This window comes from Cupressus sempervirens, chromosome 1, assembly GCF_028749045.1.
Source record: "Cupressus sempervirens isolate cs-2001-9-10 chromosome 1, ASM2874904v1, whole genome shotgun sequence".
NCBI classification, from domain to species: domain Eukaryota; kingdom Viridiplantae; phylum Streptophyta; class Pinopsida; order Cupressales; family Cupressaceae; genus Cupressus; species Cupressus sempervirens.
Genome location: NC_143118.1, coordinates 507,548,952 through 507,621,040, shown reverse-complemented (window position 1 = coordinate 507,621,040; position 72,089 = coordinate 507,548,952).

The window sequence follows — 72,089 nt, the reverse complement described above, 5'->3', positions numbered from 1 at the left end:
CTTCATGCTTCATAAAGGATTTTAATGAATGCAATCTCATGATATCCTTCCTTACATCTAGTCTAATAATTTTCACTCGTGTACAAATCTATCACCCCAAACACATTGCCACTTATCATTAAATGTTAAGCTCTATTTTAATTTCCTTAACTCCCTTAATGATGCAATCATAGAAGGACATGTCATCAATGTGTGACAATAGGCATTACATAAGACAATAGCTTTTAAAGTTTACATGCGATTTGAAATTTTTGAAAAAACCCAGCTAAGTTCAAGTGTGGATCCCACCAAGCTAAGAAATTCAAGAGGAATAATGTTGAGATAATGGGTGTTGCACACATTGCATAATATTGTTATTTTATTATTTTATTTTATTATGTAATGTTGTGCCTAGATGGACGTGCAACATGTAAAGATTCCCATGGAATATTCTTGATGAGTTGTATTGTAACATTGTGATAATATTTTATGTAATTATTTAATATTGGGGGAAAAGAATTAAATGCCCAATATTAAATGTGGGGTCAGTGGGTTAGGTAGCACATGGTTTATGTAATACCACTTAGTGGTTTTGTGGGACTTGCTATTATATAAGCAGCCACAAGGGTAGTTGTTGTATAGAGAAAAAAGAGAGAGAGTGACAAGGAGAAGACAAAAGGCAAGAGTCGAGCGGGACAAGGCTTGACAGGTTAGCCAAGGGAGCATTTGTGAAGGTTGAAAGCATGGCATGGGATGTGTGGATTCATGCTTGTTCACATAGTTTTCTCGGTTGTGGCTATGGCCATGAAGGCTTCCATGGTTGTATGGCAATGGTTATTTTGCTGAATAATACATGGTGATGGATGCTTTTGGAGGCTGGGTTTTTTCCTCAATGAGGGTTTCCCAGGGTATATCTTGTGTCACAATTTTATGGGTATGTTGTCTATTCTCTTGCATGTGGATTTTAATTCTGTATTTATTTTAGATCTATTATGGGTTATGTGGAAACGGTTATATTCTTTATTGCCAAGTTTCCTTACAAATAAAGTTAAACAACACAAATTTCTAAATAAAGAGTGAGTAAAATAAAATATATGCAAGAGTATGTGGTACATACCTAAAAGGTGCTACAAGAAAGAGTTCTAAAAAAGATCATCAGAAATGATGGATTGATGAGATGGGGTAGAAGGATGGAAAAGAGAGAAGGTGAGATGAAGTGCAAGATGGAGAAAGTACTTTCAAGAAGAAAGTTTCTATTATAAAAATCTTGAATGAATTCAAGATTTGGCAGCAGTCAAGGTAGAAGACTCAGACTACATGGCTGCAAGAATGAGGATATCTTCAATATGTTGAAACTGCTACTGGAATTCCTCATGGCTTACTAATTTTTTGTAGAGCTTAAGGTGATTCCTATTGAAAAGTGACTTGAATCTAGTAGGATCAGTAAGTGAAAAATGGACTGCTCCATTTGGAGATAACAACAATAATTTCATATGGTCCTAGCCAGTGAGCTCGAAACTTTCCTAGATTGTGCTAATAATAGGAAAAGATTTTCATTTGGAAAACTGTCATCAATGGCTACAAGATCAATAGGGACATGCAACTAAGAGAGAAATTCAGCTACCACATTGGCCTTGCTAGGTTTATCTATTATGGTGATATCAAATTCCTACATAAGTAACAACCAATGAACTAATCTTCTTGATATTGCAAGCTTATTCATCAAATACATTATAGAAGAGTGATTAGTATGAAAAAATATTTCATAGCTAATAATGTAGTGTTTGAATTTATGTAATGCATAAATAACTACAAGTAACTCTTTTTTAGTGATTATGTAGTTAAATGTTACACCTTGCAAATTTTTACTGATGAAATAAATGGCATGTTCAACTGAGTCTACCTTTTGGCCTAACACTGCACCCATAACATAGTCTTAGGCATCTATATGGATGTAAAAAGGTAGTCCCCAATTAGGTCCTCTTAAAATTGGTGTTGTAGTGAGGATTTCTTTAAGATGCAAAAAAGATACAACACATGTAGAGTCCCAAGAAAAATCAAAATCCTTTTTTAGCTAGTTATAAAGGGGTGTTGCAAGTTGACTAATATTCTTGATGAATCTTCTATAATATCTAGCATGTCCTAGGAAACTTCAAACATCCTTCTACTTCTCTAGCATAGGAAAGGTAGTACTAATGACTTCAATCTTAGCAAGATCTACTTGGATTCCTTTGTATGAAATAAAATGACCTATCACTACTCCTTCTTCCATCATCATAAATTTTTTTTCACTATTTAGGGAAAGGTTATAGTCTTGGCATCTCTTGAGCACTATCTCTAAGTTGGCTTTTTCTTCCTCAAAATTAGTCCCATAAACTATAAAATCATCCACTATGATCTCCATATAGTGAGTAGATATATCTGAAAAAATACTTATGACAACTCATTGGAATGTGATTGGGGCATTACATAGGCCAAAGGGTAAGACTGAGAAGGAAAAGGTACCCCATGGGCATGTGAAATTTGTTTTTTCTTGATCCTCTAGAGCTATTTGTATCTGATTGTAACCACTTATACCATCTAGAAAAGAGAAATATTTCTTGCTAGCCAAGTTGTCAAGGACTTGGTCTATAAATGGTAAGGGAAAGTGGTCTTTCTTAGTGGTTGAATTGAGCTCCCTATAATCTACACAAACTCTCCATTTTCCTCCCTTCTTTGGTACAATAACCAAGGGTGAAACTCATTGGCTATCAAAGATGGGGTAGATAAAACCAACACTCAGTAATTTTTGCATTTGATTTTTAACTATATCCTCTAAAACAAGGTTAACTCTCCTATGAGGTTGTCGAAAGCATAGGGCATATTCCTTTCATGTCCATGTAGTCCCAAGAAAATACTTTTTTATTTTCCAATAGTAACTACAACATAATTTTCTGATAGGAAGGGGATAAGGCATTGTTTACATTCAGCTCCTTTTTTAGACTAACTTTCATCTTAATAACCTTATCTATCATAAATAACTAAGAAACAAGAGAAGAATCCATCTCATGAGGTAATAAGGATTGAAGTAATTGGGATGCTTCTAAATGCTAGGGTCTATTCAAGGGCGGTAATATGGTTGCTAGGATACATTTCACCTAAGGAAACACTTGAGCTTCAACTCCATATTTATTCATGATAATGGATGAAATGATCACATCATCTTCTTGAGAGGATACAAATGACTCTTGACCTATCATCATTAGTTGATGGATGGAATTTACCTCTGGATCTTCATCACCCAAGTCTAGCCAAATTACTTGGTCATCTAACAACAATGGCTAAGCAAGGGAGTACAAGGTCAAGTTCTTAGTATGGATACAGTTGGATATTGTTATTTTACCAGATTGGCGAGCTATATAGGCATCTATAGTGGCCAACCATAGTCATCCTAAAATTAAAGGACGCCCTCCCATGTTAGCCTTTGGGGAAAGGACAAAAAAGTCTATGGGATACTCATAGGAATTCAAGGTGACTATGACATATTCTATCATCCCATCCAGTTTGACAATAGAACTATTAGCAAGCTAAAGTATGGTTGGTGTTTCCCTAAGACCAATGATATGCAATCGAGACAATACCTCCTTTTTCATGACATTTATAGATTCTCCTAAGTCAACTAAAGAATTTTGGACTTACATGCCATGAATGGTGATAGTAACCATAGGACTCCCAAGGTTAGAATATTTAGGTACAGTTAATTTTTAAAATATCAATTCAGATAATTGTCCTAAGACATGAATAGTTTTTGGATCCTTCTTCTTTCTTCCTGGTTGTTTGATATGTGCTTCCTTGATATCTTTGGTATAGGTAGACTTCTTTAATAAAATCAAGTAATGGTATTTGCACTATCATTTGATTGAGATGATTGAGCATATCATTTACTATGTGGTTTTCTATAGGTTGACCTTGTTCCATCAGCCTATGAGGAAATGGGGGTTCTTTGGCTATAGGAGAGGTTTTGGATTCAACACATCTACCTATTTAGCTAAGAAATCCTCAACTTTAGTTATTATAGGCTTTTGGGGTGAAGGAAGAGTAGTGCTTGACCTTAAGGGGATATCATTTAAGGAAATAACATAGCTTTGCCATTGTGCTAGTTGTCTGGTATTGTTGGGATAAGGATTAGGTTGAACTAGTAGTTGTGTCTGCTTGGGAGGAGAATTAGTAGCTATAGGAGGAGGCATTAAAGCATGCTGCTAAGGTGGTGGCATTAGAGCTTGCTAACTAGGTTGGGTATTCCAATTTTTTTTGTTGCCAACCCTATTAAGGTTTCTTCCAATTATTGTTTCCACTAAAACCAGCATTTTTCCATTGATTTTTACTATTATAACTTTGAAGAGGATCTTGTGGCATACCTTGTCTTTAAGCCCACATGTGGCCTTTGTTGAGCAACATAGAGCACCTCTCAATTTTCATCAATGGCTTCAAACACAGTAGGCATTGGTTGTGTCTCTAGACTTTCAACATACTTACATCTATAATACCTTTTCTTTTCCCTACAATGTGGATATGATTTGGCTAACATGGCATCAACTTCATCCTTTTTTCTTCTAGCTTGCATGGTATCCAGCTAAGTGGCTACATCATTAATGATGTCTTGGTTGAAATCTGACAATAAATTAGATGGTTCCATCTTTGATACTCTTAAACTACCATTAGACTTATGTGGTAGATCTCTAAGTCCCCTACCTTACTTCATAGTGGCTCTAGAATAATTTTGACATATATAATTTGTATATTACTCTAGTTTTTCTAAGTGATATCTCCCCTTGCCATCAATTCTAAAGATTAAATACTCCCATCATTTACACCTCTCAAGAAAAGGTGTTTCTTTGATTCTTCATTCTGTTGATGTTGTGTATTATGCTATAGGTTGAACATAAATCATGCAACATAGTCTTCCAAGGTTTCATCATCCTTTTGGGACATTTTGAAAATGTCATCCCCTTTCAAATCTCAAACCCTACAGTATTCTTTATACTTTTTTAGAAACAAGTTGCTCATTGCAAGCTAATCTACTGCAACATTGACACCCAACCCCATGAACAATCTTAGAGTAGCTTCCTTTAAGGTGGATGGAAACAACTTTATCTTGTGAGCATTAGTTGTATAGTCATAATTTCTACAAAGGATATCAAACTCAAAGAGGAAAGTTTTATGGTCTTCACTAATTAGGCCATAGAACTTTGGAAGTGCAACAAAAGGTATGTTCTTCAAGTTTTGACTACCTTGCTAAGGAGGGATAAGAAAGGGTAATGTAGGCTAAGGCTAAGCCATTCTAGGAGGAGAACCTAGCAGTGGTGGTTGATAGATAAAAAGGGCAAGTGGATTATCTTGGTATTCAAGTTTAGCAAAGAGATCATTTAAATGCAAGGATTTGTTCAAAGTATTCATTGTAAAGTAGCAGTGAATAGATTTCAAAAGGTTCTTCTTCTTCATTCTCATTGTGAGGTTCTTTAGGCTTAGGATTAAAATTGTCTTCCTAAATATTACAGGGAAGAAATCTCCCAAAGAGTTCCCTTCTTCTATTCATGCAAAATAATTCATAATTTAAACTAACATAATGACTCTAGGGTTGAACTAGATTGACAACTCCTCAACAATGGTGCCAAAAATGGTCAATCAGATTATTACTTTAATAAAAAAGGATTGGACATCCTTTCATAGTAATTCCATGGTCAAACAACATCATGTGTTTTACTTAAAATAGTACACTGACTTTATTTATTTTTTCAACCCAGGAGTGTAAACCTCAGAGGATGGCTACAAAGTCTATGCTCTAATTCTCCATCAAGTCATTACAACTAATCTGAAGGAAATGTTGAAGGAATTCTATGCTAGCAACTAAAACAACAACTTAACTTAAAGCTTAAAGGTAATGCTACAATAGTAAACCTATATATTCACCTATGTTGTGGGAACAATTCATTGATTCTATTATCAATGGCTATAGGAGCAACATAATTCTATCTTGCAAGGAAATAAACAAGGAAATGAAATCTATTCTAATGGAACTATTCACTCACCAGATGGACCCCCTTGGATGAGTGAATAGAAAATACAATCAAGATAAGAGGAATAAATTTGAACTACTCATTCTATTCATTCGCGATGAAGGAATTACACTTGACTAAAAATTGAATCACACTCGACTACTATGAAAATCAACTTATCATTTTATTTCCAAAAATTGCACTTAAAGCTACAATAGATGTTATTTAAAAGGAAATTACAACTACTCCCTAACTCTATGATCACTCCATTAATGAGGATCAGTTACAAACTCATAAAGTTTGAAACAAAATTTCCATTAAACATGAATAAATCCTCCAGGAATATAGCAAGTTGTGGAAGCTACATTTGTGCATTGTTCCAATAGAAAGCATATAATGACTTGCTCCACTCTTGATGATTCAACAATCTAGTTGGCTCTAACTTTAATGCTAAGGTATCGGCTCTTGAATATCCAAGGCAAGAACCTAAAAAGAATTCAATCCACACACCACTTCCACATACATATATTTATTTTATCATCAATATTAAAAAAAGTGTAAGTTCAAATTACCACTCTTACAAATCTTATCGCTATAGGAGGAAAACTACCGAAGACATAGCATAAATGTGGAAACATTTATCAGCATGTAACATCACTTCATTATACCATTTTTATCCATAGATTCAAGAAATTATAGTATATTTGACTTTTTCTAACATAGGATTTGGATTCAACAAGATATCATGAGCTGGCTTGGATGGTGTAGCTTCCTCCTTCTTCTTTGGCTTGGTCAACATATCACTCTTGCTTTCAAGTTTATCCATGACATTTTCTACATGTGTCACATCCTTAGCTAGACCAACCTCTAGTTCATCTTCAATTACAACTATGTTAGTCTTTCCTTCATCTTGTTGAATAATGTCATCATTGATGTTCTCTTTATTATCCAACTTTGTCAACTTTTTAGGTTCAGTTTTCTCATTTGCATCTCTGTTCATCATTTAGACTTAGTCCATAGAATTTATTCCATATTACTTTTCTTTCCTCTACTACATTTTTCTATTTTTCTCTTCAAAATAAAGAATTCTCTTCTTTTAGGAACAAATTTATTATTCTACTCACTCATAGCTTCAGAATTTTTTTTCCAACTTAGTTCTGGCATAGAATTAGCAAGTGTGTCTTCTCTAATTTTTCTTTTAGTCTTTAGTGCATACTGTCATATTTCATCTATCTTTCTATACAATTCATTAAGTATCATGTATACTTGAAATTTTCTATCATATCAAGAACTACTTCTTCAACCTTGGCCTTATATGTTGTATTGAATTTATCATACTTTACATACTTAAATCCTACCACACCTATACTTCCCATAATATTTTCACAAAATTCATCAATTATACTGGGTGTATTATGAACTACAATTCTAATGTGCTAGGTATCATCTGACTCAATCTTTTCTTGATCCTATTCATCCTCAACCTTTTCCTTATAACTATTTGTGTTGTAGGGAAAGGCTTTGTGACTTTCTTCATGCTTTTTCTTCCTTGTGGCTCGACATACACTATCTATTTCCTTTACCTTTAATCCCTTCTTCTTCATTTCCTTCATCTTCATCACTAGATATATCTTCACCTTTTCCCTTGGAGATCTACAATGGTTGTTCTAGTTCTTCTTCTTCTCCTAGTGCTCTTTCTAGATTTTCTATCATTCCTTTCTTCTTCTTATTAATCTTGGGAGCATTAATCTAAACTATGATCTTTACCTTAGTAGTATCATATCTGCAAAATGGATCCACATCTTTATCAATTAGTCTATCCAATAAAGCTATAATGACTATAGTAGCCTCATTAATGTTAATTTTATATGCCAATGGTCTTAACCGTGCAATTCTAGGGATGACTTCTTGAATATATGTTCTCTTTGTGTCAACTAGAAAACAAATGTCATCATAATATTTATCCACTAAAGATTTAAAAATCCTTGTCCTATTCTTCGTCTTCTTCTTAAACTGCTCAAAATATTCATCCATGACTTTTTCAAAATTATCACCCAAGGGATTAATAAATTCATATATCTATTGTGTGATTAGTTTTTTTTTTCTCTAGGTTACATTTCCAATGGCAAGGAAATAATTTTGACTGTAGAAGAAAATACAAACAATTAGAGAATTGAACTTACATATATTATTCTTTGCATTTCTAATACTCTTCAGGTTCTCAACTAATTTCTTTAGCTGTAGGTCAATAAAATCATAACTATGATCCTTCTTAACTATTTTTCATGCATTATCGATAGCTACACAAGAACACAATCTAGTTGGCTAGACTAATAAATCTTATGTACAATAACCCTAACAATAAACTCAATCTCTATATTTTTTAAGGTTGAAATTTTTATTCTTTATTTGTTCAATAGTGCCAATGTATTATTCTTGATAACCTCCTTTCTCTAGAAAAAAATTGTTTTAACATTGTCTTTAATAGGATAGTCAGTGACTCAGTGAATGATGTGCTTGGTAATCTCAATTGGTTCTCCTTATAGCCATAACTTGATATCATGAACTCAAATAATTACAAGCTTTATCAAATCAATCCTAAAAATTCTAGGGAAGTTCAAGGCATATGTAAGCCCTTTCTTGATAATATGTGTGTATTCATCCTCTACTCTTCCATCCACACGTAGCTTCTCATATACACTTCTCAATTTAAAATCACCAACTTCTCCAATCTTGCACATGTAGCATGATCTCACATCATGAATTAAAATAACTCTTAGTGGGATCAAGATATGGCTCCAGAAGAATCTCCCTTCACCTTAATCTCAAGATATAGCTTGAATTTTTGTGTCTTACATACATTCAATATTAATAACCTTTGTTTCCTTTGATTACATCTTATTCTTTTCAATTGACAAGTTGGATGCCATAATCTCAACTAGGGTTTAATTATGAAATTGTTTGTTACCTAGCTACTACACAACTACTTATAAATGTGCTTCTAATGTCAATGAAATACTCTAAGATCTTCTCAAAATTACTCAACCATGTACAAAAATTTCTCAAGCTCAATTTTCTCTTCAAAATTCAAATGCAATGTGGTCAAAATGAATGAAAAAATTAACTATATAGGTTGAAAATAAAATTTGAAGGCCTTATTAATGTTTCATACCTAGAGTAAGTGCAATACATGTTGTCTCGACCACTATTACAAAACTTGGCATTAACACTTCACAAAATTTCTTCAATTTTGAACTCAGCCAAAACCCTAACTCGATCATTGTTAAATAATATACTTGCCACTTAACACTTTTCAAATTTCAATACTGACACTGAGCATTACTAACTTTGCAAATTGGTATCCAAACATATTCACTCGATTGATACTATAAATCTATGCTTATGCATCTAGTCTTATGCTAATTTTGACTTTTATGCTTTCAATCTTAGGAAATGATGTAAAAATTGACAATTTGAATTAAAATTCCATACTTACTTCTTTATATTAGTTAGGGTGGTTGAATCACCTGATCCATTGGATTGGGTGATCATAATTGCTTCATTTGAACTATTGATTCCTTCAAATTTCTTCTTCCAGTTTTGATTCATTTGGTTTCTTACTTCTTACATGTTGACTTTTTATTTTCATTCATTCTCTTCATCATTGGATGTTGATGCTTGGCTTCTATAATCTCTAACAGGTGACCAACCTTCTGACAATGAAAGCATACCATAATAAAGTTCTTCCAATTTCCATATCTTCCTCTAAAATGTGTTCTTGCACAATTTGTTGCAATGTACCCATTCCTTTTGCACAACTATCAAGTAACCCAAGTATTGTAATCCAAATTTATTGAATTACCTTACCTAGTTTCATTGCCTTGAATTTTAGGTGTCCACCTATCTTTTGTATTAGATTTGTAATCTTATGCCTTGTGACCATACTTCTAACATGTGTAGCAATAACCTTAAAATATAGCTGTAACCAGTGCCTTACTAGTCTTTGAATTACACTCATATTATTGGTGTCCACACTTTTTGGAATTAAAGTAATAACCACCAAATTTAGGTTTAGGATTAGACTTACTAGTTTTTCTCTTATGAACATTTTCTATATGACCTAGTTTTCCACAAAGATAGAATGTAGGTTTCTTGCTCTTTGGTTTCCCATTCCTTTGATCTTTGTGCTTTGATGACTCACCTTATTCAATAGATTATACGAAATTGATATAACCTAATCTAGTAGTATCATGAGGTCTTCTTTATAATTTTAACTATTCATCAATTTTTCTCATGGCCTCTCTAGATATGTTCATTCTCTCAATAATTTCTTTTTTGCCTCTCAATTGATTTTTCACTTGATTATTTTTAAATCTCATGTCTGAAATCTCTTCCACCTTGCTAGTAATTTAATGATTGAAACTTAACTAATTGACCATATCAAATTGATTGTGTGTAAGCCTTTCTACTTTAGTAATCCTTTTATCAAGTCTTGTATCCATTTGCCTCTTGTCTTCATCAGCCATTTCCTTATTATCTTCAATTTTTTCTCTTTTATTCAATGACTTCAAATAGTCTTACTGAGTGAATTTCATGTTCTCTCTTTAGTTCTCTTACTTATTCATTAAGATTGTAATAGATATGTTATTGGTGTATTAGATTCATTAGATCTATCTTCATCACATAATTCTTCTATTCCTTCTTCTTGGTATTGTGTGTCATTTTGTTGGATTTCCATATCCTTCCTTCTTTTCAAGGATTTCCTCAATTTCTCCTTTGTAGCCTTAACTTGTTCCATGAAATCTACAAATAAAGCTTTTGAGTTTTAGTCATCTTTTCTAATTTCTAGGCTTCCATCTCGAATACCTTTCACTCTCGAGTGGTTAGACTTTTTTCTTAGAGAAATAAGCTTTGATACCAATAAGTGGAATTCTAATGGGAAAGTGAGATGTTGAGGGGGGAGGGGGGTGAATGAGAATCTCCAAATAAATTTACCACTTCAAACATTAACCATAGACCTCATTAACCTTAATCATGCAACATTATGTAATAACATGTAATACTAGATCTAACATCTACTACCATGAACAAAACATGTAATTAAGTAAAAAAATCATGAGAGAAGATTTGGTAACATAGAAACCCTCCATTGTGAACATAAAACTATGATGGGGATGGCACCTAAAAAATATTCACTATTGTAGTAACAAAGTGTAGGTTAGGGCTATAATTTGATCACTTTGATGATTTACATTGTAAGGGGTCTGGTTTGCTAAAAGCATACAAAGTTGTTAAGTTAGTGGAGGAGCACCTAGGCTAACTCCTAGTCCTAGCTCTACTATATGGAACTTAGCCAAGTCAGTTGGTTGTGTGTGGACCTTAGAAGGTCATGTATGTTTTCTCCTAGGTGGATTTGACCAGGCTCAATTCATTCTAGTTGTTTTGGTTTACCTTGTGTTTAGGTTGTTAGGAAGAAAAACTAGGGTTATGGATCTTATACCCTTGAAGTCTGAGGAAGGTAGGGTTTTTTACTTCTTTTTTCCTCTATGATTTTTTTACATCCTTTTTCATAGGTTGGAGGTCATATATTATAATTTGGAAAAAAGTTGAGAAAGATGTCAAACACATGTAAATTATTGCAAAAGTTGTCAAATAAGTCAAAATGGTCAAGATCATGTAAATTGATTCTCTAAGGGATAAAACATGCCTATAAATCATAAATAGGTCATAGTGGACAAATTTGGAAGTTCCCAAATGATGGAAGTCAAAATTGTTAGGACATGCAAAAGTTTTCAAAAACTTAAAAAAGTTGCTTGACAACTTTTGACAAGAAAGTTGCATAGTGCAAGACAGAGGTTGATAGTTAAGATAACTATCCAAAAAATCTCAAAGAAAATATAAGACCATGAGGGAAAACCATTCCAAGAGTTGGAAGTTATAGGAAGTGAGTTTTAAAAATTGAAAGGCACGAGTTGTTGTTCTAGTTTTGATAGTTTTATGTTTTTCATTGCAAGAGTGTTTTAATGGATTGAAAACTTTTGTTCTCATTTGGTCCTTGTATTTCATACCCATATAGTTCTTTTTTTTTTATAGTGCAAGTTGATAAGAAGTATTTTGGTTTTATTTTGAAAATCATTTGTAATTAGTCAATTTGTAGTTCTATTTTGGCAATTTTTTTGTAAAATGACTCCTTCGTGAATCCTCATATGGAATCATCATGGATTTGAGGGACATGGAGTTGGCATCTCTATACAATCTATATACAAAAGGAGAGGCCTAGACAAACTAGTTTGCCATATTTTTAGTGATACCCTAGGCAAGCTTTCATTGCATGGCTATGTGCTCACAGAGCTAGCAAGTGTGATTTGGTAGATTGAATGTATTAGATAATTCAATATGAGAGTGTTGTAGAAGGCTCCAAGAAAAGTTTTGTTATGAATTTCACCCAATCCTAGTGAAAACTAATTGGAAATGCTTAAAACCCTTAGTTTTTGGCATAAAAAAGGGGTGCACAGACAAGCTGAGGAGCTAAGACCCACAAAATATTTAAGCTTACCCAAAATTTTATCCAAAATGGAGGTTATTTTGTCACCATGTTAAGATAAATTTGGATTTGTAGCTCAAAAAATAAATTTGGAGGCCTAATTCTATGAGGACTAATTAGGATAGTTTTGTCAAGTTTGAGGGAATTAATAAGAAGACCCATATATTTCTAGTCCAAGAGGTTAGGAGAGGAATAAAAACCATAATTTTTCAATCCTCACTCCATTTTGAAGGCAAAATATCTATTTTTGGTGCAATTGTGCTCTTGAGGAATAGGCAAGAATATCCTTAGGATGAGTGCAAGTTGTAAATCAGTGGTGTAGATGGATGGTTAAGTGTGAAGGGTAGTATAGGTATCCTCTTGAGGTTAGGGTGACAAAGGAAAACCTTAATAGGTTATAATAGAGCCTAGGTGAATCCCTAGAGAAGGAAAGGACTAGTAGCATTCCAACTTACATTAGATTGGTATCAGAGCCACCAAACATTTGGGGCTAGTGGTATGTCTTTGTACATTGAAGAGTTAGTAGGGTAGGAAGATATGGTGACTAATGTAGAACTTTCCAAAGAGATGAATGAAAAAAAGGAAAGGAATAGGCTCCTATAGGAAGCATTAGAGGAGATGAAGAAAAAATTGGAGGAAGTTGTTGAGGAAACCAAGAAGAAGAAACTAGTAATAAAGGTAAGGAAAAGGTTGATGAGGAAGATGGCATACCTGAGCCAGACCCTCCATTGTCTAAAGAACCATTCCTAAAAGCCATCACGGCATTGGGTGGAAAATCTCTAGAAGGAGTCCCTTTGTTTAGTGGGAAGATAGACCCTAAACTTGTGATGGAATGGGTTGAAGGGAAAAACTACTTTGAGTGTGAGGGCATCACTAAACCACCAAAGGTCAAGGAAGCCAGATCTAGGCTAAGAGGATTAGCACTAACCTAGTGGAAGTATCTCCAAGAAGAAAGGGAGAAAATTGGAAAGAAACCAATTGGAAATTGGAAATCCATGGTGACTAAGGTAAAGGAACAATATCTACTTGAAGACTATGAAATTCAAATACATAAGAAGAGGCAAAACTTAAAGCAAAAAGATATGAATGTAGCAATATATACTGAAGAATTTCAAAAGTTATTTTTGAGATCAAGGACTCAAGAAGAAGAACCTAATAAGGTGGCTAGGTATCTAGGTGGGTTTAAGTGGAACATACAAGAAGAAATCAACCTATGGACACCTACAACGGTCCATAGATGTTTCCAATTGGCACTAAAGGTGGAAGAAAACAATAAGAAGAAATCTGACACCAATATTAGAGGCAGAGGTAGAGGTAGAGATGATAGGAATCAAAGAGGTTATGGTGGTAGAGGTTGTGGCTCAAGAATCCAAGGGGAAACTAAGTGGATTGAAAAAAATAAGGGAATTCCAATAGTGGAAGTTTTAGTAGGGAGAGAAGCTCTAACAATGGTGGAAGAGGAAGGAGTAGCAACCAAGGTAGAGGATACTACTTTACAACCATGAAGTGTTATAGTATCAACTAAATGGGACACCCTACATATAGGTTCCCTAAGAAAGGCTCTACTCCCCAAGGGAGTGTAAAAATATTCAACTATATGCAAGAAGAATCTAGTAGAAGTAACAAGCCATCTAAAGTACACTTAGAATTAGAACAAGGGGAAAATCTAATGATAAGAAGGACATTGATTAAGGAACCTATAAAGGAAGAACCAAGCTAAAGAAGAGAACTATTTAGGTTGAAGTGCAAGATGATGGGAAAAGTGGGTAAGGTCATCATAAACTCAGGTTCTATAGATAACATTAGATCAAAGGAGGTAGCTAGAAAATTAAATATGAAAATAATTCCACATAGAAATCCCTATAAGGTTACATGGATAAACAAGGGGAAACATGTTCTTGTAATTGAACAAGCATGGGTTGAATTCTCAATAGGAAGGTATAAGGACAAGGTTTTATGTGACATTCTACCTATGGATGCATGTCACCTTCTACTAGGAAGGCCATGGAAATTTGATAGATAAGAAATGCATGACAAAGCCAAGAATGCATACTACTTCAAGAAATATGGTGTGACCTTTAAGATCCAACACCTAATAGAAGAAGGAGAGGTGAAATATCCAAGTCCTAATGTCCTCATGGTGGGATAAAAGGAGTTCTTATAGTCTTAGAGGAAGGAGGAGAAGGGTTTTCCCTATAGTTTGTTAGAAACAATAGTCCACCAAGACAACTGGGGGTGGGGGGGTGAATTAGTTATCCAAAAATTAAAACATTTATCTTCATTAAAAAAACTTAACCATTCAACCAAAGTAAATGGAAACCATAATAAGATGCACATAGACAATTACACCAAATATGTTGACTAGGGAAACCCTTTTGTCACAAAGGTTTGCACCCTCGTCCAATTTTTTTACCTAAGAACAACCTTGTGAAACATGGAAACAACCTACAAGCTGTAGGACTTGAACTGTGAGGTTGAGTCTCTAGAGAAGGCCGACTTCCTTTACTATCAGGGTGCACCTAACTACTCTTATAGGGGAAAAGGGAGAATGAATGCATGAAAAGAAAATCTGCCTACTCTAACCTAAGGGGGGTGATGTACCAAAATAGAGTGTTCAAACCAATCTCTACCAATACATGCGCTATTGAACTATCATGACATCAAAAGATATACACATCCAAACTTGTTTTAATCTAACAACCACCTGTAGATCAAAAAACCCAAATGAATGACACTAGGAAAGAAAGGATTCACTTATATACCATTCAAAGGCCAAAAGAGATACAGTCATGCAAGATTAAAGATATCCACAAAACACCAATGAGAGGCAAATAGCTCTTGCACTTTACATCAATGGCTAGAGGAGATAAGGTAGAATGTCATACAGTTCAAAGGCAAAGATAATTTACACATAAAATTGTAGAGCAATATTAGAGAAGTCAGAGAAGAGTTGACCTGGTACAAAATCTACAAAAATTGCCTTTATAGTTCAGGCATAACTAAGATATTTTCTCACTGAAGTTACTCCACAACCACTGCCATTAAGTCTTATAGAGAATAATTATGCAAATTTAGGGAAAATCCAACCTTGGTGCAGACCTAAGTACAATGAAATTTGATATTCTATTGAAACAAGGCCCTGAGAAGACAGAAATGATGCCATTAAACTATTTTGACTAGGTAGATGGATAGGATTAGAGGTGGTGGAACATTCTCCTTCAGACACTAAGTTCAGCATTCACCTAAGAGTGGTTGGCATTGATCAAAGGGATCAGATCGCATAAGAAAATTTGACTCCCTTCATTTTTTGGCTCATGAATCAACAGGGTTAGCAAGTCAACTAAACCTTGCAACTAGAATAAACCATGTGGACCAATGATTTTTTTTTGTTTTTCCACTTCGTAGAGTCTCCACATGGTTAACCATATCTTTTCAACTAACTATGCCACCTCCTCAAAACCCTGACCATGATGTAACTGCCAACCGTTAGCCCTAACTATTAAGGCCTTAGCTAAACCCACTAGGACATGTGTTCTTTAGGTGCTTCCTTGCAATGTTTAATTTCCTCGCATCTTCATCTTGTAGGAAAGTGCCGATCATTGATCTCCACAAGATCAACGATTGTGAAAGATTTTTATAATACTGCGCTTGCCCCTTCAAAAATTTTGGGCCCACAAAACACTCAGCATACACCTTGGCATCCAACTGGCACCATCCTACAGTATATATGACAAGCCTAGCCCCACAAGGACATGTAGAAATAAGGTGCTTATCGGCATTCCTTAAAATCCTTGCATCTTCATAATGCGGGGAAGTGACAACCCTTGATTTCATTTGAATCTATGGTGATCAAAAATCTTATGTGACCATATACCTAGTCAGCTGGATAGACCAATGAGATGCTTTCTTCATACTCTGACTCACTTGACAATGGCCATGGAAGATGAGCTATTATTACCTTCTGAGAAAGGTGGGCCCATGACATCACACTATACCACACATCACAAGGGTGCATACCCACATTGTTTAATCTCCATGCATCTTTATATTGCAGGAATGTGCCAGCCATTAATTCTTGAAGATCTAACGGTGGAAGGTACAACTAGGAACATGTGACATCATGGGACAGGTGTCACCAAGGTGCTTACCCATGTTGTTAGGAAGTCTAACAAAATAAACAATGCGAGAAAGTGGGCACCAATCAAACTACCAACTCACCCTACCACCTTGTCTACCCTATCTGTGATAGCTCAAGGAAGACAGACCCACCTACCACACAGTCGAAAAGCGCTTCCCCACTATGTTAGGAAATTTGATAGAACTCAGAATGCAAGAAAGTAGACACCAATAGAATTGCGAGCTTAGCTCGTAGCTCTCCCTTCTGTGGCCCACAAGAACAACAAGGACCCATCAATCCACAAGGGGCTTTCCTACATTACATAAAAGTAGTGCATTTTCAAAATGCAGGGAAGTGCCCATCATAGATTTGTGCAAGATCTAATGGTGCAAAAAGTTGTAGGGAAGTAGAATAAATTAGGAAATAAAGAAATACCATAAGGTTTTATCATTTTTTTTCGACATTTCCCAGGCATTAAAAAAAATACTTAAATATGGAAGATGACCATTGGATGGGCTCAAATGTCTAGATTCAAATTTTGGCAGGGCAAAATAGGTAACATTTCTAGCAACCCAGATGGGATGCAAGCCAGCTATGCATATGACCAGTAACCTTGTGCATCCATTGGGCTATAGAGTTGAAACAATGTGGATCAATGTATCATGAAACCCTAACCCTACCTCTACAGTAGCAAAACACTAGAACTCTATCTTTGCAACTCTACAACCTCAACAAAACACATGTGCTCATGCACTTCTTGGAAAGTAGGAAACCAAAAGAAATAAAACTACTCTAATATGTATAAGAAACATCAAGCCCTATCAAAAACATGGTTTGAGATAGATCCCATTGACTAGGATAGGAAAAATTTCACCACCAGGCCTGCTTAATTGAAAAGCATTGGCCTACTTGCAATTGACAATCAGATAGGGACCACTCCACAGCGCATCAAATTTTGACTGCCTCCCTAGTTTTTCCCTGTCTACATCCCATTTCAAAACCAAATTACCCTCCCTAAAGGTTCTGACTCTAGCCTTCCTGTCAAAGCTCCTTTTCACCTGTTACTAATGTTTTTCTAGGGTCTACATGGCCTGGCCTCTCTTCTCTTCCAACTCCATCAATTTTACCATTCTCACTGTCATGGCATCATTTTCAATTAGCTCCAGCCGATGAGCTAGTTCTAGGGATGGGAATTCTAATGAAATTGGAAGTCTTGCTTCTCTGCCATATACCAACATAAATGGTGAATTCCCTATTGACCTCTTAGGTGTTATTCTATCAGCCCATAGTGCAGTTCTCAACTTTTGATGCCAACACCTCTAGTTATCCTCTATAGTTCTTTTCATAATCCTAATTAGGTTTTTGTTGGAGGACTCAGCCAAACCATTGCCCTAAGGATAGTAGTTTGAGGATGTGCTCAAGTAGATATTATGATCAACTGCCCATGCACAAATCTAAGCTCCTACAAAAGATTTTGCATTATCTAAAATAACGATTGAAGGGGCACCAAACCTAGTCATAATTCCATCAAGGAACTCAACAACTAAATATTCTATGGTGTCCTTCAATGCAACTACCTCTATCCATCTGGTAAAGTAATCTGTAGCAACTAAAATCCATTTGTGACCAGAACTAGAAGAAGGATTGATAGGGCCTATGAAATCCAATCCCCATTGAGCAAAAGGTTGGCCCACCTGAATGGGATGAAGAGGAAGAGCTGCAAGCTTTTTCTTACCAGAAAAGAAAGCACATTTTTCACATTTCCTCACATACGTATGAAAATCATGGAACAGGGATGACCAATAGTAACCAGCCCTCATGACCTTCATTGCAATTGTCCTTGATGAGAAGTGACCACCATCAGGACCATCATGAATCCCTTTGATCATTCTTTCAGCTTGGTCTATGTTAATGCATCTTAATATGGTTCCATTAAAATATCTCCTGAAAAGGATACCGTCAACTATGACATAAGGGATTGACTATAATCCATACTATCTCCTTTTAGTTCTATCTAACCCTTGAGGATATCCATTGCCAAATAAGAAATTCTTTATATCATCCATCCAATTCCTTGGGTCATCATTTCTTGCTTCTTGTTGCTCTATTAGTATCATAGAAACTTCCTCATCTGATTCCTAAGATGATATTATCTGTCTACACAACCCCCTCCCTCTTACCAGCTTAGTGATCTAGATGTCAATATCATATTCCATTACTTTAGCAATCCAACTAGCTCTCTTCTCACTAATATATTTGCTTGAAAGGAAATCTTTCACACTGGCATGGGGTACTAACAAATGAACTTTATTATGAGATAGGAGGTGTCTAAATTTCTTTAAAGCTCTGACGACTATAAGGGCTTGCTTCTCTACATAGTTGTATTTGTCTTCATACTCTTTAAGCCCTTCACTAAAGAAGGCTATGGGTTTCTCTTCATCTTTATCATTTGTTTGAGTCAAGATAGAAAAAATAATTGACTCACCACCTAGGGTATAAAGGATGAAATACTTTTCAAAGTTTCAATTAATGAGAGTGGGGGCCGAGGTTATGGCTACCTTGATCTCTTCAAAAATTTTTCTTCCCTTCCTTAGTCCATACAAAAACCATAATTTTCTTCAGCATAGCCATAAGGGGTTTTACCATGGTAGAAAGATTAGGGATAAATCTTCTCACAAAATTTATCCTACCCAGGAAACTTTGCAACCCTTTCTTATGTTTAGGAAGAGGGAGAGCAAGTATTACTTTTGTTCTTTCTAGATCAATGGTTAAACCATCCTTAGATACAATGTCTCCTAATAATTTTCCTTGATTGGTAGCAAAGACACATTTTCTTGGGTTAAGGGATACCCCAAACTCTCTACACCTTGATAACACCTATCTTAAATGATCAACATGATCTTCTACACTATTTGAATATGTTGTTATATCATCAAGGTAAACCAATACAAACTTTTCAATCATGTTTTCGAAGACCATCTCCATTGCCTTCTGAAATGTAGCACCTACATTGGTTAGCCCAAATGACATCTTACAATAAGCATAGGTACCCCATTTGGTAGTGAATATAGTCTTGTACCTATCAGACTCTTTGACCAGCACTTGATTGTAGCCAAAAAATCCATCAAGAAATGAAAACCTCTTTGAACCACTAACCTTGAACAAAATCTACTTCATGGAAGGGAGAGGATGGTGATATTTAACGGAAGCTTGGTTAAGGTCCCTAAAATCCACACAATCTAATTTCTCCATTCTTCTTCCTAACAGGGACAAGGTTTGCTACCCATGACGAGTGCTTGATGGGGAAAATTATATTGGCCTCAATCAATTTGGATAGCTCTTTTCTCATTAAGGGTTCAATTTTGGGATTCATTGGCCTTTATTTTTGTCTTACTAGTTTGACACTGTCAATTAAATCTATGGTATGCTAAAATAACCTTGGGTTGAAACCCTTTAGATCATCATACATCCAGGAAAATATGTCATTAAATTCTTGACATAAATGAATAAAAATTTCTTGCTCAATCTCAGAACATACCTTCCCCATGTTTAAGGATTTTCCATCAGCAACCATGACTAGGGTGTGACCATCTTTGTCAGTAGCTAGGTTCACAACTTTGCCTCTTGCTTGGTCATCAAGATTAAAAAAAATCTCTAAGGTAATGATACCCTTGAGAATTTTTTTGGAACTAAGGTTAACGATTTGATCACCATACTGATCCTGCAGTCTTGACTGGTTTCTACCTAAAAATTCTACTTCATTCTACAAGAAGCTTACAATTTGTTCATCAAATTCAAACACTTGCCAATGGATGTTGTTGATAGGGATGGCGGGCCTTACTACCATCCTAATTTGTTTCTTCTTCCTCTCCTCAAGATTCCCTAGCACATCACAAGATGCACCTATTGTTGCAATCCTATCGGCATGTCTATTTTCTTTTCTAAGGATGCTTTGAATATTAAATGCATTGAAACCCTCAAGAAAATCCCATACCCTATGTTTATAAGACTTGATAAAATAGTTCTTAGTGATATTCTAATTTCTCACTTGATTAACCACCAACTCACTATCTCCATATACACTTAAGGCTTGAATTCCTCTTTTCTGAGAAAGTAGGAGACCCTAAATCAAGGATTCATACTGGGCCACATTATTAGTGAAACTAAACTAGAGCCTAAAGGAGAAGTAGCACCTTACTTGTGTAGGAGAAATCAACATCACGCTAGCCCCTGATCCATTCTTATTCCTTGATCCATAAAAGTACATACTCCATACTCCATTCATATCTTCTTTGGTCTCCACAAGAATGGGAACTAGGGCATCCTTCTCTAATATACAATATGTAGTGAGGCATTTCTCAAGGGTTTCTGACATAGGATCAAATCGATATACATTAGCCCATTCATCTAAGAGAAAATTAGGTATCTTAGCTAGGGAAGTAGTAGGCTCATTCATTATGCCATTTTCATCCATTTCTAGGATAGTGTAATTCATTTCGATGAGATTAGGGGTATAGGGTTCAGTATGATGGAGGGCTAGAGGCTCTACTCTGATTGAAGCTTCAGTCCCATATCTTGTTCTAAAAAACATATATGACCAATCAGAAGATATCTAACGACCAATTTGGCCAGTGAAGTCTCTTGACAGACAAATGGAAAAATGTGGCTTGACTTCAGTGACAAATATATCTTGAGTTATAGTACAAATAGGGCATGCATGTAGGGCCATTTCCACATTCTTAAGGATCCCTATAGTCTTGATATTACTACCATCCAACTATAACACATCCTTAACAATGGGCTCATTTTTCATTCCCAAAGCATCAACAACACACCTAGGCATTATTGAACTACTAGCCCCTAAATCCATCATGCAATTGTGGACTATTTTATTCCCTATAATTAAAGAAACATAAAATGGAGGGGGTCTAAACTTTTTATTTTTTTCTTCCTCCCTTGATGGCTATACTAGGCTTGTGGCACTTTCTATGCTGGGCGGTTGATCCTTTGGTACAATACTTTCCAATTCTTGTTGGAGTAACCTCTTTTGCATGGGTATAGTAGCAACAACATCCCACATGGAAATATTCACATTTGTCTTCTTCATTTGTTCTACCACACTGAATGGTGTAGTAGGTGCTTTGGTAGGAGCCGTGGGAGCTGTACTTGTAGGAGGTTGAGATGCGGCAACTTGAGGATCACTTACATCCTTTCTGCCATTATTTTGCCTTTGCTGCTAGAAGGTATTTGATTGATCATTTATTGCTTGCTCATGAGGTATTGCATTTAAAGTTGAGGCATGATTGGGAGGGGAAGGGGAAGCATCTTCAATAGCTCTTCTTTTGATCCTAGTGTTGTGAGCAATGGAATCCTGGTTTACATTACAATATTCCTCCACCTAATGATTCATAAAGGAGCAATCACCTTGTCCTTGCATATATTAGGCCTCTTTAAATTGGTCCTCCTTGTATGATTTTCCTACTACAAGCTCTTGGATGGTTAAAGCCAAGTAAGATTCATCCTTTTGACACATGCAACGAGCATAGTAGTAGTTACAGGAGGGACAAAAATCCTAATCTTGGGCCATGTTGTTTTGAGGGACTATGGCCCTACTTTGGTTTACATTTGAGGTTGAAGCATGGCTATTTTTCCTATTCTAATCAAAAGAATTGTTCCCATAATTCTAATTTGGGGACCTACCACTATTCAGAGTTTGATGTTGCAATTGGTGAGCCTTACTACCTTGAGTTTGTTTTCTTTCTAAAGTCACCACCTTGTTGCTCACTTTTTGCATCACAGAGAAGCTATCTTCTAGCTTCTTCTCTTGACCTTGCAATCTTTTATGTATGCTCAACATCATAGATTACATCATCTCCTTGATCTCATCTATCCCATTTGAATTAGTGGAAGCTTGAGGGACTAGAGCAAGGGATTGTGATGTGGAAGTTTTGGGAAGAGGAGCCATTGTTGGTCAATGATTTTGAACATCAGGGAAGAAAGGCATGGGAGGCCTTGGAGCTAGCTTACCTCCTTGTATAATGATATTTTTTGACTTTATTGCTATGTCATAAGCATTAGGTAGGGTATCTCCTCCCATAGTTTGGATTGTAGTGGAAATGTCACTATTAAAAGCTCTAAGGTAATGCAAGAAGGCATTACCAGGGGTAGGTTTTATTGAAGTAGGTATTATATCCCATGTCTTTTGAAATCTATAGTTGAAATCATTCATACATTCATGGGGGGCTCTTTTTATAGTAGTCATCTATTCTAAAAGCGACAAATGGTCACTTTTGTCTTCAAAGTGTTTACATAGTTCTACTCCTAATCCATCCTAATCTGTTTTAGAACCATGAGCCAAACCTCTATACCATTGTAGTGTTTTTCCTTTCAAGGATGAGGCTAGAAGCCTAATTGCAACATTATCATCTATAATAGCATGGATATTATAGACATTTGCAACTTCTTGAATGTGTTCTGAGGGAGAGATAGAAGTTTCACTAGTAAACTCTAGTATACTTTTGAGTGCAACTATTGGTATGTCATGTTTTTGGGCCAATAAAATAGGATTTCTACCATTAAAGGTGGCAAAAGTATGGGCTCTAGGTTGTGCCATATAGACAAGTGATCTATTGATATGTGCTGATGGCAATCTAGGTTGAGATCTAACAGTAGGAGCAGTAGAGATAGATCTTGCAGGTGTATTTGTTGCTATTGCACTCCTAATTGGTGATAGAGATACTCTAGTCTTCTTTCTTCTATGATTTGAAAATGAAAGCTCTTGGTACTGAAATTTACCTCTAGAAGATGCCCTTGTTTCAGCTTTGGGCATGAGCTACTACAACTTTTGTCTAGAACCAGATGTTTTTTGAAGCTCAGAGTTGCCAAGTACTTGAAGAATAAGCCTCTTGAAGGCTTGAATACCAAAGCTAGTACTATCTCCTCGATATTAACATTGAAATCTTCCTTTTAACACCAGTAGACTTGAAATTTTCTACATATTGTCCCACTAGGCGTGCCAAAAACTATTGTCACAAAGGTTTGCACCCTTGTCCAAAGTTTTTACCTAAGGACAACTTGTGAAACATGGAAACAACCTCCAAGCTATGGGACTTGAACTGTGAGGTTGAATCTCTGAAGAAGGCCAGCTTCCTTTACTATCAGGGTGCATCTAACTACTCTTGGAGGGGAAAAGGGAGAAGGAATACTTGAAAAGAAAATCTACCTACTCTAACCTAAGGGGGGTGATGCACCAAAATAGAGTGTTCAAACCAATCTTTTCCCATACATGTGCTATTCAACCATCATGACATCAAAAGATATACACATCTAGACTTGTTTTAATCTAACAACCACATGTAGATCAGAAAACCCAAATGAATGACACAAGGAAAGAAAGGATTCACTTATATACCATTCATAGGCCAAAAGAGATATAGTCATGCAAGATTGCAGATATCCACAAAACACCAATGAGAGGCAAATAGCTCTTGAACTTTACATCAATGGTTGGAGGAGATAAGGCAGAATGTCATATAGTTCAGAGGAAAAGGGAATTTACACATGAAATTGTAGAGAAATATCAGAGAAGTTAGAGAAGAGTGGACCCATATACCTGGTTAGCTAGATGGACCAATGACATGCTTTTTTCATACTCTAACTCACCTGACAACGGCCATGGAAGATGAGCTATTATTACCTTCTGAGAAAGGTAGGCCTATGATGTCACACTATGCCATGTGTCGCAAGGGTGCATACCCACATTATTTTATCTCCATGCATCTTTATATTGCAGGAATGTGCCAGCCATTGATTCTTGAAGATCTAATGATGGAAGGTACAATTGGGAACATGTGATGTCATGGGACAAGTGTCACCAAGGTGTTTGCCTACATTGTTAGGAAGTCTGACAAAAAAAACAATGCGAGAAAGTGGGCGCCAATCAAATTGCCAACTCACCCTACCACATTGTCTACCCTATCTGCAATGGCTCAAAGAAGATGGACCCACCTGCCATGCGGTTGAAAAGTGCTTCCCCACAATGTTAGGAAATTTGACAGAACTCAAAATGAAGGAAAGCTAACACCAATAGAATTTCCAGCTCAGCTAGTAGCTCTCCCTTCTATGGCCCACAAGAATAACAAGGACCCACCAATCCACATGTTGCAAATGGGCTTTCCCACATTACATAAAGGTAATGCATTTTCAAAATGTAGTAAGCACCCACCATAGATCTGTGCAAGATCTGATGATGCAGAAAGTTGTGGGGAAGTAAAATAAATTAGGAAATAAAGAAATACCATAAGGTTTTATCATTTTTTTTTTGATATTTCCTAGGCATTAAAAATAATACTTAAATATGGAAGATGATCGTTGGATGGGCTCAAATGTCTAGATTCAAATTTTGGTAGGGCAAAATAGGTAACAAACCCTTGATTAGAGGAAAAACCCTAGTGGGAATGATGCCCATAAGATGATGTACTAATATAAATATTCCTTGTTAGAGGATGGACCTAGTTAGGATTCTATTACAAAATTTAGTATAATGAGTCCTTATTAGGAGACTTTGAATCCCTATTAGGAGATTCCAACCCTATTAGGAGTTGTGGTATAATGTATACAAGAAGAACCCACTACCCAAACATGCATTGTCAACTACAAGAAGAGGTCACTACTCAAACAAGTAATTTACTATTATCGTCTTCTTTCCTTTGTTCTTTCCTCTATCTTTTCAACCATAACAATCACTATTAGACCTTGTAGACTAGGTCACAAACCTTGGATCCAAATATCAAACCTTGGATCACTCAGCAAAACCTTAGCAATGAAGTTTCCTTCACTTCTACACTACTCTACTCAACTTTGCATTCTACACTCTCTGCTACTTATCATCGATCATAAAGTCATATCATCACATTCCATGATAAAGACAAATTTCCTTCCTCTATACTGAGTCCATAAAAAAATTCCCTAAGTCATCTATTATACCTTCTCAATTAATTATTATAGGACCACATTAAGAACATGTTACATGTAGCAATAACATTAATCTTCTACCTTACATCTTGAATAAATTTCCACACATGCAATATTATGATGAGTGAGCTTAGCCATGTCATCCTCAACATTTATTCTCTACATCCTCAACTTTTATCCTCAAGATATCAAATCTGCTAAGAGATATAACAAGTTTATTGAAATATGCCTCTGTAAACTCTATCTCAGAATAAACATCACCAAAACTAACATAACTTCTTCTATACTTATCCTTTCTTCTTCCAACATTAACTACATATACGAAATATTTAGAAGTATCTCCCATAACCTTGGGTGGTTATAATGCTCAACTAGTCATCTATACCAACTTGATATTTCCACTGTTCTCCTTCAGATACCACATAAAACTTTCTATGTTGATAGCAAACTTGCTATGTTGACATCAATGACAAACTTAGTCATGAATGTAACATATCATCATATTAGTACACCCCCATAAGAATATCATCAGCATTCATGCTTCCAGCCAATCTTCCAACATTCTTCCAAATCTTCCAATAATCTCCCCCTTTGGCATTGATTGCAACATAGATGAAAAACATCTAGTTCCACAAATACCAATACAAGACTATTCATCTTCAAATCCTCTTCATCAATCATTCTCCCTAATCTCTATACCAAACTATCATTCCACATATTATGCTTATGTCAAACTTCTCCCCTTGGCATAATGTTTTTCATGCCAAACTTCTCCCCCATTGACATCAATGTCAAAGGTAACCAATTCCACTACATCAAACTCTACAACAACTGACTAGCTCAAGTGTCAAAATAAACTATTCAAAACAACATCAACAAGAGTCCTAGATGACTCTATCCATAAAAAATACTCCCCATGTAGGAAGCATCAGCATTTAGTCCAAACAAACAATGGTGCTTTATTACCCTAGATTGATGCACTCTTGCATCTTCCACTCTGATGTAGAAAGGGGCATAACCCCAAGCATACCTTACAAATATTTAGAAGTCTCTTTGGGAAGAGGCTTACTAAATATATCTACAATTTTTTCTTTAGTGCTCACATACTTCAATCTAATTTCATTTTCTACAACTTTTTCTCTCAACATATTATACTAAATAGAAATGTGCTTAGTCCTCAAATGCAACACTAGATTCTTTGACATATTTATTGTACTTGTGTTGTCACAATGTATAACAATAGGTTCACTAATTTCTATCCTTATATCTTTTAGAATCTACTTCATCCAAATAAATTGATTGCAATTATTTGCTACTACAACATAGTCTACTTTTTCTATACTTTGAGATGTACAATCTTGCTTCTTTCTTAACTAAGAAACCAATCTTCCTCCAAGAAAGAAAGCTCCTTCACTAGTGCTCTTTCTATCATCCATATTGCTTGCCAAATCTGCATTGGTATGAGTAAAATCATTATATTTGTCATACCATAATCCAAATTTAGATGTTTAATTTAGATATCTAAATATGCTTTTGACCACTACATAATGTGCTTCTCTAGTATCAACCTAGAATCTTGCAACAATTCCAACTACATTTATTATAATCGAACTTGTTTGAGTTAGATATTACAATCCTCTGATCATAGATCTGTACTTCTTCTAATCAATATTAGGTGTCTCATCTTTTGTAGATAGCTTATGTCTAATTACCATAGGTCTTCCAATGAGTTTTCATGTTTCCAAACCAAACTTTTTCAATAAATCCTTTAAGCACTTAGTCTGACAAATAAAGATTCCTTCTTTATTCTATATGATCTACAATCCTAGGAAATATTTCATCTCTCCTATCATACTCATTTCAAATTCTTTCTTCATTTCTTCTACAAACTTCTTATTTTCTTCATCATTTCCTCCAAATATAATGTCATCAACAAATATTACCAAAATCATCCAACCATCATCAGTTTCTTTCTAATATAGATTACTATCTGCCATACCTTTTCTATATCCAAGTTTTGTTAAAAAAATTTCCAACCTTGCATACCAAGTTCTAGGTGCTTGATTCAATCCATACAATGATTTCCTTAATCTACATACTATGTCCTTGTCATCTATCAAAGGATATCCTTTAGGCTACTCAATGTATACCTCTTCTTCAAGTTCTTCATTTAGAATTGCTAACTTGACATCCATCTGATATACTTTAAATTTCTTCTGTGCTACATAGGCTAAGAATAATCTTACTACTTCTATTCTAGCCATTGGAGCATAAGATTCTTCATAATCTATTTCTTCTTGTTATGAATAACCTTTACATACCAATCTTGCTTTGTTTCTTACTTCTCCTTGCTCATTCATCTTTTTCCTAAATACTCATTCAGTTCCTATCACATTCTTGTTTGCTAGTCTAGAGACCAATTCCCCTATCTCATTATTTTCTATCTAATCTGATTCATCTTTCATAGCTTGCTTCCAATAGTCATATTTACATGCTTCATCTATATTCTTAGGTTCAACATGATATCAAGCATAGTTATTCATTTACTCTGCTTCTTGTCATCACACCTTTGTCTTTGCTTCCAATGATCTATTCAAATGGGTGATTCGTTATCATGTTCTTTCCTAGAGTAGGAGTTGCTATCTCAACTCTTGGCTCTATTGAAGGTTATGAGCTTTTTTCCTACCTTGGCTCTCCTTCTCTAGGAACAAAGCTCATAACCAAAGTAAATAGAAACCATAATAAGATACACATAGACAACTACACTAGATATGTTGACTAGGGAAACCCTTGATTAGAGGGAAAACCCTGGTGAGAATGATGTCCATAAGATGATGTACTAATATAAATATTCCTTGTTAGAGAATGGACCTTGTTAGGATTCTATTACAAAATTTAGTACAATTAGTCCCTATTAGGAGTTATGGTATAATGTATGCAAGAAGAGCCCACTACCCAAACATGCAATTTCAACTACAAGAAGATCTCACTACTCAAACAAGTAATTTACTATTATCTTCTTCTTTCCTTTGTTCTTTCCTTCACATAGTCAACAAGACCAATCACTGTCACACCTTGTCGACTAAGTCATGAATCTTAGATCCAATTATCAAACCTTAGATCACTTAGCAAAACCTCAACATTTAAGTTTCCTTTACTTTCATACTGCTCTACTCAACTTCAAATTGCACACTCTCTGTTGCTTATCATCAATCATAAAGTCATAGCATTACATTCCATGATAAAGGAAAATTTCCTCCCTTTATACCAAGTCTATAAAATAATTCCTTAAGTCAGTTGTTAGACATTCTCAATTAATTATTATAGGACCACATTAAGAACAAGTTACACTTAGCAATAACATTAATCTTCCACCTTGAAACTTGAATAACTTTCCATACACACAATATTATGATGAGAAAACTTAGCCATGCCATCCTCAACATGTCTTCTCCATGTCCTCAACCTCAATCCTCAATATATCAACTATGTTAAGAGATATAAAAAATTTACTAGAACACACCTTTGTAAACTCTATCTTAGAACAAACATCATCGAAACTAACATAACTTCTTCTAGACTTATCCTTTCTTCTTCTAAAATTAACTACATTTACCAAATACTTAGGAGTATCTCCCATAAGCTTGGGTGGTTATAATTCTCAACTAGCTATCCATACCAACTTGATCTTTCTATTGTTCTTCTGTCAAATACCACAGAAAACTTGCTATGTTGACATCAATGACAAACTTAGACATGAATGTAACATATCATCATAGTAGTACTCCCCCATAGAAATATCAACAATATTCATGCTTCCAACCAATCTTCCAACAGTCTTCCAAATATTCCAACATAGTTGAGGCCTAAACAAGAAGTTGTTGATAAGGAAGGAAAGAAAATAGATCTACCTAAAGAAGTGCAAGAAATTATTGAAGAATACAAGGACATTGTTAGTGATGGACAACCTGCTACCCTACCTTCCAAGAGACATGTTAGCCATTAAATTGAATTCATTCTAGGAGCCACCCTTCCTAAACAAGTTGCCTATAAAATAACCCCTCAACAAAATGAGGAGATTGCTAAGCAAATCCAAGAACTCTTTGACCAAGGACTAATTAGGAAAACTATAAGCCCTTGTGTTATTCCTATTGTTTAAGCACCTAAAAAGAGGGGAACTTGGAGACTTTGTACTGATTCAAGAGCCATAAATAGGATCACCATTAGGTATGGGCTCCCAATACCTAGTATTTAAAACCTAATGGATTGCTTAGGGGAAGAAAGGTACTTTACTAAGATAGATCTAAAATATGACTATCACCAAATTAGGATAAGGGAAGGGGATGAATGGAAAAAAACCTTCCAAACCACATAAGGTTCATATATGCTCCATGTAATTTCATGAAGCTTATGAATGAGGTGTTCAATGACTACATTGGTAAGTGTTAGATTGCGGTGATTGATCAAGAAAGTATTGTACATACTTCATAAATTCTTTATACTTCATAAATTTTGTGGGCCCTATTTTATTAGGATTTTGGGCTGACATGTAATTATTAATTATAACCCTGAAGTGGTAAAAATACTTATATAAAAGGGCTTAGGGTTAGGGATTGTTTTCATTGTTGTGATATAAAAATTGGTTCTTGAGGTGGTACTGAGCTGTAAGGGATTATAAATTGTAATTAGGTTGTAATTATTTGATCGTAATAATGTAGGACTTATTATTTAGTGGATGTAGCCTAGGGATTGGGTGAACCACATTAAATGTTGGTGTCTTGTGTTCTTTTCAATGTGATCTATTATTTTTTAATATTGTTTTTATCTGCATGTAATTGTTAATTTTGTCTGTGGTTTAATCCTAACAAGTGGTATCAGAGCCAGGTTGTTCTTTTAGTTATCCTCTATAGGAAAATCTCACGATTGAGTGGGAGTCTCATAGTTGAGTGGGAGAAATGGTAGATGAGTGTAAGCTGGGGGTTGAAATGTTTAATGGGCATAACTTTTAGTTATGGAAGGTGAAAATGGAAGATTATCTTTATCAAAAGGATTTATGGAAGCCGTTGGAAGGAAAAACCAAGAACTAGTGATCTATGTCAAATGACAACTATAATCTTTTGGATAGAAAGGAACTTGGAAGTATTCAATTATGCCTAGCACCATCAATAGAATTTGATATTACAAAAGAAAAGACAACAGAAGAGTTGATGTAAACCCTAACAAAATTGTATGAAAAGCCCTTCGCTTCAAACAAAGTATTTCTCATGAAGCATTTATTTAATATAAAAATGATAGAAGGTGGATCTATTGCAGATGATTTAAATGAGTTTAATACTATTACTAGTTAGTTATCTTCTATGGGTATCAATTTTGATGAAGAAATTAGGGCTCTCTCAATTTTGTGTTCTTTGGCTAAAAGTTGGAATGGCTTGGTAATGGCTGTAAAATAATTCCATTCTTAGATCTAGTACCTTAAAATATGATGATGTAATTGGTGTTATTTTGAGTGAGGAAACTCATAGGAAAACCTGAGGTGGATCTACATCAAGAAGTGCTTTGAATGCAAAAGTCAAGATAGAATGAGTAAGAGAGGAAGTATTTTCAAAAATTGTGAGAAATCAAGAGGAAAATCAAAGGGGAGGAGGTCTCAATCAACAAGACTGAACAATTGTTGGTACTGTGGGAAACTAGGGCATAAAAAAAAATATTGTTGGACTCAAAAGAAAAAAGAAGGAGATAAACCAGATGGAGACAAGGAGGAAAATATGGTAAGTAACAAATCCAAAGAGGATGATTTGCTTCTATCTGTAGAAAGTGTTGACGATTCATGGGTTTTAGTTCTAGTACTTCATTTCATGCTACACCTCATAGAGGTTATTTTATTGATTATGTTTAAAGGGATTTTGGACTTGTTTATTTGGGGGATAATGAACCCTATTAGATTGTTGGAAAGGAAAAAGTTAAGATTACATTGTAGAATGAGAATCATTGGCTACTACATGAGGTAAGACATGTTCCAAAGTTGAGTAGGAATTTAATTTCAATAAGGAAATTTGATGATGAGGGTTGTGTAGTTACTTTTAATGATAAAAATTGGAAGGTTTCAAAAGGTTCCCTTGTAGTAGAAAAAGGTGTGAAAGTAGGTACTTATATCTTTGTTCCTTCTACTTTAATTGTTTTAGAGAAAAATGAATGTTTAGGAATAGTTGTTGCAGTTGAGCAGGGAGAACAAATAGTTATTGTAGATTCTGATATAGCACTGTGGTACAATAGACTTGGGCATATCAGTGAGAAATGTATAAAAGTAATTCATTCAAAGAAAGTTTTACCAAGTTTTAAATGTGTTAATATGGATTTCTATAAAATTTGTGTGTATGGAAAACAAAAGAGAGTGAGTTTTGTGAAGACTGGAAAGGAAAATAAAAAGGAGAAATTAGAGCTTGTGCATACCAATGTTTGAGGACTAGCTTAGGTATATTCCCTTGATGGCTCTCATTATTATGTTACATTCATTGATGATGCAACAAGAAAAGTATGGTTTTATTTCCTTAGACAGAAATCTTATGAATTTCAAACTTTTAAGAAATGAAAATGCTTGGTTGAAAATAAGACTAGTTAGAAATTAAAATGTCTCAGATCTAATATTAGTGGTGAGTATTATAGTCATGAATTTGAAGATTATTTCTCCACTAATGGTATTTGTAGATAGAAAATTGTTCCAAGGACTCCATAGGAAAATGTTGTGGTTAAATGCATGAACAAGACTATAATAGAGCATGCAAGGAGCATGAGGTTGCATGGTAGGTTGCCTTTACACATGTGGATAGAGGCTATCAATACTACTATATATTTGATTAATATAGGTCTCTCTACTCTGGGTTGTGGTATTCCAGAGGAAGCATTGACTAGTAAGAAGGTGAGTTATTCTTTTCTCAAAACCTTCAGTTGTGAAGCATTTTCTAACATAGATTCTGAAAATAGAACTAAGATGGAAGCTAAATCAATGAAATGTGTATTTGTTGGATATGCCATTACTAAATTTGGTTATAGGCTTTGGGATTTTGAAAATCATAAAATTGTAAGAAGCAAGGATGTTATATTCAATGAGAAAGTGTTGTACAAAGATTTTTTGTAGCAACATGAGAAGAAAGATGATGACTATGTAGAGTTGGATGATACTCCAAAAGATGATGTTCTAGCCATTCCTCATGATGTGCAATAGCTGCAAAAATAAATACCACACACACCAATGAATTTTAGATGGTCAACAAGGCTAATTAGACCTCCAAAAATATATTCTCCCTCTTTGTATTCTATTTTACGAATAGATGCTGGTGAACTTGAATGTTATGATGAAGCTCTACAAGTGGATAGTAAGATTCAGTGGGAGTCTGTAATGAAAGATGAAATGGACTCTTTTTATAAAAAATAAGACATAAGAGTTATGTAATTTTCTTGTAGGTAAAAGGGATTTATAGAATAAGTGGGTTTATAAGTTAAAAGAAGAGGATGGAGGTAAGAAAATATTTAAAGCTAGGTTAGTTGTAAAAGGATTTGCATAGAAAAAGAGAATTGATTTTGATGATATATTTACTCCTGTTGTTAAGATGACTTCTATCCTTACTATTTTAAGTATTGTGGCTACTAAAGATTTTTATTTAGAGTAGTTTGATGTTAAAATAGCCTTCCTTCATGGTGATTTGGATGAAGAGATATATATATATGGCTTAGCCATAGGGATTTGAGGTCAAAGGTAAGAACTTAGTGTGCAAATTGAAGAAAAGTTTATATGGCTTGAAGCAAGCACCTCGGCAATGGCATATGAAATTTTATAGTTTTATGCATGAGTATGGATATATTAGGTGTCATTTAGATCATTGTGTTTACTTTAAGAGGATGGATGGTGATAGCTACATTATTTTATGTTTATATTTTGATGATATGCTTTTAGTTGGATCTAACATGGATCAGATTAAGGGGCTATACTAGTTAGCACATGAATTTTCTATGAAGGATATGGAGGCAGTTACAAAAATCCTTGGAATGAAAATTTTTAGTTATAAGAAGAATAGGAAATTGATGCTATCTCAGGCTGATTATGTTGAGAAGGTGTTGCAACATTTCTCTATGAAGAATGCTAAAGCTATCAAGACACCTTTCGTTGGTCATTTGAAGTTAACTAAGAGATGTGTCCCAAGATACAAGAAGAGTAGGAGAAGATGTCAAAGGTACCCTATGCTTCAGCTATAGGAAGCTTGATGTATGCTATATTATGTAAAAGGCCAGATATTACATATGTAGTGGGAGTCATTAATAGGTATATGAGTCATCCAGGAATTTAGCATTGGAATGTAGTTAAATGGATTCTCAAATATTTGAGAGGAGCATCCAATAAGTGTTTACACTTTGGGGGCTCTAATACTAATTTATAGAGCTATGTTGACTCAGATTTGGTAGGGGATATTGATACTAGGAAAAGTACTATAGGTTATGTATTTACTATTAGTAGGGCAACTGCGAGCTAGGTTTCTTGGTTATAGAAGGTTAATGCTTTATCCACTATAGAGGTAGAGTATGTTGCTACTACAGAGGTAGCTAAGGAGATGATATGGCTTCAATTCATCTTGGAAGAATTAGGACATCCTCAAAAGGATAATTATTTATTTACAGATAGTTAGAGTGTCATTAATCTTGCAAAGAATTCAGCTCTACATTCAAAGACTAAACACATGCAGTTGTAGTACCATTTCATTTGGTCAGTTTTGGATGATAGACAATTAAAGTTAGACAAGATACATATAAATGAAAATCTAGAAAATATGTTTACAAAGGTAGTAACAAGGGAGAAGGTGAATTCCTCTTCAGCTTTGGTTGGTCTTCTAGACTAAACATGAATACAAGAACATCAGAGTCTAGGGTGGTTTGATCTAGTGGGAGCCTTGTGGAGTAGTGGCATAGCTATAGGATCAATCTCCAAGTGGGAGATTGTTTTTTAGTGTGGAGCCTAATCATTCCCCAAGTGGGAGATTGTTAGATTGTGCTAACTAATTAGGAAAGTACTATATATAAAAAATTGGGCCCTATTTTATCAAGATTTTGGGCCGACATGTAATTGTTAACTATAAACCTAAAGTGGTAAAAATACTTGTATAAAAGGTCTTAGGGTTAGCTATTGTTTTCATTGTTGTGATGCAAAAATTGGTTCTTGTGACACTATTGAGCTTTAAGGGATTATAGATTGTAATCATCTTGCAATCACTGGATTGTAATAATATCAGACTTGTTGTTTAGTGGATATAACTTAGGGATTGGGTGAACCATGTTAAATCTTGGTGTCTTGTGTTCTTTCTGTGTGATCTATTATTTTTTGATATTGTTTATATTTGCATGCAATTGTTATTTATGTATATGGTTTGATCCTAATGGTATGTTTGGTGTTGCCTATTTAGATGAAATTTTGATTTTCATTAAAAAAAAGGAGCATGTCAAACATTTGAAAAAAAAAAATTTAAGAAATTGGATGAATAAAATCTAATGATAAATTTGGAGAAGTATAACTTCATGAAGAAGGAGCCAGTGTACCTTGGGTTTTTTTTTTCTCAAAGGAAGCTTAAGATGGATCAAAGTAAGGTGGATGCCATCCTAAACAAGCCAACTCCTAAAGTTGTACTAGAGGCAATAAGTTTTCATGGTTTGGCCCAATATTATAGAAATTTTATCAAACATTTCATTGCTATTTTTACTCCTATGTTAGAAACTATTAAAAGTGGACTAAAGAAAAAGTTTCATTGGACTCAAGAAAATCATGGGTTTGAGAAACTCAAAAAGAGGATAGCTACTCAACCCATACTTGTTCTACCTAGTTTTGACAAGCTCTTTACAATGGAGTGTAATGCTAGCAATGTGGAAATTGGGGTAGTCCTAAGCCAAGAAGGAAGACCAATGGCTTTTCATAGTGAGAAGCTAAATGATGCAAAGAGGAAGTACTCTTCCCATGACTTGGATTTGTATGCTCTAGTCCAAGCTTTAAGGAAGTGGAGGTATTACTTTCTTCTAAAGGAGTTTGTGGTGTATTTTGATAATCAATCCCTTAGTTTCCTTAACTCCCAAGACAAACTTGATAGCAAGAACATGAAATGGGTAGAATATCTATAAGCCTACACTTTTAACATCAAGTAAAAGAAAAGAGTGAAGAATAAGGTAGTTGATGGCCTAAGTAGGAGACTCCTAATAATGCAAGAGGTTAAATTGCAAAGCATTGGGATTGGTAGCTTCAAGGACCTATATGTTGATGATGAATATTTTGCAAACATTTATAATGTATGCAAGGAGTATAAGAATAATTTCCATGGTGAGTTTTAATAATACACTTTGAAAAATGATTTGTTGTTTAGGGGTAGTCAGCTATGTATTCCTAGGGGAACAATGAGGGATAATTTGGTTCAAGAAAAGCACAATGAGGCACTTAGTGGTCATTTTTGAATCCATAAGACACAAGAATTAGTTAATGGCTTCTACTTTTGGCCTAAAATAAATAGGGATATCACACAATATGTAGAGTATCGTGTGCTATGCCAAAAAGAAAAGGGTGCATCTTCCAATTTAGGTCTTTATCAACCCCTTCCAATTCCTAGCAAGCCATGAGAGTGCTTAAGTATGGAATTTATGGTAAGATTGTCAAGGACTAAGTAAGGGTTTAACAAAATTTATACTATAGTGGATAGATTTAGAATGATGGGGAAACAACCCAACAACCAGAATAGACACAATAGAAAGGGGGAATTATATTAACTGATAAAATAAGCTGGTACAAACAGTGCAGAGAAAATAAACTCAAAACATGCCCTGCGGGCTTACAATAACATAAATCTGGAGAATATTTCTCCTTTTAGCACCTCCTCTCAAGCTCCAATCCGAACTGCCTTTTACAATGCCAAAAATCTCCTTAAATAGACCCCGGAGGGTTAAGGACTAGGAGTACATTCTAGAAAGTGCTAGTAAGCATCCACCGACAAAATGGAAGGTTCCAGAAGCTGCGTTAGAAGTCGGTGCAAATCTAGAAGAATCCAGAAACGGTAGCCGAACTTCCGGGAGGCATAACTTTTGAACCGTAACTCCGATTGACGAATCGTTTACATTTTCGGAAAGCTCTCAAAGCGCTCTATAGCCCTATGGAGGAGCTTTGCTCATCCCCCATTTTTTGGCCCTTTTTGAGGTCATTTAATGCCCCAAACCTGACTTTGAAGCATTCTTAGGGGGTCTCCAAAACCCAAAAAACTGCAATAACTTTCAAACCGTGGGGCCTTTTGACCTGATTCTTTTTCTGGAATGCTCTAAATCTCGATTACATTCATCTGGCCAAGTCACACCTTCTAGGTCACCAAAATGATGGTCAAATTGCATGCTCCTATTTTTTTGAGATTTTTAAATGCACTGATAGTTGAACTATGAGAGTTGGAACCTTTATTTGAGCCAAATGGGTATCCAAAAATGCAAAGACATAAAATAGAAACTAAGTCTAAGTACATTTTTTTGGGTGACACAGGATTGCCCTTATACCTCTGGATGCTCCTGCATCAGACACCCAGGGTAGATTGAAAAGTGACCCTGTCACTTTATGGATGGTAGAGGAAATCCCAAATGAGAAACCTCAACTGCTGAAATCCAAGTCGAGTCCTCAATTGGTCATCCTTTCCATTTGACCAAATACTCTTCATACTGCCTGTTTCTGGTACTCCTACCCACACGATGATCTAGAATGTCTTCTATCTCCTCCTTCTTAGAAGCAGGAATTGGACATGGCTCTAAAACCAGATCCTCATCAGCACCATCATCATGATACTCTGTCAAATCTGCAATGTTGAAAATGGGAGAAATGTGAATACCATCTGGCAGCTCCACCTCATATGCATTTCCTGAGTTATGTTTCTTCAAAATTTTGCAAGGGCCAAATTTCTTCATTTTCAGCTTGTTGTAAGTACCAACTGGAAATCTTTCTTTTCGTAAGTGTACCATGACAAGATCTCCTACTTGGAATTCCTTATGTCTTCTCCTTGCATCAGCCCTAGCTTTATACTCTTGATTCATCTTGATAATGTGTGCTTGAGCCTCCTCATGTAGACGCTTGATGTGTTCAGCAAATTCCTCAGCTTCAGCACTTGTTCTCTCCCCTTGTTCTAGCTTCCTCAATTCTGGTGCAGTCCTTGGGCTATTTCCATATACAATTTGAAATGGTGATTTTCCAGTACTCTTATTTACAGAGTTATTATAAGCAAACTCTGCCTGTGGTAGAATCAAATCCCATCCCTTGGGCTTATCTCCAACTAAACATCTCAGCAAATTGCCCAGACTTCTATTTACCACTTCTGTTTGGCCATCAGTCTGTGGGTGATGCGTGGAACTAAATTTCAAGTCTGTTCTCAACTTCTTCCACAATGTCCTCCAAAAATACCCCACAAATTTAGTATCTCGGTCAGAAACTATACTCCTTGGAAGACCATGTAGTCTTACCACCTCTTTGAAAAACAAGTCTGCAATATGGACAGCATCATGAGTTTTGTGGCATGGAATGAAATGTGCCATTTTGGAGAACCTATCAACCACCACAAATACTGAGTCATTACCCCTTTGTGTCCTTGGCAATCCAAGAACAAAATCCATACTTATGTCCTCCCATGGCCTTGATGGAACAGGCAATGGCTGATATAGGCCAGTATTTTGACTAAACCCCTTGGCAACTTGACAAACCTGGCAACTCTGTACAAACTTCTTCACATCCTGTGTAATTTGAGGCCAAAAATAATGTTCTCTAAGAATGGAAATGGTCTTATCCCGACCAAAATGTCCTGCCATCCCTCCACTGTGTTTCTCCTTAATCAGATTTTCCCTCATGGAACTCCTTGGAATGCACAATTGACTACCTTTGAACAACATGCCATCCTGAATCAAATAGTCTAACCACTTGGTTCTATCTACAGCCACAGGTTCTTTACAAGCTTTCCATGCTTCAGCAAAATCAGGATCCTCGTGGTACAAATTCTTGAGTTCTTCAAACCCAACTACTTCAACCTGCATTGTTGTAAGCAACAACTGTCTCCTACTTAATGCATCTGCAACCCTGTTAGATTTTCCACTTCTATGCTTCAACACAAATGTATAACTCTGCAAGAATTCTACCCACTTCATATGCCTCTGATTCAATTTACCTTGGCTATTTAGGTACTGTAATGCCTGATGATCAGTATACAAAACAAATTCCTTTGGCAATAAATAATGCCTCCATTTCTTTAAGGCTTGAACTATTGCATAGAACTCTTGATCATAAACAGAATACTTCTTCTTTGCATCATTCAATTTTTCACTAAAATATGCAATAGGCTTACCTTCTTGGCTTAATACAGCCCCAATAGCGCTACCACTAGCATCACAATCCACCTGGAATACTTTTCTAAAATTTGTAAGTGCCAACATAGGCTGTTCAGTCACCTTCTTCTTTAGCAATTCAAAACTTCTCGCGGCTGCTGCAGTCCATTTGAACTCTTTTCTATCCCCTCTTATTGTATCAGTTAGAGGTGCACATATGCCACTGAAATTCTTAATAAACTTTCTGTAAAAACTAACCAGACCATGAAATGATCTTACCTCCATAGCAGACCTTGGAGTAGGCCATTCCAAGATGGCTTTTACCTTCTCTGGATCCATTTTGAGACCTTCAGGTGATATAACAAATCCCAAATAGACTAACTCCCTTTTTGCAAAGACACACTTCTTTAGATTAATTAACAATTTCTCTTCTCTTAGCCTTTCAAAGACACTACAAATATGTAGTAAATGTTCGTCCAAAGTCCTGCTGAAAATTAAAATATCATCCAAATAGACAATAACAAATTTTCCCAAGAACTTCTTAAGTACCTCATTCATGAGCCGCATGAAGGTGCTTGGGGCATTTGTCAATCCAAAGGGCATGACTAACCATTCATAAAGACCCTCCTTGGTCTTGAAGGCTGTTTTCCACTCATCTCCTTCTCGAATTTGTATATGATGATAGCCACTCTTCAGATCTATCTTTGTGAAATACTGAGCTCCACTCAAGCAGTCCATACGATCATCCATCCTTGGTAAAGGAAACCGGTACTTGATGGTTATCCTATTTATAGCTCGAGAATCTGTACACATCCTCCACTCTCCATCCTTCTTTGGTGCGAGTACTGTAGGTACTGCACATGGACTCAGGCTCTCTCGAATCAAGCCCTTCCTCAACAGCTCCTGAACCTGTCTATTTAGCTCCTCTGTTTCAGTAGGAGTCATCCTGTGAGCAGCCTTGTTAGGAAAACTAGCTCCTGGAATCAGATCTATCTGGTGACTGATTTGCCTCACTGGTGGCAATCCATCTAGAACGTTATCAGAGATAATATCTCCAAATTCCCCTAGTAAATCTGAAACTTCAAATGGTATTTCACTACTACCTTCTTTATCTTTTCTAGGAATCAAAGCATAGCACATACGCTGATGTTTCATACCATCTAAAAACTTCCTTCCATCAACAAGACAAATCCTAGCACTGCTACATACCTTTTCACCTTCCTTTTTCATGGGCTTCAATTTGTGGTGAACTCCATCCTTTGTCAGAGAGTATGTGTTTGCATGCCCATCATGTATTGCATGTCTATCAAACTGCCATGGTCTACCCAACAATAGATGGCAAACATCCATCGAAATAACATCACAGAGAACTTCATCATGGTAACTCCCAATTTTGAATTTTACTAAACATTGTTCACTTACCAGGACCTTATGATCATCTTTTACCCAAGAAATCCGATAGGGCTGGGGATGTTTCTCCCTCTTGAGCTTCAGCTTAGAGACCATCTCTTCGGATACCAAGTTATCAGTGCTACCACCATCAATGATCACATCACAACATTTATCCTCACACTTGCATCTGGTACGGAACAAGCTCCTTCGTTGTCCTGGTTCATTTTCACCACTTAGTAGGACTCTTTCATTTACCAAGGTCTCTCCTCTTTCTGCATCCTCTGAATGTGATGATTGTGCATCCTCATCCACATGAGCAACCCTAGCTTGGCCCTCAGCTCTCCTATCTATCCTTCCTTGTCTTTGAGGGCATTCAAAGGCACGATGACCTTCTTCATTGCAATGGAAATAGGTACCACGGAAGCCTCCTCTTCCTTGCCCACGTCCTCTACCTCTTCCTCTTTGATTTCCAAAGTCTTGATCACGGAAGCGGTTGAAACCCTCATTCCTCTGGTTCCTACTAGTACCCTCATCTTCATTTTTCTTTTGAGTTTCATTGCGGCCTCCAGATGATCTACCGCTTCCCCTTCCTCCTTGACCGCGCCCTCTTTGTTTTCCTTCAAACCTTTTACTCAGCTTCTCTTCAACTCATAGGGCAAACTGGTATGCTTCTTCAACGCTGGTCATTCTTACCAGACTTAATTCCTCCTGGATGCTAGGTCGTAACCCACTAATATAATGAGCAACCTTCTCCTTATTTGCTTCTGCATGCCCCGCTCTAATCAGGAGTTGGTAAAACTCCTCTGTATATTCTTGGACTGATCTTCCTGCTTGCTTTAACCCATGCATCTTCTTAAACAGATCAAGCTCATAGTCCACAGGAATGAACTGCTTCTTCAATTTGTCCACCATGCGATCCCATCTTGTGATCTTCTCCTTTCCTCTTCTAAGTCTTTCTAGTTGAACCTCTTGCCACCAGATTTTGGCATGGCCTTTTAGTTTGGCCTTTGCAAACTTAACCCTATCTGGGTCCCTTATATCCTCATACTCAAAGTATTCGTCCAGTTCATTGATCCAATCGATCAACTCATCTGGTTTCAAATTTCCCGAAAATATACCCACTTCAATTGTAGGTCTTTTCCCAAACCTAGAAATGGCCCTAAAAAGCCTTTCCTCTACAGGATTCAAAACTTCCCCGTCAACTTCCATTACTTCCTCTTCATTGTCATCCTCACTATTGTCATCTGCGGCAATATTTGCTCCTCTACGAAGCTCCTCTTGCAATGCTTGTAACTGTCTCTGGAGGGCTCTAGCCTCCTCAGGATCAACAGCTCTGGCCCTTCCACCACACTCTCTTCATGGAGGCATCTTCTAACTCGAACCCACAACCACACAGTCCTGGTGCAAACTGCCTCACAGTCGGCGCTCTGTCTACACACTCAGGAAAACCCGCTCTGATACCACTTGATGGGAACACAACCCAACAACCAGAATAGACACAATAGAAAAGGGGGAATTATATTAACTGATAAAATAAGCTGGTACAAATAGTGCAGAGAAAATAAACTCAAAACATGCCCTACGGGCTTACAATAACATAAATCTGGAGAATATTTCTCCTTTTAGCACCTCCTCTCAAGCTCCAATCCGAACTGCCTTTTACAATGCCAAAAATCTCCTTAAATAGACCCCAGAGGGTTAAGGACTAGGAGTACATTCTAGAAAGTGCTAGTAAGCATCCACCGACAAAATGGAAGGTTCCAGAAGCTGCGTTAGAAGTCGGTGCAAATCTAGAAGAATCCAGAAACGGTAGCCGAACTTCCGGGAGGCATAACTTTTGAACCGTAACTCCGATTGACGAACCGTTTACATTTTTGGAAAGCTCTCAAAGCACTCTATAGCCCTATGGACGAGCTTTGCTCATCCCCCATTTTTTGGCCCTTTTTGAGGTCATTTAATGCCCCAAACCTAACTTTGAAGCATTCTTAGGGGGTCTCCAAAACTCGAAAAACTGCAATAACTTTCAAACCATGGGGCCTTTTGACCTGATTCTTTTTCTGGAATGCTCTAAATCTTGATTACATTCATCTGGCCAAGTCACACCTTCTAGGTCACCAAAATGATGGTCAAATTACATGCTCCTATTTTTTCGAGATTTTTAAATGCACTGATAGTTGAACTATGAGAGTTGGAACCTTTATTTGAGCCAAATGGGTATCCAAAAATGCAAAGACATAAAATAGAAACTAAGTCTAAGTACATTTTTTTGGGTGACACAGGATTGCCCTTATACCTCTAGATGCTCCTGCATCATAGAAAAATGGCATATTTTATCCCTTGTAAGATAGTTTATGATGCTTGTTAGATTACTCACTTGTTCTTCAAGGAGGTGGTAAGGATCCATGGCTTTCCATAAGTATTGTTTCAAACAAGAACACAAAGTTTATGAGCTATTTTTGGGAAACCTTGTGGCACAAACTAGGTACAAATCTATCTTTAGGATCTTCCTATCATCCTCAGATAGATGATCAAATTGAGGTCACTAATAGGAGTCTTGGAAACTTGCTAATATTTCTTACTAAGAAATATGGATAGGTTTGGGATCAACTCATTGGGCAGGATGAATATGCATATTATGATATAGTCAATAGAACATCTGGTAAGAGCCCTTTTGAAATTATTTATGGGTTGCATCCTAGAGGAGTGTTTGAACTAAGAGAGTTGAAGGATGGTTCCAAAGGAAGTTATATGTTGAGGAATTTTCCCACTCCATGAGCGAAGTCCACAAATCTATGAGGAAAACCTTAACTGAGAATGTTGAGAAACTCAAGAAAAAGGTGGATGATAGTAGAAAGGATGTGCAAGTCCAAGTTGGGGATCTTGTGAGTATCCATCTAAATAAAGCAAGGTTATAAAAGGGAGTTCCTTATAAGCTTTAGATGGGAAGATTGGGGCCTTTCAAAATACTAGCCAAGAATGGTAACAATGCATACAAGGTGGAACTTCCTAATGACATTGGGTTGTCACTAGTTCTCAACATTGTTGATTTGGTTAGGTAAAAAGGCCCTACTCTAGATGTTGATCAAATATTTAAGGAGGTCATTCAAGATGTATAAGACCTAGAATTAACTTCTCCTCTACCTAAGGTAGCTGAAAAGGTGCTTGACTCAAGGATCTACAAGAAAACTAAGACTACAACTTATTTGGAACATGTTGTCAAATAGTATGGACAAGAAGATGTAGAGGCTACTTGGATCAAGGAAGTAAAATTCAAGAATTTGGGCATAGACTCTAGCTTTCTCCATCCAAGGATGAATTGAACATTTTGTTTTGAGGGGAGTACAATTTTATGTAAGTTGTAATGTTGTTAGTACTTTCCCTGGACTCACCTTGGCTCTCTTCTAGCCTATTGGGGTTCCTTTTTGTCACCCTAACCTCGAGATGATATATATCCTACCCTTCACACTTCACCATCTAGCTACACCACTAATTTTATAACTTGCACTCATCCTAAGGACATTACCACTTGTTCCTCAAGATCACAACTATACCAAAAATGAAAATTGTGCCTTCAACATGGAGTGAGGAATGCAACTTGATGGTTTTTAGTTTGGCATTTAGTCCTCCCCTAACCTTTTAGATTAGAAATCCATAGGTCTTCTTATCGATTCCCTCAAACTTGACAAAATTGTCCTAATCAATCCTAGTAGAATTAGGCCTCCAAAGTTGGTTTTTAAGCTACAACTACAAATTTCTCTTAACAAAGTGACAAACTAGCCTCCATTGTAGATACCCTTTTGATGAAGCTTCAATGTTTTGTGGGTTTTAGGTCCTCAACCTATCTATACACCCCTTTTTTATTTTTATGCCTAAAACCAAGAGTTTCAAGCATTTCCAATCAGCATTCACTAGGGCCTATGAAATTCATAACTAAACTAGTCTTAAAACCTTCTCCTTTGACACACAACTTCCTCACACATCCCTCCTCCTTTTGCAACCCTCAAATTGAATTATCTAATACATTAAATCCACCAAATCCCACTTGCTAGCACTGTGAGCGCTTAGCTAGGCAATGAAAGCTTACCTAGGGCATCACTAAAAGTATGGAAAATAAGCTTGTCCTGACCTCTCCTTTTTGATATACACTATAAAATGACTTCAACTCCATTTCCATAAAATCCATGATGATTCCATGGTGAGGATTCATGGAGGAGTCATTTTACACAAAAATTGCCAAAACAGAACAACAAACTAACTAATGACAAATAATTTTCAAACTACAACCAAACTACTTCCTATCAACTTTCAATCTAAATAAAAAAGAACTATATGGGCATGAAATATAAGGATAAAATGAGAAAAAAAAAATTTCAATCCATTAAAACACTCTTGCAATAAAAAAACTCAAAACTATCAAAACTGGAAAAACAACTCATGTCTTTCAATTTTCAAAACTCACTTCTTAAAACTTCAAACCCTTGGAATGGTTTTCCTTCATGGTCTTATATGTTCTTCGAGAGGTTCCATATACTTATCTTAACTATCAACCTTTTTCTTGCGCTATGCAACTTTCTTGTCAAAAAGTTGTCAAGCAACTTTTCAAAGTTGCTTACAACTTTTGCATTTCTTAGAACTTTTGACTTCCACCATTTAGAAACTTCCAAATTGGTCCAATATGACCCATTTTGATTTCTAGGAATTATTTATCCCTTAGAGCATCAATTTACATGATCTTTACCATTCTAACCTATTTAAAAAATTTTGCAACAATTTACATCTTTTTGACATCTTTCTCAACTTTTTGCCAAATGACAATGTATAATCTCCAACCTATGAAAAAGGATGTAAAAATGTCATAGAGGAAAAAACAAGTAGAAACCATACCTTCCTTAGGATTCTAGGTTATAAGATCCATACTGCAAGTTTTTCTTCCTAACAACCTAAACATAAGGTGAACCAAAAAAATTAGAATGGATTAAGCCTAGTCAAATTCATCTAGGAGAAAACACGCATGACCTTCTAAGGTCCACAAATAACCAACTAACTTTTCTATGGTTAGTACAAGCCAAAACATCCAAAAGGTAGAGTTAAGACTAGGAGTTAGCCTAGGTGCTCCTGTACCATAAATGTACCTTTACAAAAGGATTCAAACTTCACAACTAAGTGAGTACTTTGTTAGGAAATTTACAATAGCCTTTTAGGACCACTCTATTAAGAGATTCACCTAGTACATTGATTAGAATATAAAGTACCTTGTTCATTTAGTCTACACTAATTACTAATTACAAATCTTCTCTTTCCAATGTCTTATCACCTCATTATGAATAATATGCAATATAGCCTCACTACACTACTTGGTTTCCTTTAGTCATTCACAAATCCCTAATTATCCCCCATCTTTTCATACATGAATTCCTCCAACTCACAAGAACATTATTATCTCTTGAAACTTTGGTTAAATATCTATCTTAAGAAGTTTCTAGATCATAATTAGTGATCCTCATTCATCCTTTTTGTCGCTTAACCTTTCTAATTTTCTATTTTTTTCTTCATACTTTATAGGGATTAGTGATATGAAATTACATGGATAATTACCTCCTTGATCTTCACCTTAAGTAAAGAAACATGTTTCATTATCAGAAAAATGGTTTATGTAAGATTATGTACTATTCCAAACTCATATACTCAAATTGCATAACTCGACACATATTACCTCTGATGCTTGGTTGTCCTTGATTCTTGTTGTTGATCCTAGAAATATACTACAATTAAATTATTTTATCTCTAAATCAATCATCTCATATATCACTCAACATATATGATGCATTTCTTTCTAGATAGCTCAAAAATTATTGAGTGATCAAAGACATTGAACTTGTGTACATCTTATCTTTGTAGCTCAGCCTTCATTGTAGCTTGCTCACAATGTTCATCAACCAACTATGCCTTTTGAATGACTAAGTTTTTTGCATAATAATAGGTAGCCCAATAGGTCTGATGATAGGTCTCATCCTATTCTTTCTCTAGTTGCCTCCATAATTGTGTGATCTTTGACCATAGATCTATTATCTCTAGGCCTCACTCTACTAGTTGTGCATCCCAAATGATGACCTATCCTTGCTTTGAGAATTCCTTAATCCCTCTATCACATGTTACATGGCTTCCTAAGTCTATGCTAAAATATCTCCTATAGGTAGGGCTTATGGTGGTTGATCAAGAATGTCATTATGACTTCCTCAACCTCTAGTTATGGTGGCTCCTCTATTATTTTCCATTGACTGTCTCCTCTAATTGTAACTATTGTGTCTATTTCTCCTCAAGTCCTTACATGAGAAGGTATTAGTGTCTAACCATTGTTGCTAACTCTAGGATCTAATTAGATAGAATGAGAAGGAAATTTAATAGGTATAATACATGGTTTTTTGGATGGTCTATCCTCTCTCAGAGGAGATGCATCTAGCTATTAAACTTATGGCTAGGGTAAATTTTCAATGGACCCTACAAGACCAATATATCGATGAAAGGGATGAGTCACAAAATTTTCCATATACTTATGAGTAACACTAACATCTGTGATAGTTGTAAAATAATCCCATCTCATAATAGTAAGACCTCGAACATCTTCTATACATCTAACTAGATCAAAATTGGGAGACCACCCCTTCTTTACCTCCTTGATGAAGTGGGCATAACTACAATACTCTTGGGATGTCTTGTTGATGACCAAATTATTCTAGATATGGGTTAGTAGAAATCTCTCAATATTTTATGTAGAATGACCAATCAGTTGCCAAGAAACCAACATGAGGCCTAACTAGGACTAGGCATCATCTCATGTCATTGTTCCTAATCATGGCCTCCAACTAATAAATATCATATCATCAAGCTGACATTACCAATATTTATTCTTACCCAATCTGTGCTAGGTAATCTCTCTATAGTACCTACAAATATAACTTTGAAGATATTACCATCAATCCTCAAATATAGGAGCTACAATGGGAAGGTGTATACATTCCCACACCTAAATAACAAAAACCCTTGCATTCATTCTCTTTGCATGATGATATACCACCTTATACATCTCACTATACATATGTTCTAGCATGCATCAATCCTATCTAAACTGAGTTGGATGCTCTAGTGTCCTATGTAACTACCTCCCACATCCAAACATGAGACCTTGTTGTCCCCTCTTTGGCATCAAATAGCATCCTAATAATCCACCCAATAAAAAATTAGGTTCTTCCAATAATCAACTATAATCAAAGGGGGGACACTAGAACTTAAAATTATTTTCTAAATTGGACCTATACTAGTCCCTCGTATTCTTAAGATATAACCCATTACTCTTAAGGAGCTTGGCTTCATCAAATGTGAACTCCCAAAAAAATTTTTTCATACAATATATGAGATCACATTTTTTGTTCAAACAATCCCAATCCATCTTTTAAGAAAAAACAAACATTTTAGATTCAAAAGTGAAGTAACCTACCTTTAATATAGTTCAACAGCTGGGTCAAAGGAAAATATTCTAGCAGTGATATGAAATAAAAGTAGTGGTTTAGGGTTAGTTCACATATGATGATCCACCTTTTACATATAGTGGGCTTGAATATCTCCAATATAATGTCATGAAGATATTTATTAAAAATATCATTCCTTGCCAAAAAATCATGGGATCATTAGTCAAAATCTAGTGATCAATAAGTAAATTACAACTAGACTATATAATAATAAATTTAAAGCACCTAGAACCTTTTGTATCTTTAAGGGAATCATTTATGTGTCACTCATGAGAAATTCATTGTCCTTCACAAATCTTGTACTAGAAATATGCAAACATCTAGGAAATTTGACTACACTCTCCTCACATGCTACATCTCCCACTATAGAAAATAAATACATTATGAAATTCCCCCAAGAAAGAACATGTCAATAGAAAGAGAGAGAGAGAGAGAGAGAGAGAGAGAGAGAGAGAGAGAGAGAGAGAGAGAGAGAGAGAGAGAGAGAGAGAGAGAGAGATAGAGAGAGAGAGAGAGAGAGAGAGAGAGAGAGAGAGAGAGAGAGAGAGAGAGAGAGAGAGGCTTATGAATCAATATTTTGTGTAGTAGAGGATGATTATGTGCTCTATGTTGAAAATATTGGAGTGGTCTATACACATGTGTGTGGCCATGTCAAAGATGAAATTTGTATAGTATCATCAATATGACCTATGAGGAATAGATATAACAACATGATGATATTATGAATAGAATGTCCAAGTGGGGGATAGAACATGAGCATCACCTATGTTAAAATACCCTCATCAAGGTGATAAGGCTCATGATTACACCATGTTAAAACAAAAAGTCCATATTTTAGTTAATGACATAAAAGAGTAAAAAATAAACCATTATTGAATTATTTTTATTATTAAATATTTCATTACTACTTACTCTTAAGGAATTTTCTTGGCCCAACAATATGTTTTCCCTCTCATTAATCTAAGAAGTTTGAGGGCATATTTTTGACAACTTAAAAAGTTTAAATGTAATATCCTTGATTATTATTTTTTAATCATGGTGATTGGGTAGTGGATTCTTGGATAATAGCATCATAGTCATCATCAGATATCTCATCAAGGATTGGCACATGTTCCTTTCATTTTCCCTAAGTAATTGCATGTGACAACAATATTATTTATACTTTCAAAATTACTCCAATATACTCAAGAAAAGAACATAATAAAATAAGATTTGACTTCTATCTAATTTAAATAGTTACAATGAAGTTTACCTGTTGGGAAGAAGAGCCGGGAGTATAAATGTCCCTATTGGTGCCATGTGGGCCTAAGAAAAAAATCAAATATAAAAAATGTTAGCTAAAAAAATTAATAAGAAATTTTTGTGTTGAAGTCATTGTTTGGAAGCTAGTTTATATGGTGCATTATATGTACCACCTCAATTATAGTATATTTATTTGTATGTATGCAATTCAAATTTTAATTAATGAAAAACTCTTCTCCTACACATATTGACTTTGTTGCACTTACTAATACACAATTTTGCTTGTGTGCCTCAAGTACATAATTGGGTTTCTTAAAGAGTTGACCCAAGTTGTGTACTATTTATAAGACTTGTGATATTCCCTATTTCTTTTGGCCTTCTATCAATATATTTATCTAATTTTTTTACTTTGATCATTGCCTCTTTGTTGTAATCGTAACAAGGTCCAACATACTCTATCAATTGAACAACTTTTTTGTACAATAATTGTATTTCGTCCATGGAAAATAGGCCTAAACCATGCAATGAAAATGGTGTTATGTGATATATCCTCTCATTAACATAGAAATCAAACTTTAATGGAGGAATTTTCTTGGGTACCCAATGCTTCTGTAATGTTGATACCTAAATGGCATCTCAAAGGTGTCTTTGGTCTCATCATCATAAGAACATAACCCCCTTGAACAAGGAAAAACTTCATGTGTTTATTGAATTTCCTTATGATCTTACCTCTATTTGATCTCATAATTAAAGACTTAATACATGTCTCACTTTCATCTTCCATTCCTATATTTCTCTCACTTAAGGAAGACACATATGACATACAACTATTTGTCAGTATATGTACTCTATCAAATGTGAGAGAGATGGATGGTGTATATATATTGAAAATGAGAGAGATGTCTTACAAGACATTAATCTTATTATTCATAATTGTATTATATCAACCTTATCTATATGGTATAATGACATATACTTGTCAATCCATGAGATTGTGAGGGATGCTTGGGAAAAGGGGTCAGGTTCGTACATATGTAATTAAAGTATCTTATGTTATCTAAAAATTACACGATACTTATACTAAAATGTGGTTATGGTTTTTTTAATGTCTAAGTTTTTTTAATGTTAAATCTTCTAATCTTTAGGCCCTTTCAATCTTTTCAAGTTCGACCACAATCCAAAAAATGTTAACATTTTCCATCAGATCTTCATTTGAAGTTACACCACAATGTAGCAAGTTTCTTCCTAATTTTTTTCTTCAATTATACTATCTTATATGATTTGATGGGCCTCTAGAAAATAAAAAATTTCTATCAAAACTTTGATCTATAATTGTCGTAAACTAAGAAAAATGATATTGTAAATATACTAATCATCTTAGAACTAGTTATATGGAATTTGAAATATTAGTTACAAAATGATGTTTTAGTATAAGGAATGTTGACCATTTCATCAAGGAGGGTAATTGTGTGATATTGAATTTTAAATGATTTTGTATTTGAGAAGAAGAGTTATACTAATTCGAGTATATTTCAAGACAAATAAGACCAGTGTTTGGTCAAGATAAGTTGGTAGAATAAGAGTGTATTTGTGAGAAACCAATTCTTCCCTTGATATTGTTCTATCTTTCTTTTAATAACTAATTGTAAACCAAGTAAACCAAGAACATAAAGAATCATGAACATAAATCAACAATTCAAGAACACCTATTGATGAAAAGCATCAAACAATATAAAATTGTAGAATATTCCACTTGAAAATCATGAAGTACTACAAGAAATATTGCACTGACTTTAATATCTAAATCCATCAATATCTTTGAACTAAACCTCAAGAACACAACAATACCATCTCCAACCTTAAGAAAATTTAAATATTTAAAGATCAAGAAGTATTTAAAGACAAAATATTTAAATAGATCAAATCCCTTACCAAAAATTTGGGTTATAATATACTACACTAAAAATAATGATAATAATAGGCCAATCATCAGATGACATAAGTGACAATGCAAGAAAAGTTGCTTGAAAAGATTTTATTTCAGATTATGTTTTTGTGGAAACATTACAATTTAAGCTATTTTGCATAAACATAAATGAAAAATACTTATAATTACAATTAGAGAGGTTGCATTGGTCGATGAGGCATAATTTCTACAACATCTTAAAGAGGATATTGATATAGAAATATACACAATAATTTTAAAAATAGGAAGACAATTAATCCAAGAGGCAAAAATAAAGTTATTGGCAGGGTCCACTATTAGTTCAACCTTATTTTTTTATAGTTATATCAATAATAAAGATACTAAACCTATAAGTTGTTCATAAGATATACATAGGGTCACACTTTATCCCTAATGATAAGAGTTTTCCCATAGCAGAATTAAATCTTCTCAAAAAAGGCCAAGATTTATTTATATTAAAAAGATCTTCAAACACCTTATGATGTAATGAGTATGGAACTTTAGAAATGGCTCTTCCTATGAAACTATTGTCTAAAACCTTTCTTTTGATATAATTTGTTATGATTTCTTCATCGGTGAGGTGGAACCTAAATCTAGGAGGCAGTTTTGTATGATCACCCTTATCATAAATGTAACCAAATTTAAGAGCCTATGTTATAAATTTCTCTTCCCAATCCACTTACAAAAACAAAAGAAAACAAATGGATTATTTCAATTGTCCTCCACTATATAGGATAAGGCATCCTTGTACAATTTTCTATATGCCCACTTAGCCTTTTGCAAAATATGATACGTGGGTTGTGGGGAGATGTCATGTTGAATTCTTATATGGGTGTTAGAAGAGGTTGAAATTAGGATGGGATGGGATTGGATGAATATATATGAATCCTATTGCAAGTATGAAATGGATTCCCTCAACTTTGTGTATACATATAAAAAAATCATAACCATATACATGTTTTCTTAGTGTCTAAAGAGTATGTGTATATATAATTATCATTAAAGGATGTGTAGAGGAGGTTTTGATTTTCTGTGGGGAGGGAGCTATTAAAATATCCTCCTATGATGTGTCTCAAAAATGTGAGAGGGAGAATGCAGGTATGCATGAATATGTGTGTTATCAATAATGATAGAAAGTAAGTGAATGAAAAATTAGGTCATAGGGGAATAGAAAGGATTTTTTGGGGCTATAGCTAAGATCAATAAAGGATTATTTTGATTTCCTTCTACATGATCACATAATGGGCATAAATAGGACTATGACTAGTTATTATTTTTTATCATAGTATAGCCTTCCTTTATATAGTATAGCTTGGTATAGTAATACTATTACTACTACTACCACTACTCACTAACCTACCATCATTATTCCTATGCTGGCCACTATGTTAGTCCCAATTGATAAAGTTTTTATTGAATGTAAAATAGTCATATTAGTTACTATATTGTCATTGATGTCAAGCCTGAGTTGGTTAGACATCATGTTAATTCAATAGAGTACCATATCATTTGATTGATGGAGAGGATTTAAAGAAATTATGACAATGAAATAAATTATAAGTGTTGATAGTCAATGGATACTTTAATGAATTGGAACATGATAGTATAATGTTGATTTGATTGCTTTGCAATCATGTAATGTTGTGATTAAGCCCATAATTGGTTGGTTAGTGAAATAAGAGATAGAATATTAAATGAGTGATTATAATTAATAGTGAGAACCTAGAAAGGAAGAGATAAAGGTTAGTGTTAATTAATTTTATTGTTCACCAAGTGATGTGTTTCTAGAGTAAAGTTGTAGTGTTCTTTGAGTGAGTGATGCAGGAGCATCTTGGATCTTCGAGCAATCTTACATCAACCAAAAATATGTCTTGTTTTCTATACCTATCTATTATTTGTGAAGTAGGTGTTACTACTTTTTTTTTCATATTATGCATAGTTTTACTCATGTTGAGGACCTATCATAGATCCTTTTCCTAAGCACGCAAATTATTATGTTCTATATTTCTTGAGTTTTGTGTCATTCTTCATGATCCAATTTGCCTTCCATTTTCATCTTGCATAGTATGTTTCTTTAATTAGTGTATTTTTTGTTGGTTACATGGCATATTGTACAATTAGGAGTTGACTCCTAACACGTAAATGGACCTAACTTTAAGTGTGCATCATTTCATATTGTCATTTGCACGGATATTGGTTTACTCTTTATGAACTTGTATTGCAATTAAATGCTTGACTAGCCAACTTGTGGCTTAGCTAGCTATAAAAGTAGCATGGTTAGATGCAACAAAGCAAGAAAAGTAGTAATAAATGAAACATCCTTAGAGAAAAGTAGATAGAAGATGCAAGCTAAGTCTTTGTAATTGTAAAAATGCTTACTTTCTATCAAGTCATAACTTGGAAGGCCTCATAGTCAGGCATTTTGTTGTTTCTTTATATGTGAAGTTAAATAGTTAAACCTACAAATATCTTGTATCTAGCCTTGTATTCTATGCAGTTTCATTAATCTATGTATAGCTTTTGTGTGCAATCTTTGAGCGGGGAATGGTGTCTAGGTTTAAGTTGAGTTTATTCCATATGTTGCAATTGAATTCTTCTATCTCCTTATGTTGGATGGTATCAGAGAGAGTTCTTTCTGTGAGCTTGGATAGTGGATAACCTTGTTAAAATAAATTGTAGGGTGGCAGATCTAAAATCTGACCTATAACTTGAAGAAGGTTATGATCTTGTAGGAACTATTGTCAAGATGGTTTGTGGTGGAGGAAATATTGATAATTCTACTATGGAAATGTTCAGGTAGATTGCAGTGAGACTTGAAGTTGTAGAGATAATGCAAAGAATAGGTGTAAATCTTAAAGATATTAGTGATAATGAAGAGACAGTGCCAAATCATAACCCTAAACCTAAGGTTGAACAAGATGAAAAAAGGCTTCTAAGATTTTTTTCTAGGGTGAATGTTAGACCTATTGTTGAAGTTGTTTTCTATGATGGAAGACTTGAGACTAATGTTGTATTAGATTACATCGTTGAGATAGATAAATAATTTTAGTACAAAGGTACTCCTAATTAAAATAAGGTTAAGATAGTAGTCATAAAGTTGAAGGGTCATTCTACACATTGGTGGGATTTTTTGTAAACTAAGAGACAAAAAAGGGGAAAATAAAAGATCAATACATGAGAAAAGATGACTGGAAAGATGAAGAAGAAATTCCTTCCTACTGATTATCAAGTTAAATTGTTGAGAAGGATATAAAATTTAAGGAAAAATATACTAAGGAATTCTACATATTGGATATCAAATCTAGACATGTAGATGATGAAGTTGAGAAGATGGCAAGAGACCTCAATGGTTTGAGGACATCATGATGCAGGAGCATCCAGTGGTGTAAGGGCAATCCTATATCACCCCCAAAAAAAAAAGCTTAGGGATAGTTTTTGTTTAATGTGTTTTTATTTCTAGATACCCATTTGGGTCAAGCAAAGGTTCCAACTCTCACAATTCCACTATTAGTTTTCAAGGTTAGAGTTTTTAAGCAACTTGGGATACATGTAAATGTAGAAAATGGGTTATTTTGTAATAGAGCCAAAATTATGATGAGTTAGAGGGTGTAATTTGGAGGGATGGTTATACTTGTAATTTAAAATTCTCCAAAAAAAGAATTAGATCAAAAGACTTTACGGTTAGAAAGTTATTGTACTTTTAAGTTTCCTGGAGACCTCCTAAGAGCACTTCAAAGTTATATATGAGGTACTAAACATCATCATTTGGGGCTAAAAAATGAGGGACAAGCAAAGCTGGTCATAGGGCTATAGAGTACTTTGAGAGCTTTCCAAAAATGTAAACAGTTTGTTAATCAGAGCCTCAGTTCAAAAGTTATGCCTCCTAGAAGTTTGATCCATTTTTGGATTCTTCTAATTTTACATTGACTTCTAATGTGACTTCTAGAACCTTATGTTTTTGTGGTGGATGCCAACTAGCATATTCTAGAATGTATTCCTAACCCTAAATGAATTGGGGTCTATTTAAGGGCATTTCTGGCATTGTAAAGGCTGTTCTTAGTGGAGTTAGAGAGAAGGTACTGTGTGGAGGATTTCTTTCTCCAGAATCATATTGTTGTAAGCCCATAGGGTACTTTTCATTGATAATAATATTTCCCTTTACCTATGTGTTCATTCTGGTCTTTAGATATGTTTCCATCAAGTGGTATTAGAGCAAGTTTTTCTTGAGTGTGTAGATAGAGCACCGACTGTGAGGCATTTTGCACCAGGACTGTGTGGTTGTGGGTTTGAGACAAGAAGATGCCTCCACAAAGGGAACATAGTGGAAGGGCCAGAGTTGTTACTCCTAAGGTTATATCCCTCCAAAGATAAGTTCAAGTATTATAGGAGGAGATCTGTAGAGGACTAAATGTTGCCACAAGCAATGAAAGTGAGGAAGAAAATGAAGAAGAAGAAAATATTGGATAGGAAGGGGAAGGTGAAGAGGAAGTCCTAAATCAGGTAGAGGAGAGGCTTTTTAGGGCCATTTCTAAGCTTGGAAAAATACCTAAAATTAATGTGGGTATGTTTTTAGGAACCCTAAACTTGGATGAGTTGATCGATTGGATTAATGAACTAGAGGAGTATTTTTAGTATGAGGATATTAGAGACCCAGATAGAGTTAAATTTGTGAAGGTGAAATTGAAAGGCCATGCCAAAATCTAGTGGCAAGAGGTTCAGCTAGAAAGGAATAGAAGAGGAAAGGAGAAAATCACAAGGTGGGATTGCATGGTGGACAAACTAAAGAAGCAGTTCATTCCTGTTGATTACGAGCTTGATTTGTTCAAAAAAATGCAAGGTTGCAAGCAAGAAAATCTATCTAAGAATTTTATCAACTTCTTATTAGGGAAGGGCATACAGAAGCTAATAAGGAGAAGGTTGCCCATTACCTTAGTGGGTTACGACCTAGCATTCAGGAGGAGTTAAGTTTGGTTAGAATGACTAGCATTCAAGAGGCATACCAATTTTCCCTACAAGTTGAAGAGAAGCTTAAAAAAAAGTTTGATGGAAGGCAAAGAGGGCATGGTCAAGGAGGAAGGGGTAGTGGTAGGTAATTTGGAGGCCAAAATGAGACCTAGAAGAAAAATAAAAATGTGGGTACTAGCAGGAACCAGAGGAATGAGAGTTTTGACCACTCCCATGATAAAAAATTTGGAGATCAGAGAGGAAGAGGTAGAGGACATGAACAAGGTTTAGGAAGAGGAGGATTTTTTGGTACCTTTTTTCATTGCAATGAAGAAGGTCATCGTGCATTTGAATGCCCTCAATGACAAGGAAGGATAGATAGGAGGGCTGAAGGTCAAGCAAGGGTTTCTCATGTGGATGAGGATGCATAGTCATCATATTCTGAGGATGCAGAAAGGGGAGAGGTTCTCATAAATGAAAGGGTCTTACTAAGTGGTGAGACTAAACCTAAAAAAAGGAGGAGTTTGTTTCATACTAGGTGCAAGTGTGAGGATAAGTGTTGTGATGTGATTGTTGATGGTGGCAGCACTGACAACTTGGTATTTAAGGAGATGGTATCTAAGCTAAAGCTCAAGAGCGAGAAACACCCCCAACCCTATCAAATTTCTTGGGTGAAGGATGATCATAAGGTCCTGGTTAGTGAATAGTGTTTGGTGAAGTTCAAGATTGGGAGTTACCATGATGAAGTTCTCTGTAACATTATTCCAATGGATGTTTGTCATTTACTATTGGGAAGACCATGGAAATTTGATAGACATGTTGTACATGATGGTCATGCAAATAAATACCCTCTGACAAAGGATGGAGTTTTTCACAAATTGAAGCCCTTGATAAAGGAAAAGGTATGTAGTAGTGCTAAGATATGTCTTGTTGATGGATGAAATTTTTTGGATGGTATGAAACATCAGCGTATGTGTTATGCTTTGATTCCTAGAAGAGATAAGGAAGGTAGTAGTGAAATTCCACCTAAATTTTTAGGCCTATTAAGTGAGTATGGAGATTTCATCTCTAATAATGTTCCAGAAGGGTTGCCACCAGTAAGGAGCTAGTTTTCCTAACAAGGCTACTCATAGGATGACTCCTATTGAAAGAGGAGCTAAATAGAAAAGTTCAAGGGCTATTGAGGAAGGGTTTGATTCAAGAGAGCCTAAGTCCATGTGTAGTACCTATAGTACTAGCCCCAAAGAAGGACGGAGAGTGGAGAATGTGCATAGACTCTCAAGCTATAAATAGAATAACCATCAAGTATCAGTTTCCTTTGCCAAGAATGGATGATCTTATGAATTGCTTGAGTGGAGCTCAGTACTTCACAAAGATACATCTCAAGAGTGGCTATCATAAGATATGGATATGAGAGGGAGATGAGTGGAAGACTACTTTCAAGACCAAGGAGGGTCTATATGAGTAGTTATTCATGCCCTTTGGACTGACCAATGCATCGAGCACCTTCATGCGGCTTATGAATGAGGTACTAAAGAAATTCTTGGGAAATTTTGTTATTGTCTATTTGGATGATATTTTAATTTTCATTAAGACTTTGGATGAACATTTATTGCACATTCATAGTGTCCTTGAAAGGTTGAGGGAAGAGAAAATGTTGATTAATTTGATGAGATGTAGCTTTGTAAAAAAATAGTTAGTCTACTTGGGGTTTGTTGTATCATCTGAAGGTCTCAAAATGGATCTAGAGAAGGTAAAGGCCATCTTGGAATGGCCTACTCCAAGGTCTACTACTAAGGTGAGATCATTTCATGGTCTAGTTAGTTTTTATAGGAAGTTCATTAAGAATTGTAGTGGCATATGTACACCCCTGACTGAAACAATAAGGGGGGATAGGAAAGAGTTCAAGTGGACTACAATAGCTACAAGGAGTTTTGAATTGTTAAAGAAGAAGGTGATAGAAAAACCTATGTTGGCACTTCTAGATTTTAGTAAAGTGTTCTAGGTAGATTGTGATGCTAGTGGTAGTGCTATTGGGGCTGTATTGAGCCAAGAAGGTAAGCCTATTGCATATTTTAGTGAAAAATTGAATGTTGCAAAGAAGAAGTATTATGCTTATGATCAGGAGTTCTATGCAATCATTCAGGCCTTAAAGAAATGGAGGCATTATTTATTGCCAAAATAATTTGTCTTGTATACTGATCACCAAGCATTGCAGTACCTAAATAGCCAAGGTAAATTGAAACAAAGACATATGAAGTGGGTAGAGTTGATTCAGAGCTATACAGTTGTGTTGAAACATAGAAGTGGAAGGTCTAATAGCGTTGCAGATGCATTGAGTAGGAGACAGTTGTTGCTAGCAGTAATGTATGTTGAAGTGGTTGGGTTTGATGAACTCAAGAATCTGTACCTGAAGGATCCTGATTTTGCTAAAGCGTGGAAGACTTGTAAAGAACCTGTTACTATAGATAGAACCAGGTGGCTAGATTATTTGATTTAGGATGGCATGTTGTTCAAGGGAAATCAATTATGCATTCCAAGGAGTTCCATGAGGGAAAACTTGATCAAAGAGAAACATGATGGGGGAATGGTAGGATATTTTGGTTGAGATAAGACCATTGCCATTCTTAGAGAACATTATTTTTGGCATCAAATGTCACAAGATGTGAAGAAATTTGTGCAGAGTTGTCAAGTATGTCAAGTAGCCAAAGGATTTAGTCACAATAGTGGACTTTATCAACCATTTTCTATTCCATCAAAGCCTTGGGAGGACATAAGTATAGATTTTGTTCTTGGATTGCCGAGGACACAAAGGGGTAATGACTCAATATTTATGGTGATTGATAGGTTCTCCAAGATGGCACATTTCATCCCATGCCACAAGACTCATGATGCTATACATATTGCAAGTTTTTTTTTCAAAGAGGTGGTGAGACCACATGGTCTCCTAAAGAGTATTATTTCTAACAGAGATACTCAATTTGTGGGGTGTTTCTAGAGGACTTTATGGAAGAAGTTGAGGACAAAATTGAGGTTCAGTTCTACACATCATATGTAGTCTAATAGATAAACTGAAGTGGTAAATAGAAGTTTGGGCAATTTGTTGAGGTGTTTAGTGGGAGATAAGCCCAAGGGATGTGATTTGATTTGATTTTTCCACAAGAAAAATTTTCTTACAGTAATTCTATAAATAAGAGTACTGGTAGATCACCATTCCAAATTATGTATGATACACCAGAATTGAGGAAGATGAAACAAGGGGAGAGGACAAGTGCTGAGGTAGAAGAATTTGTTGAACATATCAAGAGCCTACATGTTAAGGTCCATGCACACATCACCAAGATGAATCAATAGTATAAAGCTAGGGCAGATCAAAGGAGGAGACATAAGGAGTTCCAATTAGGGGATCTAGTTATGGTACGCTTATGAAAGGAACAATTTCTATTGGGTAATTACAACAAGCTGAAGATGAAGAAATTTGGCCCTTGCAAAATTTTGAAGAAACATGACTCAGGAAATGCATATGAGGTGGTGTTACTAGATGGGATTCACATTTTTCCTATTTCCAACATTGCAGACTTAATAGAATATCATGATGATGGTACAGATGAGGGGTTGATTCTGGAGCTATGTCCAATTCCTACTTCTAAGAAGGAGGAGATAGAAGAGATTTTGGATAGTCATGTGCATAGGAGTACCAAAAATAAATAGTATGAAGAGTACTTGGTGAAGTGGAAAAGACAACCAATAGAGGACTCAACTTGGATATCAGTAGCAGAGGTTGCCCATTTGGGTTTTCCTCTACCATAAAGTGACAAGGTCACTTTTCAATCCACCCTGGGTGTCTGATGCAGGAGCATCCAGTGGTGTAAAGGCAATCCTGTATCACCCAAAAAAAAGAAGCTTAGGGATAGTTTATTTTTAATGTTTTTAAATTTTTGGATACCCATTTGGGACAAATAAAGGTTCCAACTCTCATAGTTCCACTATTAGTTTTTTGGGTTAGAGTTTTTAAGCACCTTGGCATATGTCTAAATGGAAAAAATGGGTTATTTTGTAATATAGCTAGAATTATGATGAGTTAGGTGTAATTTGGAGGGATACTTGTAATTTAAAATTCTCCAAAAAAAGAATCAGCTCAAAAGACTTTACGGTTAGAAAGTTATTGCAATTTTAATTTTCTTGGAGACCTCCTAAGTGTACACTAGAAAAGGTGCACTTCTCTAAATCATTCTATCCAAAATTCTCCATAGATTGGAAAGCTCAAATGCCGACTTAGAGCTCCCTAGTCATGGAGTGCAAGGGGCATACAAATGAGTATATAGGAGCTCTCAGCTGAGCCTTAGAAATACAGCCCTTGCTAGTAAACCACAAAATGGGAGATTCTTTAGACAAGAGCAAGAGTGCTAGTGTCAAAGAACTCTTAGATCATGCAATGCAAAAATGAAACTAGATTAGGATGAGATGCACAATTCAAGCTATGCTAACAATGAGATGGGAATGTTACAACTCCAACTATTAATCTATGTGATCTAATTATTTGCAAAGGAATCAAAGTTAAACTAAAATGCAACTATGCTAAGAATGCCATATGATCTTATGCTAATGTGATGGAATGAGAGAATGAGACAAGAAATGAGAAGTTATCCACAAAGCTCCAAAGAAACCTATTAGAAAACTTGCAGCATAACAATATTCAAATGAGGATGGATCCTTTGAGGGGGAAAGCTCTCTCCCTTTTAAAGATGTACGGACGGTGGAGATCAAGATGAAGATGGTGGATGATCAACGGTTGAATTCGAAAATAGGAGTGATCCATGTGCACACACAAGTCAACCAATAGAATATAAGTTGACTTGTCATATAAGACAAAAGTCTCACAAGCCCTTTCTTTTAATTGTAAAATAAAAAAAGGACTTTATGTGTGCACTTTAAGTGGGTTAGAAGAATGGGGTCTTTTATTTAATTAAAAGGGGACATGTTCTTTTAATCAAATAATGAACTTAGGATAGCATAGTCAAACTATAGGTTATAATCAAATAAATTGATTATTAGCAATTTGGCTTAGGTAAGTGATTAAATTAATTTAGCCAAAATGTTGAAAAGGTGACTAACAGTCTAGATGACCATTTTTAGGTGATTACATTTGCCCCTCTTTGACTAATGTGTGATCGATTTGGGAACACATTATGTCAAAAAAAATAGAAAGCCAAGTAGGCAGTGGTAGATATAGATATCTAATTTTGAAGAGTGAAATGCAGAAATAGATAGCAAGTCCTGAATGCACAACTTGATAGCAGTAGTACTGAACACTAGGAAGAGATGATGTCAGAATTCAAGAAGAATACTAACACTTAGAAAAGTAGATAGAGTGAGAGCAAGTGAGAAGATCAAACAAATGCTCCTAAGCAGTGATAGAGTATTTCTGCCCCCTCGGGATCGAAATTGAAATGAGGTAAGGGGATGCAAAAACTGGCTAGAAATGAGAAAATTAGACTATAGCAATGTCCAAGATGACATATAGATGATTAGAACCCAAGAATGACTATATAAAAAAATTGATAAAATGCCCCAGTTTGACTAGAGTTGACCTTGAAGGATATAGCATAAAAATAAGGTTGAAATGAGTAGAAAGGTGATTTTAGACATGAAATAGTGAATTTAAGTAGATATGAAGTATGGAAATGATGAGGACATGAAGAAATGAAGATGCCCCAGTGATGATTCAGAGATTAGACCTCAAAAGGTCAGCTAACTGCTCAGAAGAAAGTAGAATTTTAAAAGACAATTTTGACCATCAAGATGAACTCAAATTTGGATTTTGATCCTGAAAATGAATCTAGGACGTCAAAATTATTTAAGAGGTCAAAACTTTATATAATATGATGACAAGATAGAAAAGAGATGAAGCAAAAGATTAAGAAGGTGAAAAGACATGAACAAGAAGAAAGTAAAGAAATATATGAAAGGAGTTAGCTGATATATCCACAAAAAGATGAAAAAAGAGAGCTCTCCCCATATGCAAGAATGCAAGACTAAGTTAGAAAATGAACCTAAAATGCAAGCTAATATGCAAAGTGGTTTACCAGCAAGAAATGCATAACATTTAGACTCTTAATTTCATCATTGAGCATTTATTAGGGACATCATGAGATCATACAACCATCACTAGTATAACTATGAGGATATGAATATGATCGATATTAGATAGGTATGTGGAAATCCAATCTAAGCATCAAAGACATGTAAGTCAAGATAACTACACGATTAGATTCCCTAAGTTTAATTTAGCAAGATTACACTTGTATCAAGGCATAAGCGCCAAGATAAACCCTGAGTGTGGTCTTGCAAAATAGTTAAGGATGATACATTTGTAAGTCAACGTGTTGAATAGGACCAGCATAAATGCTTACAACACTATAGACAAACAAAGTATACCCACAAGTAGAAATCAAGAAGACATGCCCCATGCCCCCAGTCTTCTAGTCAATGAAATCCTCGAAAGACTATTAGGGAGGGAACACATGGCAAATAAATCATCATAGATAGCACACAAAGTAGATAAATGTCAGAATAGCTCAGTCGTTTAAGTGTTAAAGTGTGTGTGTGTGTGTAAGTCACTTGGCCATTTCTTCAAGACTTGATTTTGATAGTGAGAAATATTGCGACATCGGAGACTGTAGGTAAACTACTTGAAAAGTGTTGAAAAACACTTGATGTCAAAGTGGGAGAAGTGTTGAGAAACACCATTTTGTGAGTTGTCCAAGAAACCCAAATGCACAAGAATACCTCAAAAAGGCTAAGTAGCTATGCCCCCAAGATGAGGACAAGAAACAATTCCAAGCTAGGAAATGTGTAGCGAAGTGGATGATTGAGATAGATAGACATAGGTGCGAGGGTTTCAAGTAGCACCTATTTCCAGGTTTTCACCACTTGACATATTTTTTCAGGACTTTTTTCAATTTTTTGTGTTTTTTTGAATTTTTGAATTTTTTTTGGTGATACATCAAAGCACCTATTGCTAAGTTTTCACTAAGATGATCATTTTTCAGGACATTTTCTGATTTTTAGGATTTTTTTCAGGATCATATATGATTTTTTGAATTTTTTAGAATAATTTAGAGATCACTAGTTCTCAAGCAAGATCACATCATTTTCTCCCAATGTCTAGCAAGGTATAGGACACAATGGAGAAACAAGCCGATAGATAAGCAAAGATGCATAAGAAAGGAATGTGAAGCAAGTGAAAGTAATCCTCAAGGACTGACTCCTCAAGAGTACCCAAGCTAGGGAAAGAGGTGAAATAGTCATATGAAGCATGTTTTGGATAAGAAATGGAAGTAATAAGAAAGATAGCACATAGGATAAGCAATGAAGCCAACAACTGAGATAGCATGAAGTGTGTAGTCCAAAAGAGTAGCCATGTCAAGAGACCTATGAGAACCATGTTTCATTTATTATGATCAAGACCAAGGGGTCAACAAGATAGGATAGCGATGGGATAGAGCAATAAAAATAAAGCTCAAGATAGAGGCTATGAGGGAATGAGAAAGAACTAATAGAGAATCTCATGGATAAGATAGCCAATATGCAAAGATAGCTCAACATTGTCAAGATCAAAGAGAGAAGAGGGGATAGATGGATGATGGAAGAATTATGCATGATGCCTGTTTGCTAGGTTTTCATCATGGTACTTATCCAAGGTGCCACAAGAAGTAGTTTTCACCATAGGATGAATTTATTTCTCTTTACTTTTGCTACCAAGGTGCCACAAGAAGTAGTTTTCACCAAGGCACATTTTTTTTAATTTTTTTTTTTTTTTGAGTTTTTAGAAAGAGCTCAAGCTTTTTGAATTTAGATAGTGCTCCTATAGGAAAGATAAGCCATGATAAGCCAAGACCATAGACAAGTATGCTCAAAGATGTTGATAGGGTGATGAAAGAGAAATGGTAGTAGGAAGAATATATGGAGGATAATAGTTCATGTATAGAAAGTTAGCGTAAGCTTTAGAGGATTTCATGAGGGTAGCTGAAATATTGGAGAAGATCAACATTGACACACACCTTGAAGGGTATTGGAACAATGGAAGAATCATGGATGAAATAGCTTGAGATTTCGATGTATGAGGTGGTAGAAGAGATTTGGAAAAAAGTGGAGTGGAAGGCTTTAGAATATTTTTAGAAAGATTTTTGGAAGAAGATGGAATGGAAGCCTTTGGAAGCTTGAATGTCAACTTTGAAATATTTTCAATAGTCAAGTCTTTTAAAAGAGACTTGGGAATCCACATAGCTTTAGATTTTCCTTGTTCTTTGGGTGCTTGAGAGTGCATTTCTTCAATGATGGATTTAGGAACCCACATTTTCTTTGATTTAGCTCTCTTAATAGTGGACCTTTGTGGTCTCATTTGTGCATTTTTCTTCTTAGCATTCACATGTCAATTAGATGGGACATAGTGATCTTCATTTTTCAATTGATTCTTATGTTTATTCTCACTTCCAAAGGAATTGGGATTTGTGGATGAATAAGGATGATATGACTGGTTTAGATGTATAGATGGGTGAAAAGTCATCAAGGATGAGTGTCTTTGTTGATCTTGAGGTATGATGGGAGAGCTAGGAGTGGAAAGTGTAGGAGATGAAGGAACATAAGGTCCCAATATAGATGGAAGGTTTGAAGGCTTTAGGTTTGATGGATAAGGACCAAGGATAGACTTAGGAGATGCAAATGGATAGTGAAAAGGGACATCAACATCTTTAGAGTGAGCAACGTGGTCAAAGCCATCAATAGACTCATGAATACCATTGATAGGAACAACATTTTTAATAGAAGCACTTGAAGCTTGAGCACAATTTTGAAGTAGATATGGAGAAGTAGAACATGAGGGGATGCTTTGATCTTGAAAAGTACCCTTGGATAGCATATGAAGAGAAATTTTCTCATAATTTTCAGTAAGCTCAAGGGAGATAATGGAAGTGGTATCTTCATCATACTTAGGAGGTGGACAAGATTTAGGATATGGAGGGGAAAAATATTGAAAGAGATGAAAGGATGCTTGATCTTGATCTTTCTTGACATTTATAGCTTCTTCTTTTTGAGAGTCCTCTTGACATGGAGCCACTTCTAAGGAAAAGGGAGAATGAAGAGTGAATGGAGTAGTGCTTGGATTAGGCATAGTAGTGCATGAAGGTTGAGGATGTTTAGGATTAGTAGCATGGAAAAAAATTTTAGCCAAGTGAAGGTTAGCTTGAGTTTCTTTTAGAGATAGCCCTTGAGGATAGGCATAGTGTACGTGAAAAGAATTAGGTTCTTTATTTGATAAAGGCATGTTGGAAAGCTTTGAAGTTTTGGGAGATGCATGAGTGTTGGAAGAAGTGGAAGATGTAATGGATCCACTACTAGACATAGGTTCATCAACGTAATCTTGCTCAAGAGAAGTATCCTCATCACATGAATCATTAGAGGTATCAATAATTCCATTATCAATAAGATCTTGGATTTTATGTTTTAGCTCAATGCAATATAAAGTACTATGCTCATTATGTTTATGATAAGCACAATAGATATCCAAGAATGGGTTTCCATATGAGCTAGACTTAGGTAACATGATGATCTTATTGCCAAGAAGTTTTTGCAAAGTGTCATCATAAGAATCTTCCAAGGGAGCAAAAGTTCTATCAAAATTATGTCTAGATTCCTTTTGTTGTTTCTCAAGTGAATGGTATGCATTCATATCTTCATCATTAGCTTGGTCAAAGATAGGTCCATCATGAAATTTTAGCATAGGCTCAAAGGACGTATCAATTTTTTTCTCTCTAAGGAGGTCTTTAGATCTAGAAGATGAAGACATTTGATGTCTTGAAGTAGAGCATGTAGACTTAAAAGAAGAGGATGACCTCAAAGAAGGTGACTCACATGCATGTAAAGACCTTAAGGAATATTCATGTAATGATGCAATCTTCTCATCTAACATTTTCTTAATTTTAGACTTCATTTCTGTCATGCGTTTAGATAGATGAAGGTAAGAAAGATCATTTGTCTCTTCTAGTTCTTTGTATTGCACATATAGATCTTGAAACTCTTTAGTGGCATGGAGGATATCATGATCATATAGATTTGGTTGAATTTTGGTAGCACAAGGTTTAGATCCCATAGTTTTAGATGCAAATCCAAGCATAAAAGAGTCTAGAATGTTGAAACTATAGGAGGTAGAGTGTTAACTTGCTAAGATAGTAGAGAGAGATTAAAGTGACTTGTCAAACAATATGTCCAAGAAACTTACGACATGAATGACTCAAGTAAAGAGCTAGGAAAGATGCCCAAATAGCCAAATAGATAGAGCAAGTAGGGTGACAAGTGAACAACTTTCCCAACCCAAGACTGTAGTCAAGAAATCAAGGCAACCATTTCAGCAAAAAGATAACTAGCAAGCATGCATAGACCATGAAGATAGAAAGACCAAGAGAACTAAGACCAAAGCACCACTTTAAGCATGTTTAAGCACTAGATACATAGAAAATAAAAATAAAATGATGAGACTCCCCTTAGCAAGCAACACAAGAAAATATTTGCATTTGATGTTTTGACTTGGTTGACAAAGTTTGACAATAGTTGATAGCATAGCAAGTTTGATGTTCAAAAGCAATTTCTTTCCAAGCAAGATAGTGACACATGGAGTAGTCTTCAAAAAATCAAGCAAGGCACAAAGCAACCTTGCATGATACAAGCATATGTGACATCTCAAAAGAATTCTCTAGAATTATCATCATGTGTATGTTCAAAAGATTTTCACAGGTATAGCACATTCAAGAACACATCAAGAAATATCTACCTAAAAGTCAGGGTTCATTACTCAACAACTTGGCCCATGCTTGATGCTCCTTCGCCTCACACCAAGTGGTTGCCCACAAGAGATATTGGCTTTGTCATGGAAATTCCATAAGCATAACCAAAGGAACACATATGGTGAGTGTAAATCTTGGGGTGATCCAGGTAGTCCACTAGGATCAATCCTTGCACCAAGAAGTTGAGCGGCTAAAAAAAAATATTAACTTAGAGTTTTTAGATCGGGCTTCCATTCATAGTGTTCCTCTTGCTCCCAATTATGGGACACCTCACCTTGCGATGAGTAACCAATCTCGCGATCACAAGAGTACCTTAAGCATTCTTGCCTAGTGATCTCCCTATGGTCGAAATCCCATAAGTGATCACACTAGGCAAAGACAAACACTATGTCTACCAAAGTTTTGTGTCCTTGATAGGCTTGAGTTTATAGTGGGTTGGAAGAGCTAGGTAATTTGCTTGTCCCCACTTGGGTCGTTCCTCTCAGGTTGTCCGAGAGCAGGCCCTCTAAAGGATTCTAACTACACAAAGTGGATCAACTTTCAGAAGTCAAGATTTCTGGTTCACCACAAGGGTGAAGAGCATACTCTCCTATTCCAATCGTTTTCTCTCAAACATGCTAAGAAGATTCAGTTACCCCTTTCTTTTGAAACCAAATGGCAAGTCAAGATTTCTGATTCACCACAAGGGTGAAGGGCATACTCTCCTATTACCAAAAGACTCCAATCACAAGTTTTATGTGCCTATGAAAAATGAACAATTAGTCAATGCCACACATGAAAACAAAAAAGCAAGAAATTTTGGGTTTTTATGCTTTGGGAAGCCCTGCAAACAATGTTAGTAGCCCTTGCGCATTTGAAGCTTTGACATGCATTCTTTTTATGCAATGTTTCAAATTTTTTTTTTCATAAGGATGGCAACCTGTAATCACAACTTGTTAGCACCAAAAGTTAGTATGAAATAATATAAAAATCTGTAATAAAAAGTGGTGAGTTTCCTTAAAAATCCAATTTATCTTCCAACCAAGTGCATGCAAAGAAAGTGCAAGTTAATCACAAATGCTATCATTTTTACTCTTTGATTTTGACCTAGTCAACAAGATTGGACTTTTTTACTATGATTTTGTATCCAAAAATGAAAATAAAAATAAGAGACCCCTATTAAAAATTAGAGAGCTTTCCAAAAATGCAAGAAATTTTAAAAAATCTCTTCATTTGCGCTCTAGAGATTAATTTTGTCAAAACAGACCAAATTTATCAAATCGAATTTTTGATCTTTAATACGACTTCAAAATTCAAAATACAAAGAAATAACCCACATTAGAATTGAAAACCATTTATGAAAATATAAGTTTTAAAAAAAAATTCTCTGATTTGCGATCAGAAACAGCTTTTTATGAAAAATAAAGAAAAACTCATAACTTCTTAAAATAATATCAAAATTCTCTACAAATCGGACTGAGACATTTTGATCATATACATAGCTTGAAAAAAAAAATTTAGAACTAAAATCCAAGTGGTTCAAAAGATATGATCAAATCTTTAAACCAACTAAGTTTTTGGCCTTCAAACCAATTTACTTATGGGTTGGCCTTAAAACCAAAGTGATAATTCTACAAAAACATTTGATTAGATCCAATATGCTGCTGTAAAAAACTAGAGATAAAAAATGAAAGCAAATGGAGCTAGAATTTGATTCAAGCCCCACGGTGGGCGCTAAAAATGTACACTAGAAAAGGTGCACTTCTCTAAATCATTCTATCCGAAATTCTCCATAGATTGGAAAGCTCGAATGCCGACTTAAAGCTCCCTAGTAATGGAGTGCAAGGGGCATACAAATGAGTATATAGGAGCTCTTAGATGAGCCTTAGAAATATAGCCCTTGCTAGTAAACCACAAAATGGGAGATTCTTTAGACAAGAGCAAGAGTGCTAGTGTCAAAGAACTCTTAGATCATGCAATGCAAAAATGAAACTAGATTAGGATGAGATGCACAATGCAAGCTATGCTAACAATGAGATGGGAATGTTACAAATCCAACTATTAATCTATGTGATCTAATTATTTGCAAAGGAATCAAAGTTAAACTAAAATGCAACTATGCTAAGAATGCCATATGATCTTATGCTAATGTGATGGAATGAGAGAATGAGACAAGAAATGAGAAGTTCTTCACAAAGCTCCAAAGAAACTTGTTAGAAAACTTGCAGCATAACAATATTCAAATGAGGATGGATCTTTTGAGGGGGAAAGCTCTCTCCCTTTTAAAGATGTACGGACGGTGGAGATCAAGATGAAGATGGTGGATGATCAACGGTTGAATTCAAAAATAGGAGTGATCCATGTGCACACACAAGTCAACCAATAGAATATAAGTTGACTTGTCATATAAGACAAAAGTCTCACAAGCCTTTTCTTTTAATTGTAAAATAAAAAAAGTACTTTATGTGTGCACTTTAAGTGGGTTAGAAGAATGGGGTCTTTTATTTAATTAAAAGGGGACATGTTCTTTTAATCAAATAATGAACTTAGGATAGCATAGTCAAACTATAGGTTATAATCAAATAAATTGATTATTAGCAATTTGGCTTAGGTAAGTGATTAAATTAATTTAGCCAAAATGTTGAAAAGGGGACTAATAGTCTAGATGACCATTTTTAGGTGATTACACTAAGAGCACTTCAAAGTTAGATATGGGGCACTAAACAGCCTTGTATAGGGACAAAAAATGGGGGATGAGTGAAGCTGGTTCATAAGGCTGTAGAACACTTTGAGAGCTTTCCAAAAATGTAAACAGTTTGTTAATCGGAATCTCGGTTGAAAAGTTATGCCTCCCGAAAGTTGGACTACCATTTTTGGATTCTTCTAATTTTACACTGACTTCTAACGTGACGTTTGGAACCTTCTATTTCAGTGGTGGATTCCAACTAGCATATTCTAGAATGTATTCCTAACCCTAAATGAATTGGGGTCTATTTAGGAACATTTCTAGCATTGTAAAGGCAATTCTTAGTGGGGTTAGAGAGAAGGTACTATGTGAAGGATTTCTTTCTCCAAAATCATACTATTGTATGCCCATAGGGAATTTTTTATTGATAATAATATTTCCCTTTACCTATGTGTTCATTCTAGTCTTTAGATGTGTCATGATCACATAAATTCAAGATGAGATCAGTTATGTTAAGATGGACACTATAGAAGAAGCATATTAGTACTCTTTGAAGGATAAAGAAAAATTTGTGAAGAAATATGATGAGAGACATACATGAAGAGGTGTAATATTTTAGAGAAGTAGAGGTAGAACATATGGAGAAGGTAACTAGTCTAATAGTGCAATGCAAAATAAAGGAAAATTATAATGGAAGGAAGAACCTACTAGTAGAAGAGGTTACCATACTAGAGGTAGTTGTACTAGTTACACTAAGAATAAAAATGGTGGAAAAGGGGAAGAAAGATCTTGGTTTAAAGGTACTTGTTATAAATGTGGATAAGAAGTACATAGAGTTTTTTAATGTACACTAATTCTGGAAGGAATATTAGAGGTAACAACAAAAGAAATTTGGCTTGTGAGGAAGTTGCTAAAATGCCTAATGAACTTGAAAATTGTGAAAATCTGATGTTAAGGAGAATCTTGTGGAATGAATAAGTTGATGCAAAACCTATTTTGAGAAGAATTTTGTTCAAAACTAGATGTAAGATAGCTAGAAAATGTTGGAAGGCAATGATTGATGGTGGAAGTTATGATAATTTTGCATTTGATGAACTAGTTAATAAATTTTAGTTGTAGAGATTAAGACATCCTAAGCCTTATCATGTTTCTTAGATCTAGAAGGATCATAAATTACTTGTAAGTGAGAAATTCCTTATTAAATTCAAAGTTGAGAATTATCATGATGAAGTCTTTTCTGTTATTATGCCTATGGATTATTGCCACATTCTTTTAGGTAGACCTTCGTAGTATGATAGACAAGATATTTATGTTGGTAGATTGAATAAATATACTATGTGGGTAGATGGAAAGAAATGAATATTATTGTCCTTGGTAGAGAAACTCAAGGAGAATCATTATTCCACAATTAGAGTATACTTGGTTGAAGATAATTAATTTTCCAGAGATATGAAGGAATATAATGTTTGTTTTCCTTTGAACTAAGAAACAAGATGAGTTAGATCATGCACCTAAGATTGAATCCTTGTTAACAAAGTTTCAAGATATTATTTTTGATAATTTACCTAATGGTTTACCACCTTTGATAAGTATAAGTCATTGTATGGATTTAATACATGGAGCTATTTTTCCTCATAAAGCAACACATAGATTGACACATCATGAAAAGGTTAAATTAAATAGACAAGTACAAGAGATGCTTGAAAATGGTTTGATTAGAGAAAGTTTGAGTCTTTATGTAGTACCAATTGTGTTAGCACCCAAAAAGAATGGAAAATGGTTAATATGCACTAATTCTAGAGCTATAAACAAGATAATAGTGAAATATAGATTTCATTTCCCTAGAATGGATGATATAATGGATAGCTTGAGTGAAGAAAAGAATTTTACCAAGATTGATTTTAAAAGTGGCTATCATCATATCAAAATTAGAGAAGGGGATGAATGGAAAATTTTTCTTAACACTAATAAAGTTTTCTATGAGTGGTTGGTTATGCCTTTTGGTTTAACTAATGCACCTAGTACTTTAATGAGTTTGATGAATGAGGTTTGGAGAATATTCTTGGTAAATTTGTGATTGTGTACTAGGATGACATTTTGATATTTAGTAAGACTAAGTAAAAACATCTTAAGAATGTTAGACAAGTATTATAGAGATTGATAGAAGATAAATTGTTGATTAATCTTAAGAAATCTTCATTTATGAAGGAAGAAATTGTGTATCTTGGCTTTCTTATTTCACTTGATGATTTGAAGATGGATCCTAAGGAGATGAAATTTATTCTTGATTAGCCTACACCGAAGAATGTTAGAGAGGTGAGATCATTTCATGGATTAGAAAGGTTTTATAGGAAGTTCGTCAAAAATTTCAGTTCTATTTGCAATGCTATGGTTGTAACTATGATAGGAGATAAAAAGGATTTCAAGTAGACACATGGAGCACAAAAGAGTTTTGAAACATTGAAATAGAAGATTACAAAATTGCCTAAACTTTCTATATCTA